General features: G+C 47.6%; 1 protein-coding gene across 2 annotated transcripts; it reads left to right on the top strand.

The window, feature by feature from the left end:
- Positions 1–36,546: 36,546 nt before the first annotated feature.
- On the top strand, positions 36,547–68,636 carry LOC144158823 (uncharacterized). 2 transcript variants are annotated; one of them, XM_077689985.1, is made up of 6 exons: positions 36,547–36,787; positions 41,780–41,944; positions 46,237–46,368; positions 46,432–46,494; positions 52,749–52,878; positions 66,902–68,636. In XM_077689985.1, the coding sequence occupies exons 3-6, from the start codon at positions 46,242–46,244 to the stop codon at positions 68,031–68,033; spliced, it is 1,452 nt and encodes a 483-aa protein (XP_077546111.1). In that variant the 5' UTR covers positions 36,547–36,787; positions 41,780–41,944; positions 46,237–46,241; the 3' UTR covers positions 68,034–68,636. The 2 variants fall into 2 exon arrangements, with proteins under 2 accessions (XP_077546111.1, XP_077546110.1); XM_077689984.1 differs by lacking the exon at positions 41,780–41,944.
- The last annotated feature ends 3,453 nt before the right edge of the window (positions 68,637–72,089 follow it).

Here is a 72,089-nt window from a genome sequence, read left to right as displayed (position 1 = left end):
CGTCATAACCTGTTACAAAAAATTAACAGTAGCTAAGCTCGGCTATGCCAGGATATCCGTAGCGTGAGCTAAAGTTCAGCTGGTTATTCTTAGGCTCCCTGGTTGCCTAGGATTACGCATACAAAAATATTGTATGGTCGGCTATAGAAAATCCTTTTTATGGTCGGCTTTAGCTATTTGGCCAAATATTCTTTAGACGTTTCTATGGGTGTCTTTAGCGAATCGTATCGCCATTCCTATGGGTGTCTTTAGCTCCTTCTATAGCCAGTTCTGTGGTTGTCTTTAGATATTCGTATCGACATTCCTATGGGTGTCTTTAGGTTCTTCTATAGCCGGTTCTATGGTTGTCTTTAGCGATTCGTATCGCCATTCCTATGGGTGCCTTTAGGTTCTTCTATAGCCGGTTCTGTGGTTGTCTTTAGATATTCGTATCTACATTCCTATGGGTGTTTTTAGCTTCTTCTATAGCCGGTTCTATGGTTGTCTTTAGCTATTCGTATCGACATTTGTATGGGTGTCTTTAGCTTCTTCTATAGCCGGTTCTATGGCTTTCTTTAGGTCTTCTTTCGATATCGCTATGGCTATAGGGTGTATTCACAGGGCCTTGGACCGCGCGGCGGCGGCGACGCCATATTTGAGGTTGCACTCCGCCGCGCGGGCAGCGCGTTTCCCGACGCGAAACGTTGTTTGCGGCGTGGTGCTGGCAAGAACGTTCGTGTGGACGGTGTTTTTCTCTGCGTGATTCGTGTGTTTGAAAATTCCTGGTCGTAACGAATAGCCAGAATTGTTTTCGCTGCGATATTACGGATGCGCTGTTCACGTCTCCTACAACCGCAGACCCGAAGCAGGCCGAATGACGAAAGCAAGCGCACTGTTTTGTTGTTGTTGTTGTCGTTTCGAAGCGAAGGCCAGGGCAGTGCTTGAAGACGGTATGATTTCGCGCGACGAATGCAACTGCCCGATGGTTTGACAGGCGCGGCCAGCGGCGTGCATAACCCTGCCCGTTTTGGCGATTTCGAGCTATCTCGATCGGTGTCATTCCCGTGCGCTGATTTCCTTATTTCCTCCGTTGCTTGAAGCGACCGTGGCGCGAGTTGAGAAAATTTCTTCACCCAAGGCTGCGAGGATATTTGATGTGGTGGTGGCGTGTGAGATGAGGAGCTGGTTTTACCGTGCCACCCAGGGGCGCCACCCGTGCGCGCTTCTTAAGGAGTATGAGAGACGGCGAGGTTCCCTGGCGACAAAGTTCTGTGCGTTTAACGCACAAAGGTCGTCCATTTGAGCTCCTAATGAAGTGGAACAATTACGCACAGGGTCTGGGTGGAAGCCATTGTGGGGTAAGTACGTTACAAAATTAAGTATGCTGGCGACGACAAAGATCCCACCGATGATTTTCAAGTCTTTTTCTTTCGGTAAAGACGAAGCGGAATTTATAAGCAGAACAAGATTATGGAACACGCTTTGGCTACTTCGAAATCAACGCAAAGACAAGTGACAAAGGCTGCTCTATTTTGTCCCTGCATACATTAACGTTTTAGTCTCTGCGCTGTTTTTGAAGTAGTCAGACTGTGTACCCAGCGTCAAGCTTTAGTGCCTGATCACGTAACACGCTTGGTCATTAGAGAATAGTCGAAGGCGACGAAGAAGAATTGGATCAATTTGGATGCCCGCCATTACCTGGGAAGCGATATTGCATGTACGTGCGTTCACCTCAACACTCGTAGTAGCCCATGTTGAGGCTGGGAGCCCAGTATGGTTCGTCTCATCCATAAAGTAGACCGGCTACCTTAATTTGTGAACATTTTAACCATGCGAATGTTTCAAACTTGTGACGAAGTGAAAGCACCGACGTCCATCGTCCCGGGGCCCACCTGGATGAAACGGGCTCCAACAAATTCGGTACTGATTAGCCATATTATCGATAACTTCTTTGGGAATTCGTCGAATGAAGACAGACAGCCTTCAAGCACTGTCCTAGCCGTCGCTACGAAACAGCGAAAGGAAAAAAAAAATACACGGCGCGTTGATTTTGTCGTGCGGCCTGCTTCGGGTCTGCGGTTGTAGGAGACAAGCGCAGCCCGGAATTTCGAAGCGAAAACAATGCTTGCTACTCGTTACGTCAAGGCATTCGCAAACCCACGAATCACGCAGAAAAAATACCGTCCACACGAACGTTCTTGTCAGCAGTACGCTGCAAACCACGTTTTTTCTGTAATATATGCTCCATGAACACTTCAGCGATATAGGGGGAGTGCAAGGTTGCGACTGCAAACACGTCGCCAGTTTTCATTCACAAAAGGCTTAAACAAAGGCAAACAAGAAAAGCAAAACCAAGGCGTTTATTCATCCCATTCATTACATAAAGGGCTACTATCTACGCTACTTCGCCGCCAGTAAACTGTTGCTCACATACGCCGATCGAAACACACAGCACACGCATTCCAGCACTCTAGCTCACGCTTAAGTCATTCGCTCGACAGCCACACTACGCGGCACATTTTCCACGAACGCCCACCGAGACACATATACCTACAGGTGCTGGGTAGTCCACAGAAAATAGAACACTCAGAAGTCGTTCATTTCACTCAGTACTCAATGCACGAAGCAGAAGTCGTTCATTTCACTCAGTACTCAATGCACGAAGTTGCAAGTATGGTGGCTAAAATGGAAATGCACTCTTAATTAAACAATGAAGACGGTCGCACATAATGCAATAATAAAAAACGTTGTCCAAGTCCGTTCAATTAGTTCCTTGTACGTTTTCTCAGTTCGCGAAAAAATAATTATATTTGTCTCATCACCGCGGCGAAATCTTCACTTCTGTGTACATTGCAATGCCCATGTGGTGCAGGGTAGCTTGGAAACGTATTCTTGAACACCAAAAAAAGTCCTGCATTTCTCGCACAATACAGCCTCTTCAGTTCGTAAGATCATTCACCCTGGTGTTTTGCGTACAATGAAATTTCTGTCGCGGTATCGCAGGTAAACATTTTCGCATGACTTCGGGTTGATGTTGAATTAATCGTAACACTGTCACCGTAAACACCGAAATTTCCGACAGCGAAAAGCGGCACATTTGCTTGGCGTCACACCATCAACGCGAACACATTGCAGTCGAGTCGTAAATTTCCAACATTAGGCAACACGTGCCATGCCCGCGCACATGAGCAAGGAGACGAGATGTGGCTGACTGAGTACATCCTGGTATAAGCAGGTCCATCGCGCTAGCAAATAGTGCGGAGATACGTGCCCATCTTTCGACCTTTTAAGTGCGAATGCACTTTATAAGCGACCCCAAACCATCCACCGCCGGCGGCGTTGGCGTCCGCAGTGCTCCTCTATATTTGAAAAAGAAACAGCATCCGGCGCCAGGTTTCGATCCGAGGACTTTGCGGCCGCAGCGCGACGCTCTACCGACCAAACCACGGACGCGACGGTGATATCAGTGTTAGACGCGCCTTATATCTTTAACGCATTCAAACTACGTCGTCAGCGGCGTGCGTTGGCGACTCAGCGGCGTTATAGCGGCTTGATAACTGCGTGGTGTACACGTGATACTGCAAACCCGATGGAAGAGATGGAAGAGAAGGCGGCGAGGCGGTGGGCTGCGGGGGCCGAGCGCAAGCGCCGCAAGCGGGCCGACAACCGTGCATTCGCACTTTCACATTCTCCCCCTCGGGGAAATGCGGGGGAATTTTTTTTCTAACTTGTTTTTTAGTAATGATTTTATTTGGCAAATACAACATCGCTTAACGTTTTGTTTTCTTCATCCGAAAAAACTATATCTGTTATCAGTACTCAGGGAAAATTTTCTGCCACTATTATTGCTGCGCGCACGAATACTAACACAGCATGGAACGCCTGACCCTCTTTTCCACGAAAACTTCCCTTCGCACGACCGGGCTACAGCGTCGACGCGCGCGGCACTAACGCCGCACCTCCCCGGCTGGTCGTGGTCCCCTCTACCTTTTCAACGCTTCCCAAAACTTCCTTTCCCTGCCTCCTTCGGTCCAGCTTGGGTCGCTCTCGCCCTTTCTCAATGACTAATTTCAAAGTGAGCTCCGCGGGAGAAGGAATGCGGTTGTTCGCAGATGCCACCATATTTCTGACTGCGCCCGCAGGAACGGGGGCCGCGAAAGTTATTTCCAATTTGCTTCGATGCTGAGAAGGCCGTTTTCAGAAAAGCCCGCTTTTTCACTTGAACGCGGCAGCGAAGGGCCGCAGAGGAAGAATTCTCCGAACTTGTACGTGTTTCGGTCGACGTTCATTCGCAAGCTTTGCCGACGCACAGTATCCAAAGTTGCAACCTGAATTTGACCGTTAATCTGTCTGTAGCTGCCTTGAATCGTACTTTTCCCGTATCGTTGGTATATTAGGTACCTAACGTTATTGAACAAAAACTTTCATATAACTGGCCGATGAACCTCATCATCGTTATTCAGTCTGTGTTGTAGATGTAGCTAGGTAAATCATGAGTGTATAAATTACGCGTCATAAGTCATATTGGAACCAGCGGAATAGAATTTAATGGTGCGCTCGAATTATACCTTTATAGGCTAACACTTTTTTATTAGCGGCTGGAGACTTAGAGGCTTATGTCACTATGTAGCTAGCTAAGGAAGCTTTTATGGATGCAAGCCTCTAAATTCTGCACCAAATGCTTTCCTAATTCCGGCTAAATGTTGCTTAATTGTCACACGTCTAAAGGTTTACAGCTATATATTGCGCTGTAGTCAGCCGCAGAAACTTTTATGGGTGCCTTTGATTAGCTTTAGGGCAGATTCTCTCTAATAGCTGGCAGAATACAGCTGAATGGTTCCAATTATGTAGACTTAGAGCTAGACAACGGCCTATATCCAGCCAAATGAGCTTTTATGGCTTTCTCTCTTTAGCTTTAGGACGAATTCTTTTCAATAGCGGGCAAAAGACAGCTGAATGGTTCCAATTATGTAGACTTAGAGCTAGACAACGGCCTATAGCCAGCCCAAAGAGCTTTTATGGCTTTCTTTCTTTAGCTTTAGGACGAATCCTTTTCAATAGCTGGCAAAAGACAGCTCAATGGTTTTGAGTCTGTAGAGTTAGAACTAAACAACGGCCTATAGCCAGCCAAATGAGCTTTTATGGCTTTCTCTCTTTAGCTTTAACACGACCTCTTTTCAATAGCTGGTAAAGACAGCTGAATGGTTTCAAGTCTGTAGACTTAAAGCTAAACAATGGTCTATAGCCAGCCAAAAGAGCTTTGTCGCGGCTGGCCTATCGAACTAAAGCCATAGATTTTTCTTTAGCTGGCTACAGTAGCCTGACAAACTGTGACTCTATAGACTAAACACACTAGGATGTTCTATAGTCGTCTAAAGAGAATTGTATGGTTTACATTCTTTAGTGCAGGATGCATAAAAACTTCAATAGCTGGCTATAGCCTAATTTATGCACTTTTATGGGTGACCATAGGGACCCTTAGGCGGCCATAGCTCACCATACAATTTTCTATAGACGCCCATAGGGCATTTTTGTATGGGTACCTTATTATCATGCTTACTGCTGCTAAAACGATTTCCAATCCAATCCAAACCAATCCAGTTCTGTCACTGCTCCTCACGGATGAGCAGCACCGCTCTCAAGGAGCCACGCGAAATGGCTTTCAAGCGGCTCCGGCGCAGCGTCATACTTGGCTACTGCGCAACGGAGGCGCACAGCTGGGGACGCGCCAGCGCCAGTGCGTCTGCCGCGGCTATGACGTCACTCCTCTGGAATGCGCAGACCGGCGAATGTGCAGACCTAATTCTCTACACACCCGTAGTGCAATTGGATTGGATTTCCAATCCAATCCAATGCTCCTCGCGCTTTCGAAGCACGGCCCTTCAAGGTCCACGCGAAACTGCTCAACCTCGGCCAATCTAGTTTACGCTACAAAATGATGTTAGCGTAAGAAACTACACCACATATCTAAATACCGTTGCTCATCATTTGGCCTTTGTCACAGCACTTGTGAAAGCCTTATGCTAAATGTGGCGGGAAAGATAAAAAAACTCGTCATTGCAGTTAGGTCTCCTTACGTTCTTTGAAGACGAAAGAATTACGGCTTCCCCAGGCGATACCTATTAAAAAGATTTCCTTACTGCTGCATGATGCCTGCGCACCTTTTTATTTGTTTTTGCTTTCGTTTCTTCGCTTTCTGGCGCGAAATACTTTTACAGGCATACTGGTGATACTTAATGGAACAGCTTCCCAAGAATCAGAGTTCTGCCGTTATCCACAGCTGGGTACACCTATTGTACTCACGAGCCATCACGTTCACCAGTCATTGGATATGATGTCAAAGCCGCACTCTGCATGCTAACTGTTGTTCCGCAGCTGGCGACGTGCTCAGGTAGCGTGGTGGAACCGCCCTCAATTCCTGCCAGAGACCCAAGTTCAAATCCCGTACGAATTTCGATGTGGCCAATTTTTTTTTCAAGCTTATTGATTTACCGTATCGAATGTCTACGTTCTGGAATGTCCGCCGGAATGTCTACGTTTTAGTAATTGTTAGCTATATGCTGGTTATACAACTATTTATGATTACAATAAATCGGCAACCGAAGTAGTTGAACAAATGAATCATGATTTAAGCAACCTATCCCACTGGTGCGCAAAAAACAAACTGCATAAATCTTACAGAGACCCATTTTGTGATCTTTAACTCGCAGCTGCGCACAATTGACCCAACGTAGCCGTTACTGTTACAAAACCATGTCATTCATCCCTCATCAGATGCGATGTCCCTAGAGTTTCTGCTGGACCAACACGTAAAATTCAATCTGCACAATAAACAGTTATTTAAAAAATGGTTTTGGGCTGAGGGTACTTATCAAATCCTGTCACTATTTTCCGCGTTACATTATGATCTCTCCTTATCACGCTCATTTGCAATGCTGCGTGTCTACATGGGGCAACATATACGCCACTCACCTCGCGCATGCGCAACATTTACAAACCCAAGCGTTGTGGCTCATTACGTTTAGACCTTTCACGGCTCACGCGAAACCGAGTTTTCACAGCTTAAATATTTTGCCTCTGATATATATTTTTCAGCAAAAAGTAACCACTGTGATCTACCATGCTCGTGTCCACCAAATGTTTATTTACAGCCTAACAGCCACTCCTCTGCTTAACTAACCAACACGCGGTTTTCCGAAAATAACAATATTTTACTACCCAAATCCAAAACAAACTATGGTCAATTTACGGCTTACTTCATCGGTACTTTAATATGGAACCGCCTACTTAGTCATCTAAAATTCGCTCACACGTCAGCACAGTTCAGTAGAAGGGCGAAGTAGTATTTCATTACACTCTAATTACAGACGGATGGATAACTTCCCAGGATTCCTAAAATGTCATTTGTTATTTAAGTTCCTGAGTAATTCGTCACTGCTTCATTATGCTTGTTTGTACGCAGTTTTTTGCCTCTGCTTGGAGTTGACTGTTAACCTCTGAATTATGCTCCTGGTATGTTGATGATTGTATTGTTCAAAACTTCATGTGATATATTACTCTTGCAAAATGTCCAAACTAATTTGCCTATAAATGGCTTTTTCGTACTAATCAGCTTGCTTTATTCAGTAATAATGATGGCTGCTTTCAAATGTAACAGTGTTAGTTATCTTTTCATGGGAGATCCCCCGGACAGTTCATGGAATTTCGGGACCTCCTCCTGTATTCTGTTTGAACAATAAACAATAAACTCACCCATTAGAAACTTGTCCACATATGCCGCTCTGGCACACGTTATAACATTTCCTAAGTGCTTTTTTTTTTCTTTTTACGGCGGCGGCAATTTTCTGCCTGAGGGACAGTACCGTTTTTTTCGCTCACTCGAGCGCCTAAGGCTTTCGTCCGATATAGGGGCAAACGCCGCTGGAACATAACCGTACGCACATTGTGACGTACGTTCCCCGTATCTTTCACATTGTTAAAAAGTGTGAGAGTAGGTATAAAGTGAACAGGCAATTTTTGGCCCTGCGCAAACTTGCAAAAATATGCCCTACGATGACAACGAACGAAACTTGTGTTGTTTGCTCGAAGAAACGCGTGAGCCGTTTCACCGATTGCACACGTAACGTTCTTTACGAAATTCTGCTGACTTGCTGGTTGTTCTGTATTATTCAGGCACGTCGGTGCCACAATGACCGGGTACGCAAGTATCGATTTGCGTAACCGAAGGTGCATTGGCCGGAAGGGGAGGTAAATTAGTGGAACGCTTCAAAAGCAAGCGCTTTAACTAAAGTAATGCTGGCGTACCCCTCTCTATGCAGCATGACCCGACCTTTATAATGTACGTACGTCCATCCAGTGGTACACTGGACGACGCACAAGAGACACTCATGATCGAAGCGCTTTGTACCTGTCAAAGTGGCGACGTCCCCATAAGCACGCTTTTCGCACTGTATTGCGAAGGAAGCAGCGCACGTGACAGAGATGATAGTAACGTAAAGCATATCTTTATAAGAATAAAGGAATGCCAAAACTCGCCTTCAAGTCTATCGATGACAAAGGGGAATTCATTGCCAGACAATACCGTAACCATACTAAGTTTTTATGTTTTTCTCAAGCAGTGAAAGTGTGCTTAAAAATTTTGATTCGATAAAGAAATCGTGCGGCGATGTTGATGATTTTATTTATTGTGGATTCGTGTTCATGCACCCCCACGCAGCTACTTGGCCTATATCGTATTTCGATAGATGTATCACGCCTCTGTGGCATGCCTTCTCAATAGGTCTTCGTACAATGACGTGTGTCAGCATTGGGTCTATAATGTTCAGATCATATTGCACCGGTTTGTAGCGATTTGTTCCCCCCGTACGTCCTCTAGACATCCGTTTCAGAGCCGATGGACGTCCCATGTACGTCCATGGGATGTCCGGATTTGACATTCGTTAGTACCAATTGGACGTCCAAAACTGGATGGATTTTCGATATTCAGTATCCAATTCACTGAATCACGACTACTTTACAACCGAGGCTTCGCAGGCTGACTAATGAAGAAATAAAAATGCCTTGTTTGGTTAAAAACCAGCAGAATTTACGCGTCTCGTGCGATACGCACTACGCCACCGGCTGGGCTGCCCAGCAAAATTTAAAAACACGGTATTAAGGTGCTCACATGATAGTGAGACATGTTGATATGCTAGAGGATATCATCGTTTACAATGAGAAACACATTTCCTACAATGAGTAACACACAGCATGGCATAAGTGCACCTTAAGCAAACATGCATGCATAGACGTATGATATACCGAGCACGGCAAATTTACTTTTCTCAATGCTGCGCTCAATGCTTATAAACCATTACTAAAAAAAGATGATAGTTGGAGTTGGTGAGCTGTTTCAAAGAAGTAAAAAATTACACCTAATTTTACAGATACCTAATATTGGCAGCAAACGTGAGATACACTGACGACAAACTGCACATTATTAAACTATGTTTAGACAGATACATAAAAAATAAACAAGTACACACGAGAGTAGCCTCAGCTAGGCTACGTATAGGCCAGATGCATACGACGCATTGACACCCGCTAATTGGGTCGTTTGGCAGATGTGGTGCAGGCCTATCCGTAGTTCACATGCTAATTGCATGTAGGGCATCCACACAACACGACACCAACAGTTACCAGAAATCTACAGAAGGCAAATTCCACTCCGCCCGTCATTCCTCTTACCTGACGAACCTATCGCTCAAACGCGTTTTTAACTGTCCATCTGAAAATAACTTTTTACAGCTGATTTTCTATGATCCATAATCTCCGCCTGGCCCCATGTACCCGCCATGTTATTTTTTTTATTCCACTCCTGTTCTAGCTTTTTTCATTCGTCGCTCTACTCATAATAAATAATCTTATTTTGCCGCGCTTTGCTCGGTGCTGGTTTTACCGCAATGAGCAAACAACTATCTAATATACATTTTAAACAATATACAAGTCACCGTGCTCATGCACAAAATTCTTTTTAATGACAGGCTGTATAACTTTATGTTATTGCTTTTATATTCATTTACGCAATCTCTAATGCTTATATGTAATTTGGAATGTTCACGGGCGGGTGTCTTTCGGACGTAAGGATATGCATATCCGGGCGGCTATGGACTGTTCGCCGTAAGACAACACGTAATAGGGCATTTTGTAATAGCGAAAATTGTAGCAGGACCTGTAGGGCAGTGCGTCATAGGGCTATTCGTCGCTAATACACGCAGTCGTTTGGAAAAATCCGGCCTTTCATTAATCTTCCAAGGCTGATAACAGAACGGACTATTCCGGAAATGGGGCCTTGAACGTGTATACCTGTGTGGTTTTCGTGCCAAAATGAATCAACTTACTTATAACTCGATTGTGGCAAATCAACCCCGCATACTACGAACGCAAAGCATTGATGCCAAACCAGAAACATTACGCTGCAAAGCAAACACCAAATGAGGAATAATCTTTGTTCGAAGTTAATAATTTTAATAATATATCTGCGAGCCATGCCTTCTGATCTGATTTGTTACCACAGCGGGGCTGCACCGGCTATTTTGTCTTGGGTTTCTTAAGCAAAGCGCGTACGCTTTTCCTCCTCTTTTCTTATGCCGTATCGTCTAGTTTTATAGAGTAAGGGTTTAGCTTTCCAATAATTATGCTGAAATTTTCTTGTTTGATCGACAATGCTCAGCGTGCAATTCAGTGTTTCCAGAAACAAGAGCAAACACCGCGGCGTTCTATTCAGCGACGCACTCATGTACATGTCCCTTTGTTGACTGCTTCTTCGTTTGTGTGTTTTTCTAGTTTATTGCTGTGCACAAGTTCACTGTAGGAACTCTGTTTCACCTTCCACTTTGTGACAATATTGACCACAACCTCGTCTTTTGATTTCCTCAGCTCTGTTTTGTTACCAGCGCCTGGCCGAGCCCCATGCCTTATCTTCTCGGCACCCTGTACCATAAGGTATGGGAGTGTTCCGCAAATCCCAAAATTAAAAGAATCGCGCACCCTTCCCGTGACCAGTGGGAGAAGGAGCTGTCCAGCTCCGGTCTCGATTCCCAGCTTCGGCTGGTGGAAAGGGCCGTGGCGGCAGGGGTCTCCAATGGAGTCCTGGACGAGGGCCCCACACCAAATTACGATGCTGTAAATAAAATCCTCCTCCTTATCTTGTGTTCTAAGCAAAGTGGTGTTTACTTCTTTTGTATGGTGCACCGGACAATACCTTGTTTTGATGGGGAAAGGCTGTTGCTGTGTGGTCACTGTCCTAGACTGTTGTTGTTTAAAGGAGCCATGAAGAGATAATGCAAGTTGGTTTTATTCGAAAGATTTCGTGTTTTATAGTGCCCCCAGCGCTTGTCCGGATACAAACGGTGCTTTATTCACTGAGAAATTAAACAATTTAGGTTAAAATTTTGAATTTCCCGCTCAATCGTCCGTTTTCGTGGTCCCAAATGACATCAGAGGAACCGACCGCTCTGCAGCCTAGAATACCTTCATTCACGCATCCGCCGTACAGGGTAGAGACACGTATACGCTGGCGCCGCCATTTTCGGTTGCTCGCTCACCGCCGAAGCAAGTCATTGTGTCAAAACCGCGCTAAAATTATCGCCGCAACGCGGTTTACTGAAGAAGTTTGAATCATATTGTCTGTTTCGCGTTGCTAGGTCTCGTGGGAAACGAAAATAATAACGCGTTGAGCCCGTTGGCCCCATTGAGGCGGCACGGGACCGTTCAAAGGTTGTCTCCACCCTGTACAGCGGTGTTGGTTTGTTCCCGCGTTTCTTTACGTTCCGTAACCTAGATGGCGCCACCATACCGTGGCAAGCGTTTGGTTTGTTTTTGCCCGCATTTAAACCTGGCTTGTTTTTGTTCTGGGAGAAAATATTCGTTCCCTGAAACAGTGCTCGCTCGACAAATGGGGTCACGTAAGGCACCGTTGCTTGCATAAATCGGCCGGTGTCGTCTGAGACAACCCCAAGCCCCGTAGTGCTGTGCAGCTAAACCAAGCATGCTGTGCGCAGTATGAACAGCAGAACGCATCAGTACTTCTATGTTTACATGTGCTTTCGTAACTTCCACTGTTTGTTTCATCATTCTTATTGCTTTGTAAAGAATGTGCCCTAAATTTAAGCGCAAATCGCTCGTTCGTCTAGTTTGTAAGCTCTACCTAATTTGCGTCTGCTTCTGCCAGCCTCCGCCAATAGCAGAGCTCATGTGACATCATAGGTTCTGTTGCGGGAAATGAGCTGGTGGGTCGCATGACCATTCCCGTTTTTCCTAATTATGTAGCTTATTTGAGCGAAGTTTACGTTAAAAGTGGTGTCAGTACGATTCTAACGAGACAATCTTTTGAATGAACCAAACTTGTGTTTTCTCTTCATGGCTCCTTTAATCGAAATGTTCTCAATTTAAATGGATACTTCTAGAGTAGACAAAACCAGATAAATACGCGCACAGGAAACGCCACGGCATCAAAATCACCGACGATCGTCTGTGCACACTCTGTTGAGTGCTTTGAGCCCTTTGATCATCTGTTGAGTGCTTCTCATCAGACGCCTATGATTCGAGTTCTTTGCGGAGCCCAATAAGTTCGCTCCAAGAAATGTTGTTTCCAGCCGGCACAGTGAAGTGAACTTTTCAAACTTCTGTTCTGATTTGATTTGCATAGACTGTCTCAAATAAAAACACTTTTTATCGTTTATACGGTGGACAAAGCAGTATTTACCTTGTAAAGCCTGAAAGAATACAAGGTCTGAAAGAAATTGCGACATTTGCGACGACCACAATTACTAAGAGCAGCATGGAGGGGGAAAAAACTAGCAGAATGACGCCACTAGAGAAGCGTGAATCCTAGTCAGGAAAAGTAAACACGAAGTCAGACAAGGGCATTCTTGGGTCAACCGAACAAACACCGGCATGAAGTTACAAAAAAATAGGGCGGGTCACGTGCCAGGGCGGACTCCGGCCGCTCAAGAAAGGGAAACCACAAGGGAGCGGCGTCAATGGAAGTGGGCTTGCAAAGGCTCGCTGCATGACGTCATACCGGCTCCTAACCATGGAGGAAGAAAAATGTTAGGAGGGAGCATGACGTCAGGCGGCACAGCTTTGGCAAGCCAACCTCCCCTGACGCCGCATTCTCCTCTCCTCGGGCTCCTCCCGCGCAATGCATTATGGAAGATGCACCACTCTCAGGCCCTCGGCCTCGGTAGCATTTAGTGGCTCCGGCTGGCTGCCGGTGGAGGAGGAGCCGAGTGGGAAGGCGCCGTACGCGATTTTCGCCAGCGTTGCGCTCCCACCCTCGTATCCCTCGTATCGTGGAAGTACTGTCGCTGTTCAAAGCGACACGATACGTAGATCCCATGCTCACGGAGCACCTCCACGAGCTGCGAGCCGAATTTGACGCTTATCGCTGGAACCACGACCGGCTTTGCTCGAACGCGCCGCTGTAAACATTCACAAGCACGGAGCGGCCTACGGGTGCGTGGTGTGTGCCAGGTGTGCTTTGACGATTGCGTTCCAATTTTGCTGGCAGTTATCGCGCCACCTTGCTTTTACATCATAGCGCCGTAACGAGTGTCCCATCAGCTGAGAGGTTGTGCGAGAAGCTTTGGTTTTGCTCGCGTGCGCATTTGCATACATTCGCCTTATCGGTGCTCCGGCATGGTGGCACGTGGTACATGCCACAATTGTCGTGACGATGTCTATTTTGCGTTGCTGTCTCCTTCAGTGCATTAGAAAAGAAAAGGTGCAGAACCACTGACGTTGGGTGCGGGCGCGGGAAGAACAAATCATTTTCCGCCTCGCGTCGCAGGCAGAATGCGGGCTGGTTGTCCGAGTACTGCTCAATCCGTGCGATAGGTATATGGGTAACGAACGCTAAATTACGCCTGGGAGGTGAAAATATAAAATTACCAGAATCAAGGAAGTGAGGTGTGTTTGTGAAATAAAATGTGAGGCACGGATGTCGTACTCTGACATCTCCGCTTTTGCACTGCGGCGGAACACGACACATCGACTGCGGCGCACTTCGACGGATCCCAGAGCTCAATAAATAAAGATGTTTTCTGTCTCTCCCGTCCGAACACTTTGCCTGCACGATCAGCCCGCTGCGCGTTTAGGGTTGCAGGCAGCGCTGCGCGCAACGCCCGGACGGGGACTCGTCGCCGAAACCCGAATACCCGGACGGCCCGGCAACCAAACGGAACGACGCAGCATAGCGCGGGCAGGCGGACGGCCGCGTGAGGCGCAAAGAACTACCGCTTGCCTATCACGTGAGGCAGGGCATCTCCCATCAGTCTTTCCTTTTCATTTTTTATGACTAGGCTTCACGATAGTCACGTGACGCTCCCTCCTAAACTTTTCTTTCCTCCATGCTTCTAACTATTTTTTTCCTCCATGAACAGCAGCTACCGGATTCGAGTTGCCATGTGATTGGACTATGTCCAAGATTAGAAGTCAAGCCAGTTTCGGTTTCAGTTTTGTGCAACAAGATGCTTGGCATACAATGTTATTTTTGGTTGAGTATTCTAGATATGTCAGGAATCGGCATACTTCGCTTCTGCCAAGTTTGCGGCTGCAGATTGCGTCAGATAAGCCTGCCAGAACCGCCATATAACCGTAACATTCACTAACCGAGGCGTACTCAATGGATGAGCGTCATCCACGTCATTTAAAACGCTTAACTGCGAGGCGATTTGTCGTCACCGCTGGAGCGTTCCTCACTCGTCCCTGTGTCGTATGACACGTATTCGCATCAGGGTGGGGTCGGTTCACCGGCATGGGGCCCGCAAGCAGTCGGTGCTTATGTAAACAACACGCCAACGAGGATTCGCCAGCGCGTCAGTGTAAGTCTGCTCGAGGAGCAATGAAATGCCAACTTGCTCGTGGAGCAATGAAGGCTGCAGCGCAAACTGGTGAATTCAGTATAAAAAAACAGTACCCGAGAAAAAATATTAAGAAAGTCCTATCTGGGTTTGAAACTTGCTAAACTGGGTGCAAGACCTGGGTACGAGACCACTCCATTCGTTTCAAAGCAAAGCTTTCTACCTCTACCAGCCAACGGTTCTTTCGCGGAGTGCGGGACAATCAACTCCCAACGCGGTGGAGCCGGCGGAAGGGGGTGGGAAAGGGGGGAAAATTATTGTTCACCCAAAAAATAAAAACAACCTAGATGGGCAGATGAGATCAAGAAGTTTGTGGGGATGAATTGGTCACAGTTAGCATAGGACCGGGGTAATTGGAGAATAATGGGAGAGGCCTTTGCCCTTCAGTGGGCGTAGATAGGCTGGTGATGGTGATGATGGTGATGATGATGATGAAATAAAAACGGGAACAACCCTGTACCAGCTAGGCTATAGCAGGTTAATGCAGATTGGAAAAATGAAAAACGAAGATCTGAGGCTCCAAAATCTTTTGGAAGAAAAGCCAATGGGTTACAAAAAAAATAAACAAAAAGAAAAATTGAGGCTCTTGCTTTTCTCGGAAGGAAAACAATGCAACTGAGCACTCACACGGAGAGAGAGAGAGAGAGAGAGAATGCTCTTTAATGTGAACTCGTGAGGTCAGCCCTGCTAGGGACAGGGCTTGATACACCAGATGGAGGGTGACTACGTTGATCAGTGGTGAATATTAGACATTAGCGGAACAGCAGGAAGAAGGCAAACAAGAAACGTTAAAAAAAGAAAAACAACGAAATGGTGCCAGCCGAGTCCGGACATACTAATACAATTAAAAAAAATCGATAATGTAAACGCTGAATCAAAATGAAAAGTAAACGACTCAAAAAATGAGTAACAACACCAATCCAAGAAAAATAAATAGATGAACGCCACAGTGCGAAACAGTAGATATCGTGACACACTTGCTCTGTCTATGATCTAGAGATATTTGTCCTATGTTCTTTGTCTAGTTCCAAATTTTCTGAGGATCATTAGATATGGAAGCAAATTCTAACTTGTAGTTAGCTATCTTTGCTTTCCGGGGGTCCGTGTTTGACATTTCTTAAACGCTTGTACTCAGAAAATATTTTAGGGTCTTTTCGGCAAATGAACTTGTCCAATAGTTGAGCTCTTGCTCTAATTCTATTACATAGTTCTCGAGTAAGCCACGCTTTTTGGGGTCGCTGATACCTCTTAACCGGCTTTAAAGGAAAAGCACGGGATGGTGCCAATGCATAGCGTAGTGTAATCAACCAGTCAGGATTCCCGAACCGCCACGTTTCTGGGTCGTCGTGCTAGGCGGCTTCGTCGCTGTCCGATACTTCGCTTGCCAGCGGGTTTAAAATGTTTGGCTGCGCGTGCTCCTTCAATGCCAACATCGTCCAAGGACCACGAGTCGTCCGTGTCGGAAAACGGCATGCCGGCGAATGCGCGCCGCGCTGCGCGCAACACCAAACGTCACAGTTTTTGTACTGACGTCATGTGCTCCGGGCGCATGCGACCAGAACAGCGACGCCAAATACGGTGTCCTGTAATGGCGGCCGCTTCGTTGGTGGTTGGTTGGAAACCGAAACTGACACGTTAAACGTATAAACAAGAACTAATTATTTACGCTACTGTAGACTGTTTAATGTGTAATTCTATGACTACTGGGGTGGTAGCCACCCATTGCAGCAAAAAAAAAGCCTAACACGATATTTTCGTGTCAGTACTCGTTTAAAGCCCAGGGATCAAGCCAATGTACAGGACAGTCAGGTGAGCAGGGACTGGCCTCCCTTAGCCCCCCTCTCTCTCTACAAACCGAAAAGACTCCGAACCGAAAAGCAATCGCAAAAGTCAGAAATCAGAACGCTGCGAGCAGAACTCTCGGCTTTGAAGGCTCAAATGGGGTTTTTATCAATATCCCAACCACTCCTCACGAAGTCACCACCAAAAGAATCCGTTGTTGTGCGTCAACTCCTAGTCCGCTACCTAATACATCCCAATCCCCTCTTCTGGGAGACGTGTATGAACTTGTCCTACACGAGTTCAAGGCTTTCAAAGAGGAAGCCAAGCAACATCAAGAAAAGGGGAAAACTCATCTCCGACAGATGAGCGGGCACATTGGAGGCAACCGGCGCTACACTGAAACAGCAAAAACAGCACTTCGACGTGAGATGTAAGAAAAGCGCAGGAAGGTCATGGCACTGCGAGGACCGAAAGAGGATCAGTGGTCAGAGGCGGACTCGACGTGCCATTCAGCCGCGAACTGAGGATTTGGCAGTGGAACTGCCGGGGTTACAATCGGAAGCAATCGTCCCTCCAACTATATGTAGAAAAGACTGTGCATTGCCCGGCAGTTGAGGTCGGAAGCCGTACATCGTCGTTCGGAAGAGGTTGTACTTCGCAATTTCAACGTCTCAAGCTTACGCCCACTGGCTGTAGTACTTTAGCTCGCCTGGGCTATCCGACCCGGACTCAGCCTCACCACCTGGCACGCCGACAATGACTACAGCGTCGGACTGTGAATCCCAGAGACAAGCCATCCAGCGGCTCGAGGAAGCCCTGGCCCGGCAAGAGCGAATAGAGAACTCCGCTGCCGTCGCGCCTTCCCCCCGCACTCCGAGGGTGCCGGGGAGGGCGGCGCGGGTGGAGGAAGCTAAGTAGCTTGAGCTGGGCCACTGGCCAAACACCCCTCGAGGCCTAGACTAGGCAGGAGGGGGGAGAATACCCCGACGAGGGTTTTTCTCTCATCCCTCCCCACGCAGGATCACGTAATAAAGTCTTTCTCTCTCTCTCTCCTCCGCTACTGCGCGCTCGCATTAAAGTCGCGCCGCTACCCCGAAACATGCACCCAGGTCTCCTTGCAGGTCGTCGCACCGCGCGAACCAACTACGTCCGCACCCACTACCTGCATCTTCCGGACACGCTTTACGTCGATGCATCCCCATACCCCAACCGATCGACTTACGCCATCGCGACCGTAGATAGACAAAAACGTACCGTTGCCACTGCCTCCACGCGAGCCTCAACACAAACTGAAGCTGACAAGATAGCCATTGCGCTTTTCCTTACCTCCACTTGTCGCGACTACGTGACAGTAATCACGGACTCGCGGGAAGCCTGTGAATATCAACAAAAAGGTCTACTTACTCGCGCTGCCCAACGCATCATCGAACACTCCACTTACCTCCTTGAGAAGTGACACATTCTATGGACCCCTGGACATTGTGGGTCGGCCGGCAATGAAGCGGCGCATGACGCGGCCTGATAAGTGATAAACCGGGCCATTGCCCCCGACCCTCTTTCTCCCACCCTGGATGCCCACCCCCTACTCACCTACAATGACATTCCCGCACACTGCAAGCTCTCTCGTCGCACCTTCCCTCCACCTCACGCGTCTCTAACAAAAGCTGATGAAATCACTCTCCGTCAACTTCAAACCCAGACCTTCCCTCACAATACACTTTGGCATTTGATCTTCCCCACCTCTCACTCACCACAGTGCAAGTTTTGTTCCGAGAGAGGTACTTTTTATCACATAGTCTGGGCATGCTCCCACACACGCGCCTTCTCTCCCGATCCCCACCCCTCCACTTCACAGTGGGCGGCGAAGCTGTCCATCTCTGAACCCGGCTCCCAGCTTAACCTGGTGAGACGGGCCCAGACTGTCAACCAGAGCCAGGGACTCCTGGACTAAGCTAGGAGTCTCCCTACTGGTCTGCCTCCACACACGGAGTCGGATTGGGCTTCAATAAATGTTTTATTTTCTCTCTTTCTCCTCCGGAAGTCATTCTGATAAAGAAAGCGCACAAAATGCCCATCAAACTTAAGGGATACAACGCGTTTCAAACGAACAGAAACACCGTCATTCTTGTGGAAAGGGAACTAGCTGTATGCCATCATGATGCATTTGACTCGAATACCCCTCACGAATAGGTGGAGATACATGCAGCCAAACGTGGAGGTAGTCCACATATCCCGAACGTATACAGCAGCCATAGCAATCACAACCCCAATTGGGACTATCTAATCAGGCCCTTCCTCACTTCGGTCTTCCGTGATGCCCGTGTGATAGTGGCAGGGGACTTCAATGCTCACAATGTGGCGTGGGGTTGCAAGCGAACGGACGCAAAAAGGCAGGAAATTGGAAGAACTGGCAGCCCGGGTGCATCTCACGTTACTCACCGACCCACTGCAACCTACTGGGACAGTAAATAGCGTCAGTAGGGACTCATGCCCGGACCTGGCCTTCGTACGAAATGTTACGGAGGAGAAACGGGAAAACCAGGGCAGAGTATGGGAAGTGACCACTTAATTTTACAGGCGAGCATGGACGGCGGATGCGGGAGGTGTGAGAGAAACGTCGAGCCTTCACAGACTGGCACAAGTGGAACGAAGCCAGGTAAAGATGGCTTGGGGAACAGGGGGGACCCAACATAGTGGACATCAAGCTATGGACCCGAAAGCTGTTATCATACGTTGACCACCATACGCGAAAAATCGAAGCTCCTGAAGTCGTGCCAGCTGTTGCATTCGCACCTGCTGCACATATTACCAGAGAATCGCTCCCCTGGCGACAGTCGCTCAACAACAAACTATGACGTCGAGTGGCCGAGCTTAGTAACGAGGTAGAGGATTACGCCATAAAGCTTGTTAATCAAAACTGGCAAACGTTTTGTGACTGCATGTTGTTCCGGTTTAGCGTGGCGAAAACGTGGAAGGTTCTTAACGCAATGATGGAGCCAACCGCCACGAGGACTGACCATGCCAATCGGTTTGCTAAGCAGGTGCACGGATACCCCGGGATGGACCAAGAACTTATTGAAGCCCTCAAGGCCAACTATCTCCGAATGGACCACCGGGGTGATTACCCAGATAAGGAGAGCGCAATGAAGACTTGAACGAACCTGTCCTATACACGAAATCAAAACTGAGCTCGCCAAATTGAAGAACATGGCTCCGGGACCAGACCTAATTGTAGCGAGAGCACTCTACAACCTAGGGGAAGCAGACATTCAAGCTTTAGTCGACCACTTCAATCAGAAGTACTGGATCCCTGGTTCGTTACCGCAACAGTGAAAAACAGCGGAAATTCGGTTCATCCAGAAACCGGGAAAGGAGTTGAAAGAAGAGAATCTTAGGCCCATCTTGCTCACATCCTGCCTGGAGAAACTTTTCGAGCGAGTACCCAACAGTCAATTGCAATGGTTTCTCGACGACCCAGACCAACTTCCGCATACACAGTTTAGCTTCAGAGCACACCTATATAGGCACTGCCTACCTGCTTCTGTAGATCTACAGGGGCGTATATCTACCCCCTGACCGCATGCAACCATGCGCGATGCTGGCCCTTGATTTGAAAGGGCGTTTCGATAACGTCCTGCACACGGCCATACTACGCACCTTAGCAGAGACCAAATGTGGCTCAAGAACCTACAACTACATCAAAGCGTTCTTACAAGATCGAAAATCAAAGCTCATATATACGGGGACTCGAGTGAGATCTAGTTGAGCTGGGATCGCGGGGTACACTCCAGGGTTCAGTCCTTTCCCCGTTGTTCTTTAACTTGGCGATGAAGGATCTGCCGCCCAGACTAAACCAAGTGCAAGGCATTTACCGCACACTGTACGCGGATAACATCACCATATAATCAATTCAAGGAACTAGGACCGGCATAGAAGACAGGTTCCAGCAAGCGATAGAAATCGTGCAGACCTTCGCGCGATCCGGCGGCATGGAGTGTGTCCTGGTAAGTCGAAACTACTCGTGGTGCAGCCCAAGAAGTCCAAGTACCCCAAACGAGACCCGATTAAAGTGCACGTGGATTTCATGCATATCCCCACCAGGCAGGAAATCCGCGTCCTCGGAGAACACTTTTCCAACATGGCACAAAACACAGCAACGGTGAGTCGCCTTAGCAGCGGCTAACCAGGTAGCCCGGATGATCAAGCGAGTGACCTCCAAAAACCACGGAATGTAGGAGACTGAAACAACTAAGCTTGTACAAGCCTTTGTGGTGTTTAGATACACGCACGTTCTTCTTTTTCTGAACCTGAAACCCAGAGAGGAGGACAGACCGGGATCTCCGTAAGTGCATCGAACCATCTTTGGGCCTGCTAGTATCTACGTACTACGAGTGCCTAATGGCTCTGGGGGTCCATAATACCACGAAAGAGCTCGTAGATGCACAGAGAATAGCACAGCAAGTGCGCCTCACGAGGACAAAAGCAGGCAGAGCCATCCTAAATAGACTGAACATAACCAGTCCGACCACGGTGCAAGATCGATTAGACATCCCCCGTCCATCCCCCATCCCACGTCCATCCCCTCCTCAGGCACATGCATCCGGAACACAATCCAGTAGGCAAAACACTTCGAGCCCAATACCTATTCAAAACGCGGGACTCCCCGCCCTGCCAGAATTTACGTGGACGGGGCCGGCCCCACCAGTGGTGTAACTAGAGTTCCTGTATAAAGAGTTGCGCGACCCTTTTCCACGCGCCGCCGTGACGACGACACGAGAGGGTCGCCATCGCCCTGGCCATCTCTGCCCATTGTCTCGCCATAGTACTTACCGATTCCTAGAGGTTTGCCGAAATTTTTCCAAAGGCAGGATATGTCGCAAGGCCCTTCGCGTATTTGCAGATCATCCGCCTGAGGGGCACAGATCTTATGGTTTGAGAAGCACATATTAGGAGCACAGTTCATATGGCAACGTCGCCGCGGACGTATTAGCCCGCGATTCTCCATCCCGGGCGTTCACCCCCGCTGGTTGCCTTCCCCTCCCCCCCAGGCACAGGAGCTGGCTGATCACCTTCACCCCCTTCATTGCGTACCACCTACAGGGAGATAGTGCAGGGAGATAAAGAAACAGATTCAGTATAATACGTACATGGTTTGAGAAAAAAACAGAGAATAGCATTTGTTTTCACTGTTTAGCGCACTGACTACAAAGATCGAGGTACTTGAGAGCAGTGCCTGTCTTGGGGGTTCGCGAGTAGTTCGGTCGCAAAAGGCGCCAGAAAGAAGGCCTGCATGCGTGCCGACCAGCACTGAACCCCCCTACCCCCCTTTGCATGTGCCTTCCCGTCCTCTCCAACCGACACCCTCCCTGTCTTCCGTTCATCAAAAGAAGAGACTCCAACGAGGAACTCTGAAGCAAGGAAGAAAACGCGTATGTGCAAATCTAGCCAAAATGAGGGTGCGAAGTAGAAACGGCCTGAGGAGGTTTCGGGACGGGCCTTCTGTATTTGCAAACCTAACTCAACTATAACTTTTGCCTTCCCACATTTTTCGGGGCCGTAACGCGCTTCAAGACCAAAGCCTACGTTGAAAAGGCGCCTTAATTGTCACGAAGTTATCGGCCCGAAAAGTAAGCTGTAACAACGGTAGAAAGAAGTTGGGTGCAAAATCAAATTCTTTTATTTTTATTTCTTTTTATTTAGTTCTTTTTTAATTCTTCTTATTTGTAGCATTGTTACTGTGCGCATGGATATCGACAGAATTTCGTGTAATTATTTGGCTCCTCCGTAAAGAGAGGTTGCATTCCCTGGGTGTCGCATTATTTTAAAGCCATATTTGGTTTCATTTTGAGAGAAGAGAATAAATTAGTGTTTATATATCTATCGGAGGCTGCTGCTAGGGGCCTCGCCCCGTGGAAGACAACCCTAGCCCGGATTTCCTTGGCTTTGATTGAAATCTCCTAGCTCCCCTTCATGTTGCAAACAGACTGAAGAAAAACTTATTTATTGCGAAGCGCGGTTACAGCTGACTTCCCCTACGCACAAAATATTATTTTTATTTTTTTATTTATACAATACTGCAGGCCTTGGGCGGCCCAAGCAGGATTGGTTTGTTTATACATCAATGAGGAAAACCAGTTGTAAACAAGAAAAAGAAAAAGAAAGAGGAAAGAAATAATAATTGCGAGCAAGAAGAATTGAGCAATGAACAATCGAAGAAAACACAAGAGAACAAGACAGGGCTAATCAGTGCATATTTCAGATATATTGCACATCAGGAGGTAGGGAACAAGGCAGCAAAAAAAAAAACTGCGAAGCAAGGCAGCAATGATCATACACAGTAGCTCAGATTTTACACAATTAGATATGGAAAACCAATCACGGGGTAATGGCACCGTCAAATTTATTCTACGAGCTGGTTAAACAACTGAGGAACAACATTATTTGATAAGAAGGTTTCGGCTGACAAGCCATTCCAATCACTTATGGCGCGCGGGAAAAAGGAATGTTTCAATTTGTTTGTGCGTTCAAAAATCGAGTTAAATTTAAGAGGGTGACAGTTCCTGGTGGGTCTGTGGGGCAAAAGGCGCAGACAAGGTGCAGGGTCAAGTGCAAATAGCAGCTCCATCCGATTCAGAAGGGGTGCACGGCAACGTTGCAGAGAAAGTTCTGTGGTGCCGGTGCAGTGCAGCAGCGTGGTTCCGCGGTGCCGTGCATCACGGCTGCACCGTCAGCAGCGCCCCTGCGTGTTTACAATCGAGCGAGGCGCAGGCATAGGCCCGTTTTCTTTTGAGTCCGACAAGTCGGATCCAACATGTCGGGTCCGACTTGTCGGTCCGACACGCGAGTCTGTGTCGGGCGGTCATTTTCTTTTGCATTCGGGAGCCGGACGCCGCCAGCAGTGTCGGGCCAAACACGTCACTTGAATAGAATATTGTGATTGGTTCGTCCGACCTTATAGTACTTTTTGTTTACGCTCAAACAGCTATTGTGGTAGAAAATTTGAGTTTATTTCCCTCAGCATGGCGCATATGTTGATCTCGCTAGACTTAATCAGCCAGCAGCCGTAACGTTTATGTAGACGCAAGCGCAATGGAGAGCTTCCTATAAACCGTGCATGCCCGGCGATGCTGCAGCTTGGCTCGGGTTATGAAGCGGCGACGGCGCAAAATATATTCTTCCCGTTTTTCCGAATATCATGCGGCAAGACTGTTCTTTGAAGCATAACCGCTCTCCCAGCGATGTAACATTCGTCCACGTACGTAGCAGCGCTCTATGATTACGCAGAAACAAGCTCTCGATAGTTCAGCGCATGCATCGCATTCTGATACGGTGCGCACGGGCTGTCTATTTGCGTCGTTGCGGCAAATGTTAGCGCTTCTTTCGTCAACTGCAATGAGTGCTGGTATTTTAAATTCTGTGACGCAGGGTACAAAATTTTGGTATGGGAATATCGGCAGCATAGTTGTTACCTTAACATCATGTCCGCATCTCTTAAACACATATTTACGTACTCAGTTTGCGATTACTCGCCTGTGGAACTACGGCAGCCAGCGATCGCATTTAGTCACTCGCAAAAACCGGAATAGTTCCACCGACCGGCGCCGCGGTGTTTTCTTTTCTTAGTTTTTTTTTTAATGGCGATGCCGGCTTTGATCTTTGTGTTCTACAACGAGATTACCTTTTCTGGACGACTGTACGAAGGCTCCCATCCAGGTCAACAGTTTTACTTAGTAAATAACTTCCACAGAAAACACAGCTAGGCACATTTAAGGCTTTGCTGCATGTTTCAAGTACATTTGTTTACAGTTAATTATGCTGATTCCGACACTACAGATTTTGTTTGCAAATTAGCACAGGGTTAGAACCTGGTCCGGGGTTTGTAAAAACAGGCGTCCATACACGTCTGCATATGCTGGCCATATACCAGAACGCATGAGCGATTCATACAGCAGAATGGAAGTTTTTTTTTTTTTTATCCCTCACTGGAGCAGGCCAGTCCCACCACCTGCACTTACTGGGGGGTAACAGCCGTCTGGCCAAATTAATTTCAAAAAATTAATTCACATACTGCCTCCCACCCTCCCCGCTCCTTTCTTGCAGCCTGGGTTACTGCTTGTTCATCGGATTGGAGTGACTAGCTGACATTTTCCTCCTACTTCTAATGGTCCCCATGGTAGTGCCCTTGGTCTTTCCTTTAAATTTTCTGTAATGAATTATTTCCATTGTAAATGAGCCTAGACAGATTTCGCTATATATTGGCAATTTCACTATTTCTTATAATATCCCCTCCTGGAGTCATGTGTGGGCTACGGGGTTAAAACCGGATGACTGCAGTCTCCCTTCATATCGTCAACAAAAAGAATCCACTCACACTTTTTTACCCTTTTTCAGGAAAACTTGCCCGAAGCTCAGAAATGTACTCGTCTAGCTATTGTATAAACTAGCAACTTGAGCTGAAGTCATATAAAAAACAATCTTTCCTCATCTTGTCATGAAGTCGGTTTAATAACGCATAAACTCACCAATACTCCAGCAAAAGTTAGATTATTTTTGTACCCTACTTTAATTTGATAGAAACTTCAGTATGCCTGCACAGTCTCAGACCCCTATAGAGGAAATAATATCGAATTGGTTGAAAAGGCTCTAAGAAAGGCTGTTGACTTTATTTATTCTAAATATAATCGCACAAATTCTCTTTGTGAGATCATGTAAGCTTATGGGATTCGAACATTAGTCAAGGAGAAAGTTTTTGCATCTTACGTTTCTTCACTGTTCAGAATTATAACTATGGTCGCACGGATTCTCTTAATGAGCTCATGCAAACTGGTGCGATTGAAGCACTAGGGAAAAAAGAAGTCTCAATGCCTTAAATTTTTTGTTGTTGTTTTGCTACAAACTTGGCCTAGATACAAGACCACGACATACTTCAAAATAATATTCATCATTACCATTTTCATTCTTTCACCCGTTATACACACCGGTCGAAATTTTTTTTTTCCCACATGTATTATCGACTGGAAAAATACACCTGAACATATGTCTTGATTAATTTGAATAAATAGAAGCAAATGTTTAGTTTATTTTAACCTTTTGTTCTTTCTCATTGCTGCCACGTGTAGTATCCTGAACTGCTGGTATCTCTGATCTTGTTCACACCTTTATGCCCCTCCTTCTTGGGCCTCTGGTTCGCAGTATGCACTTCAATAAAAATTTAAAAAATTAGTGACAAGGGCAGCTCGAGGTGCTGAAGAAAAATTGGCCCCACACTAATTGCAGAAGACTCACGGCAGAACACGACGTGTATACCCCACACAAAATAAAACTCGCCGATCAAATTTTATTTCAAAACAAGACAGCTATGCACAAAAACAGATAGGCCCCAGAGATTTATAGATACATGAATTAATAAGCCTTAGTTATAAACAAAGCTGGCTACGTTTTGTTAAGAGCAGTGATGCCTCAATGAGTTACCAAGATCTAGTTCATTTCCGTAATTTCCACTTATAACGCGGTCTTCTGTTTTGAAATGAAGCCTTTTTCGGCCAAAGTTAGGCAAGTAAAGGCACAGCAAAAAGAGTTCCTTTGTTTAATGCTACCAAATGTACTAAGTATTACAGACTTGAAACACACAAGGTTAAGTGAACAACACTACATACAACAATAAGTTAAGTTTATGCAGACTTGGAAAAAAAAAAGATCAGCACTAGATGACGCTAAACTGCAGCACGATTTATTGACATTTCATCGATAGGCACACAACTCGTAATGATCAAGTAGTCCCATGCATGTTGAACCCTTTCATTTTGCACCATTCATATTTTTCTTCTCCTGGGTTCCTTAAATATAAATTGATACTTGAGCATCATCACATACACTATGTTCTTGCAATCAGTAAAAAATCTATGCACTCAACACCAATACAATGGCTTAGAGAGAGAGAGAATAACTTTAATGGAGACCAGCGATGTTAGCCGAGCCGTCGGGCTGGCTTGCTACACTAAATGAGACAAGAAAAACAAAAAGAAAAAAAAAACAAACGTGAAGACGAAAAGATGTCATTTGATGCGGCCAAAATTTTCAATCACAAAACTCCAAAAGAGCTTTGATTGCACGTGCAGCCTGACTGGGACCCAACCATAAAGGCAAAAAGCAAAAATGCTCATGTCGAGATTTTGGCATATTTTAAAAATCTTCAGGAGGTCAAAATTAATCCAGAGTACTTTAATACGGCGCGCCTCATAGTCCAATTGTAGCTTTGGTGCATTAAACCCCATAATCAATCAAATCAATGTAACCAGTTGAGAGGTAGAAAACACAGTTCATTTGCAGCGCCTTGCTTTATCTTTTTGCAAAAACACGTGCCCGCTGCCAATAAAGCTGCAAGTTACTATAATGCCAATACCATCAAAGTACTCCTCATAAAATCAAACGCTCTTACAATCACAGCTAAAACAGTCAGCGTCCAACCGTTATAGTGCCCTTTTCCACTTCTCCCTACGCTTGGCGCCAGACAGAAGACAAAAGTGCTACACCCGTTCATTTGTGCTTCTGCACCTGGAATGGCAGGTCGACACACAGCCCAATCTAGGCATTCTCGAGCTCAGGACACCTGTCGGTTACTTTATGCACAAAGCGCAAGCACATGAGTTAGTGCAACAGGGATGGTGTAGTGGAAGAACCACGCAAGGCAGACCAAGGCCATTGCTGCATGAAATGGGGCTGAAAGCTGTAATTGTGCGGGAGCCTTCCAGATGATGATAGTGATGTTAGATAAATGATTTGGGAAATGAATACTGAAGACATTAGCTCCACAAATGGCGTTGCTTGCTGCGTCAGATAGGGTGAACACAGTAAATGAAAAAAAAATGTGGAAAGAGTACGTAGAAACAATGAATAAGAGGGAGAATGAAATAAATCAGGAACATTTGAAAAAATGGCAGTAGTTGGATAACAGATCTCAGGATCTTAAGTTATAGAACGTCGACCAATCTAGAGCCTTTGTCCTAGCGCAGTGTCAGCATGACTGCTACAGTTCACAAAAGTGATTCAGTTCTGAAAAGTTTTTTCGTAGCAATCGCACAAGAGTTCTTTTCGCTGTTTCGTGTTGGGTTGCATGCTGCGTGCAGTAGCACAAGAGATGACACATGTTCTCTTTGATAGAGTAAGGGCGTTCTGCATTATGCAGCCCGTCCAGCCTCTGCATAAGCGTTTTGGAAGAGGGTGTTCCCTTTGTGGAGTGATTTTTTTAGTTTATTTTCTGATCTTCTGCTGTTGAATGAAGCTAGACCCTCAGGCAAGTGGACAAAAGGCTGAAAGTTGGTACACATAAAAACTGAGTGGAAGAAAAATGAGAAGTGAGCAAATGGTGTGTTACAGCCAAGAAAACCTCGATGTCATTAGCAATGGTCTTGACCGCCACCGCCTGTGGTAGTATGACCGCGTGTTAAGCTTTTTTGTGCAACTTCAGCGCCATGCAAAAAGTCAACGAAAGAGGGCATGCCATGCAGTGAAGCTAGAAAATTTGAATGCCATGCGGCAAAGCCAACTTTTACTGCTCAATTATTCCCAAATTTTCAATACTCGAAAACATTCAGCACTTTGAATGATAAAAGTGCACTGCAAATCGAATAGCAAACAGCATTCGCAAAGTGTTTGAAATTTCAGAAATTTCCACGCCTCTATTGTATTTTTCTGTGTTTGGCGGGACCATCAAATAAATGGATGGACATTAGAAGAAGGAGCTTCCTTGGAAGCCAATGTCACTATACCACTTGATAAGGCACTTTCTAAACTTCCCAGAATTGTGTCAGGACTACCGACGCTGTGATCAGAAACTACGACCAGCTAGGGATAGCAAAACTTACGGAAAGTACGAGTGAAGCTGATGCCGTTTACTACATGCTGCACTAGGCTGTTGCACGTTACTCTCCCAAGCTTCAGATGGTTTTTGACGTTTCATCGCACAGTAACTCACCGAAATATTTCAACAACTTTGAAAGTGGACTGAACCTGACCTCCGATTTAGTCAGTCTATCGGTGTATGCAATGGGCTTTCGAATGCGGGGTGGTGCTATTTGCTTAGCTGCACCGATGCCATCTGCACGGTTGCATTTTGCCGCATGGGCCGCGGCGTTCCTGATGTGAAATGTGGTTCACAGTGTGGTGTTGGCAAGAACGTTCATGTGGACAGCGTTTTTTTTTTTCGAGCGATTTGTGGATTTGCGAATGCCTTGTTACAAGTAGTAGTCAGCATTGTTTTTGCGTCGAAATTCCAGACTGTGCTGTGCACGCTTGCTACAACCGAAGATCCGAAGCAGGCCGCATGGCAAAAGCAAGCATGTCGCTCTTTTTTTTTTTTTTTGCTGCTTCAGAGCCAAGGATAGAGCAACGCTTGACGACAGTCCGCCTTCATGCTACGAATTTACAATGAAGTTATCGATAATGGGACTAATCAGTACTAAATCTGTTGCACCTGTTTCGTTCCAAGTGCAAACGACGGGCCTTGAAGCTTTCACCTCACACTTTGTCACATGCTTGAAACATTGCGCAGTGCTCTCTGCACCGCTGTCCTCACCTGTCTAACCGTTGGACAGGCGCTGATAACGTAGTTCACTTTGCACTATCTCCGTGTGATCCCCATGCATTGATTTTCTTATTTTTGGGTTGCTTCAAAGGACCGTGTCTCGAGTTAGGAAAATTTTCACCCAAAGCTGCAACAATATTTGATATGGTGGCGGCGTGCGGGACGAGGCACTGGCTTTACCGAGCCACCCAGGCATGCTGCGCGCTTCTTGGGGAGTGCGAGATACGGTGAGGTGCTCTGGCAACAGTGTTCTGGTGTGTTGAACGTATGACTGACGTCTACCTAAGCTCCCAATGATGGTGAGCAATTACGCAGAGGTTCTGGGTGGAAGCAATCGCGACATATGTATATAAAATTAGGTGCAGCCACGTCGACAAAGATTCGACCGATAGTTTTCAAGTGCTTTTTTTTACTTGAGCATGTGCAAGGTATGAGGTGAAAGCTTTGATGGCCGTCGTCTCCACCTCAAATAAAATGGGCACGCCTGATTCGGTACTGATTAAACCCATCATCGATAGCTTCTTTGCGAATTCGTTGCCTGAAGTCAGATCGTCTTCAAGCACTGCTCTAGCTACTGCTTCAAAACAGAAAAAAAAAGCGAAACGCTTGCTTTTGTTGTGCGGCCTGCTTTCGGATCTGCGGTTGCAGAAGTGTGCACAGCACAGTCCGAAATTTCGAAAAAAAACAATGCTGACTACTCCTTGTGACAAGGCATTCGCAAACCCACGCGAACGTTCTTACCAACACCACGCCGCAAACCACGTTTTGCATCGGGAAACATGCTGCCTGCACGGCAGAATGCAACTGTGGATATGGTGTCGGGGCTGTCGTGTAGGTAGCAATGCTGCACGGCCAAAAGCCCAGTGCATACACCCTATTGCTGAACTTCCGAAGACACCAAGTGGCGCAAGGGTTGGATATCAAACAAACATTATTAAAGGTTGGCATAAAACCGGTGGACAAAGGTGCATTGCGTTTCCTGTGGTTTCAAGCAATACCAAAACCGGGTGTACCACTTTCACCAGTTTTGACTTGCTGTATGACCCGCATCCCTTTCAGAGTGATGGCTAACCCATTTCTACTTCCCGAAATGCTTCAACACCACTTAAACAAAGAGCAGTACCCTCAAACTGTGAGACATACACGGATGACGTGCTCACAGGAGCTGGAAGCGAGAAAGCTGCCGTGAAGCTGTACAAAAATGCCACTGAAATGTTTGAAGCAGTAAAATGCTATTCCAGTGATTTCAACGTGACTCCCGGGCTACCATGCATCTCGGTTATTTGTCGGGTGTGCTGAAGGTTTTGCGACGTACGTGGGACCCGTGTGCCGACCACTTAACATTCTCTCTATGTATGGATTGTATTCATGGCATAGAACCATTCACAAATTGGCCCATGCTACAAACAACGGCGTGGATATGTGACCCACTAGGGCGCAACGTGAAAACTTGGAAGTGTTGGTAAGCATGTTGAACCCTAGCGTAAACGACATGACAAAGCAGCGCTTCGTGTGTCCTGTTGCTATCGTACTGCGTCTTGTCATTTGCGCTGAGGTTCAACATGAACCACTGGGAAGGGAGGGGGAGGGGGGGCTTTCTTTTTTCATTGTCCATGCCAAGGTCCTGTTCCACGAAGTGTGGCGTAAAAACATCGACTTCAACACGCTACCTACCAACAGCACGGCGGCCTGGAAGGTAGCTAGACGGACTCCCTATCTCCCTGAGGTTCAAGTACCCCGGTACTACAGGTCGCAAACAAATGGAGGGAGGACGGACTGCTTTCACATTTCTGCTGATACCCGTCCAATGCCATATGAGGCAGTTGCCTACCTCACCCTGGAGGGGAAAACGGTACAAGATCGACAACTCTGGTAAGCAAACAAAGGGTTGCACCAGGCAAGGAAATTACACTGGCGAGACTGGAACTGATGGCATGCCTGCTCGCTGGTCGATTGTGTGGCTATATTTTGGAAGCCCTCAAGCAACAGCCATCAAACATCTACCTACGGACAGATTCAACAACAGCACTCTATTGGATTCATGAAGATGTTGGCCGCTGGAAGCAGTTCACACGCAACTGAGTCACTAAAATTCAACGCCTCGCGAACAAGTGCGTATGTAGACATTATCCGGGAAGAGAAAATCTAGCTCGCGACATCCCAGCCATGCAGCTGGCCAAAAACGCACAGTAGCGGAGCAAAGCACTGTGGATTTGTCCCGCATGCATTATGGGAATGAGTGGTTCCGAAAGCGATATACGATGAAATCGAACTAGGGGAAAGGAAGAAAACAAGATCATTGCCAGCGGCAACATCGCCACCTACTGAGTCGGGCGTGATCGATCTGGAACACTACGGCAAAATCTTAAAGCTAATCAGAGTCACAGCTCGGGTTTTTCAGTTCATCGCCAGAACCAAACAACAAAGCAGCAAATTGGGACCCCTCATATCCGACGAGCTTAATCAAGCTGAACGATACTGGATATGTTGGGAGCAAAAAGGGATTCTCAAAAGAAGTCACGTGTGCCGCCCACGGAACCCGAATTACCCCCAACTCCGCTTTCAGAATGTTCACTGATGATTGACAGTGCTGGCATTTTAATAAAGAGTTCAGGGAAGACCACAACACAGCCAACTTTGGTGTGGCTTAAAGCAAACAACTATAACAAAAGCGTAAATCGGCATTTGAAAAGGTTTATGATAGAAACCATTTTGTGAACCCGGTGTGTAAACACTACTCACAGGAATATGTCATGACTGCATGATTACATTACAATAACCATGTGCTTCATTAGTAAAGGCACTTTTTCGGATAGTGGTGCATGGAAGTTTTACCTAGCGCATATATGCGGCATACGTAAACAAGCAACAGCTGCAAGTGAAATGACCACGAAAACTAGTCCCAAACGGAAGCAGCATCTCGCATGAAGCACACATCACGTAACCTGGCAGTGCTGAACGCGAAAAAAAAAGCACAGCCTGGACACACACTGCAGTTGCTGCACAAAGCACACTTGCCACCACATCACGCGGCCACTAGAATAGGCGAACTAGTGGAGCACTCACGACGCTGGTTTGGGAACGCTGCAGTCCACCAGCGGCACTAAAGCACTGGGAACACCCTCACATTTCAAAACGCACAAACACCGCCACACATCGCTACCAACTGCGCAGATATACAACGGGAAAGTTATGTAAAAGGTGCACCCCTCGGTTGCGATGTGTTTCTTGCAGTATCGGAGCTAGCGGCGCCGCAGCTTCACAGACACACATTCAACTCCGGGAGAACTGCGACGCACCACACACGGCTGATCGCGAGAGCCGAACTTCGACACATCAAACAGATAACAGCACGGCGTACACACTTGATATGAAAAACTTGCACTGTACACAAGCGCTGACCACCACTGCGCGTTGCTTTCACTCACAGTGACCATATTTTGAACGTTATCGATGATCCAAGCGCGGAGACAGACCTTGACAGCTTGGAGCGCGCGAGAGCGGGGCCACGATGAATTTGGACTTATCAATCGTCTCGCGCTAGCGATGAGCGCGACGAGCGTATCTCTACACACTTGATAGAGAACGAAAACACGGCGCACCACTCTGCAGACGCTGGTACTGGTGCCTTTCCTGCCTCGGCTCCACACAAAGCGCGACCATTTGAAGTAGACGAACGATAAACGCGTATCGCAGTACCGACTCAGGACCGGGGTGGTCTGTCGTAACTTCTGCAAGTCGTTGTCGTTTTTGATATCACAACCAAGTTGTGCGACGTACACCGTCCCCGCAGCTCGCCGCCGCCATGTTGCCGAAGGCCGATGGGCGGAGCCAACTCCAGCCGGACGGCCCAGCCGGACGGCTCCAGCCGGACAATTCGCTCGCCGAGCGAATTCGACCTCGGCGTCCAACTTGGCCCGACAGGGCCCCCCCGACAGAGCACGACAGGCCCAGCCGGACCATGTTGTGCTCTGTCGGACTCAAAAGAAAACGGGCTTGATCATCCTCGCCTGTCGTCCTCTACAACTGGGTGTTGACGGCCATCTGGGTTGCGTCGTACGCATCAGCGGCGATGCTGTTCGTCCCGCGTATCTTCGAGCTCGAAGGACATTTTCACGCGGTCGCCGCAACTGCCGGTTCCCGCCAGCCAACCCGCAACGCCCCAATGCTCACGGCACCGAATCGCTGCACCCCCTCAGTAGCAGGTGCAGCGGTTCTCTGCACCTCGGCGGCACCGCTGCTGCACCATATATATAAGCAATCGAGCGATACGGTGCACGGCACCATTCCTGCAGCGGCCAATCGAGCGCTTTAGTGCAGCGCACTGTGCAATGGTGCAGGCGTTGCAGGGAATCGCGTCTGAATCTAATGGAGCTATTTGTCACAGAACAAAGAGACAGGGATGCTAAAATGTGTGGTGTAATTTTTCAAAGAGCATAGGAAACACTGAAGAATGTCATTTAATGTACAAGATGAACCAAATTTTTGTATTAGATAAAGTAACGTGATCTATCCTGGCAAACCTGGCACAGCTAGTCTGCAGCATTACTTGAGCACGTTGAGATTATATTTACAACAATCATTCCACAACGCTAGACTCTTCCCAGTGGTGCACCAAACTTTCTTTACTCCAGACCACAGCCGAGGCTATCTTATTCAGCACCGAATAAATTCATGAAGATATTCGTGACATTTTCTACGTAAATGCCAAAATAAGCCTCAACTTGATATACCAAGTTTGTGCATTTTAAGCAGTAATATCTGCTTGTAACGTATATAATCTGTGGGACTTTAGGTGGCGTCATGGTAACAACTTCTGGCCGGAGGTATTGATTCGCGGTCTCCGTTCAGGCTTCAGTCTTTAAAATTTCATACATATATCACGTGAATGAACGGTAAAACACAATTTTGTTTTACGATTAGACGTCTTCCTGAAATAAAGACAAGAATCAATCGCCAAAAGGTAATTACAGGGAAAGCTTGTTAATTCGAACTCGGTTAATTCGAAATTCCGGTTAATTCGAAATCACGCCCTGATCCCCGCACAGCCCTGTATAATTCAAAGGGGGAAACTCCGGATAATTCGAACGCGTCGGTATCCAGAACGCTTAATTCTAACTATGATCCCCTGGTTTCCATCGCTCCTTGCAGAAGTCATTATTATTTGCGAAAAATTATTTACCGAATCACCTGCCACACACGTGTAGTAGCGCCCAGGGCCGTACCCAGAGGTGGGGTTTGGGGGTTCGAACCTCTCCCGAAATCTTTTCCAGGCAGCACGTAAGCAATATTTACTGTTGCTTTCGGGAAAACTACTCGAGTCCCCCTCACGGGGAGATGGGCCCAATTTTTTTGTGTTTCCTTGTGTTGCATCCCTAGTAAATTTGGTTTGTTTTGGATTTGCAACACATTGTAATTACTCTGGGCCAACGCCTTCTGCGAGGAGCGATGGAAACCCAGGGATTCCAGATCGAACTAACCGCTCTGGATACCGCTGCGTTCGAATTGTCGGGAGTTTTCCCCTATTGAAATATACAGGGCTGTACCGGGACCAAGGAGTCAGTTCGAATTAAATGTTAGTTCAAATTGGCTGAGTTCGAATTACCGAAAGTTAACTGTTCACCCATTTCATGTAACCGTATACTCCCTCCGTGGATAATCATGTATAGTGACAGCATAAGGGAATTCCCCAATATATACAACTTCACTGGGAACCAACTTTGACAAGTAAATGAAACTAGGCGTAATGATAGTCATCTTAGCGGCTAATTGTGATATTATTGGTTTTGAAATAGTTCAAACAATTCAGGGCAGCTCGCACTGACGCACAAGCCTTGAATGTCGGAACTGCTGTATTGGTGCATGCATTGCCGGACTCATAGTTAAATTTCAACATCATTGTTTATTTGCATAGTTGCGGTGCTACTAATCGTCGCCATATGCATCGAAGAGGCCGTCATCTCCTCCGCGGCGAGTGGTGGATGGAACGTCATTCTCGGCATGGTAGACTTCCACCAGCTCTTCGTCATCGACAAGGGGCAGTGGTGTCGGGATCTGCAAGTCGTCTCGGGAAGGGTCGGTACACTAGTAACCACGTCTTCAATTGGATCCAAAGAGAATGCGGCAGCTTCGGTGACCACTCCAAAGCAGGGTGTTTTTTTCAGCTTTATCGTTATCGTTGTAGTTTTTTTTTTACATGCGGGGTACCACCTGACGACAGCGCTAAAGTTTTTTTTTTTTTTTTTTTGCTAAAGCCACTGCGCGAGCCGGGGACTCGGGTGTCGTCATCGGACACGTGCTCACGAGCGCTCGCCAGTGTCTCGCTCCTCGGCATTTCCGCTAGCTTTTCTTTTTTCTTTTTTTTTGCTAAAGCCACTGCGCGTGCCGAGGGCGCTCGACGGTCGCCGCGAGGCACGCGCTCACAAGCGCTCGGCATTCTTCTGGTATTTTTTTCCTGTAACGGCGAAATTACGGCTTGTACAACAGCTCCGCGGTTAAAAAGTTTGATGGCCCGATTGGGGGCGTTCTGGCAGGAGTTCGCACAGGATGGCGAATGAGGTGAAGCCTGCCTTATCTAAAAGCATCCCTTCAGCATAAGCTTTCGTCTTGAAGCGCATTACGGTGCCGAAAAATGTCGGACGGCAAAAGTAATACCTGAGTTAGGTTTGTAAATATAGAAGGCACGTCCCGAAATCTCCTCAGGCCGTTTCTCGCACCCTCCTTTTGGCTTAATTTGGACAAACGCGTTTTCTTCCTTGCTTCAGAGTCCCCGTCGAAGTGTCTTCTTTCGATGAACAGAAGTCAGGGAGGGAGGGCTGGATGCTGGATGGCGCCCATGTAGGGCCCCTTTTCGCTGGCGTCCTGTGCAACCGCACTGCTCGCGATCTCTTCAGACCGGCACTGCTCTCAAGAGAGAGATGGAAAATGTGTTTCTCTGTTGTTTTTCTCAAATCATTTAGTTCGGCTCATATAAACGTATTGGTGGTTGGTTACTCTCCGTAAACTCCTGTGGAGTGATCTCTACTGTGTTTTCGCTCTGACAACTTTCCAAACGCGTGGCGTCGCCAACTCGGCATCGCATGGAGTCACTGCGGATGAGTGTGTTTGAACGACGCGCCGTTGCGTCTTCTCTTTAAGTCGCGGCGCTCGGCGGCGAGGTCCTGCACTAGCGTCGACATCGCCGGCCCGTGTACAACCGGATCTTTTGCCATATTTTGCTAGGCACTGAAAGTATGAAGGAGGCGCTGGCTGAACTCGCGACAACGATCCAAGCCGGGTGCAGTGGCCAGTGCAGCCAGTGGCTTCACAAGTTTTACTTGCTTTGCTGGAGTTCATGCTAACGCTGAGGTTTTGCATCGGTATTGCTTCGTGCGTGAATTTACCGCTGAAGGAAAGGAGTGCGCGACAGCGGAGCGTGTTGCGCGTCTCCTATGGACCACGCAGCTACGAAAAGTGGTTCCGCCCGTGAAAACTGGCCAGAAGCTGTGAGCTACTACTACTCCTGCTGAAACACCTTGGCATGCCCGTTGCTTCTGTAAAGGTTTGTCTCCCTTCGTTTTGGGCGTTTTCACCGCGGCCTGGATGTCTGCCGAAACGTGTGTCAACACTCCCGACGGCTTGTGTGCTGTGCTTAGCACCGCTTCGTTTGCCTTCGTGTTTATTTTCGGGCGGTCAACGAAGCGTGTTCTTTCGTGACAGCCACCCCTCGCGCGCGTGCAGTGATACCACAGAGAAAGAATGGGGATACTTGAAGTATCATTCTGCTGGCGTATGATCAGACATGCTGACTGTCAACTGATGGCGTGGCGTCTTTTGCTGACCCTCATTTAGGAGGGGTAATCTGAAGCGAAGTTCCCCACGCTTGCTGAAGTCCGGTTTTCGAGGCTTCAACAACTTTCGGCGGTCGAGAGGGTGTGCGCAAATGCAATCACAAAGGCCAAATTTGCAAGAGCAAATTACATTTTTTTTTTTTGGTGCCGCGTACGAGGAAGTGCGGTGAATGGCACTTGAAAAACAAACAAAAAAAAAGCTGAAAAGAACAAATCAGTCGTTGCATGAACGACCAGGTTAAGAAAAAACTCGGCGTTGCGCAACAATTAATACCGTGTAATTGGTCTCGCGACGTAATCATTTGTTACGTCGATTAACCTGGAAAAATGGAAATGGTGACTGATCGTTTGAAACAAGCTTAACCACGACTGCCTTTCTGCTCGCTTGAATTCTCAATGTTCATCTGCCATTTTGTGCAATATGCTTTCTCCTGGTTAACAACTTTCAATTTTTTTTTCACAAAAACCCATTTCAGCCCTGACAGCCCCCCCCCCCCCCCCCCTCCTTCCCCTTCCCTTACATTTAACAGTTTGTTTAATTCGCTAGAATACAAGAAATTTGGTTTAGGAAGTTTCAATACAGAGGTGGTCCCGAAGTTATAAACTGTCGGTGGGACCACCGTGAATAAATACAATAAGTATAGCATAAACGCAAAAAGTAGTGAGAGCACTTTGCACTTTGTATAAAGTAAACAAAGAATTACAAAATTCTGAAACAAGGCAACAAAATTCAATTGCAGCGTCACATGGTGTAAAGAGTACGAAAGAGGGAAAAATAAAAGGTAAAATTAGAAACAAGACAATAACAATGTTACTAAACCTAAATCACTGGTATAAATGTCTAAATCTCCTTGTTTACATCATGGTAGCAAGTACCGCGTCAGCCTGCCACTCTTCCACTCATCTGTGGACGGTAATTTGCATTTGATAGAACAAGTATTTTGCTCCCTCACGTAGCACTGTCCGCCCGAACAAGGTTTTGCACCCAGCCCGAAGGCCGAAGCTAGGTTTGGGTGGTGTTCATGTTCGCTTCATGATGAAATGCGGCAGAGTGCTCCTGAGATTGGACTGTGCTTACTGTGTTGGAATTACCACTAGCGACAATTCAACCCACACTGGGCATGTAGAGTGTGCGAGATTTGTTCGTCCCTGTAAATCTCAATAAGCGATTGCTACCCTTACGACGAACAAGAGCCAATCAATCGCCTGTTAATTTTGTGCTTCAGCCACAAAGTGCACGCCCTGACCATGTGTTTGTTCGAAACCATTTCTGGATTGTCTTGACGTTGAAAAAAGTGTGTGCGTCAAACCGGGTCTTTTGATTCAGGCCACTGCTGGCTTCTATGCTTCCGCTACGGTGTTTACTTAGTTAAAAAGTTATTTGTATCTAGTTATGCATGTTTTTCATTCCGTACTGGCACTAAAGTGTTTGCTCGTAGTGGTTTGGGAGCTCGTAAAAGCTCTAGGCACACTTCTGGCAGATGGGCTAATAGGCAACGTGCTTTGCAGAACATTCAGCAAATGCAGCGTTACCATATCGTGACGGAAAAGTGATGACTAGAGGCCGGATTTTTAGGCACTAAAAAAGCACGTTTTAGGCGCCAGAAATAGGCGGCAAAAACAACGTTATAAGCACTAAAAAGAACAAAATAGGTGCAATAAATTTTTAGATAAATGCTAATAATTTCAAGTGAAGACGTGAGCAAACTGTAAGCATGACAGGAAATCCAAAAATGTCATTGCTATGAGGCCACAATGGCAGTAACAGTTCAATTCAATTTAATTCTTTATTTTTCTCTCATAACACGTTCTATACATTGACCTTAGACGTGGAATTGCCCCGTAATACCTCTGGGCTAATGGCGATCAATTGGCTTAATTTCACAAGCGCATTGCTTACATACATGTTCAGATGCGAAAGTTACTCAGCGTCGCATATTGTGAAACAGGCAGGAGAAACAGTACTTGAAATATGGTAATACTGATTTATAAAAGCGCAAAGTTATGTCTGCCTGATGCAATTAAATTACAATAAAGCAAGAAAATAATAAATGCAAGATAGACAAGGTTTGTTAAGAAATTAACATGTTGTTACGTGAAAACTTGCATACAAACTTTAGCAATTCTCTACAGGTACCTTAATTATACAGGCAAGACCTTTCAACACTGCCAAATACACATACGCTCATTCGAAATATAAATATTAAGAATTGTGTTTGGACAGAACGCGGAACCTAGTTTAAGAATCACTATGAAAATTATAGAAACAATAGGTAACTACCAGCATCTCCAGATTTCCGGGTTCAAAATTGTGCCTCTTGTCTCTGAGAATGAGTTTGTACACAGAGAACGAATGCTCGACGTCGACAGATGTGATTGCTGCGTACTTATACTTGGGAAAGTTCGATGGGTTAATTGACACTGGGATCCTACAGTGCTCACCAGCAAGGACTTCTGAAGCTTCTTTAAGGACAGGAAACCCCTTGTTCTTGTCCAAGACCGATTGCAGCTTCGCACGTGCCTTTTCGGCGACGGGTCCTTGGGGAACGGTGGCGATTCTTTCCTGTGCGTGGAGAATTAGCGCAACGTTCGTAACAAGAGTTTTTCCCGCACTTTCAAGTTTTTTGATAGAATCCGCTAAGAACATGAAGTTGGCGCAAAGGTACGCGAGGTCTCCTAGAAGGCTATTCACGGAGAGGACAGCTTGAGCCTTTGTGACTGCAACACTCTCGTCAATTGGAAGGCCGTTGATCATGGCCTTGATGTCCAAAAAGTAGCAGTTGTAGTACTCAACAGCTTCTAGCCACGTTCCCCATCATGTGACGACGGGTTCTGGTAAGGGGCACATCAGGCAGCATCTCCTTGAAGACGCGCATGCGAGAGGGTGCCTTCAGGAACACGGCCGTGGCTGAACCAATAAGCTCGTTGACGTCAGTGAAGTGCTTACTCAGACACGATAAAGTGCAAGCACGATGAAGCGCATGCGCTAGGAGGTGACATGGAGCATCTGCGGGTAGAAGGCCTTCAGGAGATGAGCGGCCTTGTGCATGTAGGCTGCAGCGTCTGTGTAGAGCAACAGAACCTTGGTGGCCTCGACTCCTGTAGGGTAAAAAACCTTTAGGGATTCGTTTACAAAGAATGCTACAGACTCCCCATTTGTTCTCTCCAAAGGTTTCGAACACACGAGGAAAGCCCTTGTCTTCTCGTGCGCCACAAGCTTCCCAGCAAGAAAGTGAGCGACAAAGCGCCCTTTGACGTCTGTTGTTTCGTCTACAGAAATTCAAATGCAGGAGTCGCCAAGCTCTTCTCTGATTCTTGCTAATGTCTGTTCATACAAAGGCCGGAGGTAGTTCTTCCTCAAAGTAGACTCAGACGGCACGTTGTGATTGCAGTATTTCTGGAGAAATTGTTTCAGCACAGGATTTTCAATTTTGGTCCAAGGGATGTTTGCAGCCACCAGGGCCTCGCACAAATCAATGTTGAAAGCGTTCGTCCTGTCGTCCTTGAAGGCTGTTGTCAAAAAAGACTGTTTGGATGTTGAGGGCTTGTCCCGCTTAAGGTTTGCCTGGTGACCTGCCGTTTTCTCATGCTGAGCCAGGTGGTACTTCTTCTCGCAAGGAATCTGCGCAAATGCGTTAGGATTTCTTAATACGAAGCGTATATTCAACATCACAGCGCAAATAAACATGCTAGCATACTAAGTGTCTTGACATGCTAACAGAAGACAAATAATACGATAAGCATCAATAAACATTCTAACTTCCACAGAGAAGCGCTCGAACACCCCTGCTGCGTCCTATTTGATGGTATAACTGCACTTGAGCGCCGCGCTGCTACGCGTGTCATACGACCAAAATGTACTTGAAAAACAAGAAGGTGAGATTCCATTGACGGTATGTTCAACTGACTCGGCGCGCGCCATCAATACCCTAAATTTCACGGTGGCACGGCGGGGGAGTAAGATAGCAGATAAAATTGCCAGTTAACTTAGCGTGGCGTACTTCGGTAACTCTAGCTAGCGTCTGCATGTAATTAACCGAGTAGCAACGAGGTGGACTTCGATTTAACGGATGTCCAGTGCATATCTTAAAAACACGCTCCGTTCATCAGCGCTAGTTTTGAAACATCATCCTTCAGTACCAACCGGTCAATTGCTCGTTTGATTAAGAAATTTCTGGATTTTCACTTAACGCAGCACACAGGGACGGTACATAAAAATGTGAATCTCCTTCTCAAAGTATCTAAAATATTTCATTTCAATAATCTCAATGGTATTGAAAGTTTAGAACTTATAAACAACGCTAGCAATCAAAATGACCAACGTTTGAAAAAATGCAGGCACCGAAAGGAACGCTGTCTGCCATATTCAAAATACACAGGTGCCTCCTTTCTTTTCTCAGAAGAAGGGGCAGTATAAACAAAAAGCAATAACAGCGAATCGCGGCCATGACGCCCAGGTGCCAACCAAGGCACCTGGGCAACTTTGCATAGTTTCGAGTTCGACCACGGCCCCTGGATCAAGCGCACTTGATCGAGGGGCCGTGGTTTCGAATAACACATGAAACACTTACGCCACGTAAAAACTCGTCGGCTCACCTTTTTTCCGCACGGTTGGCAGAACACGGTCTTCCGTCTATTCTGTAGCATGGTGAGTTAAGTGTCCACTGTCAGATCAACGCACTTCTGGGCGTCTTCCGTTTCAGCATGGCTGAAAAGGGCAGCGGAGAAAGCCAGTCTGTGAACGTTGAAAGACCGAACCAGAAGGGAAGGGTGCCTCCTATTGGTCGGGTCCAATTGCCTTGAGCCGGCGGCGATCCAATCGGGTCCAATCAACAGCGGCGGCGGCGGTGGCGTCGGCGTCGGCACAGGTGCATCTCTCCTCTACTCTCCTCCTCTCCTCTCGGCGGCGGCAACGGCGTCGGCGGCGTCTGCACAGGTGCATCTCTCCTCCACTCTCCTCCCCTCTCTCCGATAGCGAACGCGGTCTCAGTCGACGGTCGTCCGTGCTCCGTTTGCACTCTCTCGCAGTACTCAACGATTGCTTGAGGCGACGGTTCCTTTAGAAAATCAACCCAACGGAAACACCAATGGAACCACCCAGATGCGTTGCATCACACCAGGGTTCCCACGAGGGGAGGGGGGCGTAATTTTTCCCCATCACTTTCTTTGCCCCTGACGGTATCACAGTTTCCCTGGGGAGTAGAGTTGTGCGTCCACCGCCAACTCCTGCGGGAAAGCCACCCGTAAAGCATGCAGAAGCCGCCGCTCCGGTTGCACCGGCGCAAAGGGAGGGGGGGTGGGGGAGTATTAAAAAGAAGACCAGGTTCAAACCCATAGAATTCAGAACAGTAAATATTTCCAGGTAGAAGGAATAAAGGTATCAAATTGCACTCGAAAGCGAAACTTGACGCTACATAGTACTGATTTAGGCACCAATTTGAGAAAAAAGGCATTTAGAGGCATTTATCGAAGTTTAGGCACCAACACCCAAAATAGGCATTTATAGGCACTATAAAACCACCATAAAAGCCATCCTTTACCTCCAATTCGTGCTCATATATCGAAATAGGGCGATAGGAACGCAAGGAAAAAAATAAGCATTTGCCTAAAATCCGGTCTCTAGTGATGACACTAGTTAATAAAACTCGCGTTGCGGTGACAACATACGGACCGCACAAATTTAGTGTTGCAAGTTAAAACTAACAGATGGTGTCACACTATTACGCCGAGTGCATTGATGGGACTAAAACCAGACTATCCATAATGAGAATGCAAATCAAAAGAGTGCCCCTGTTGTCGTTCGCACTGCGGTTGCGCTGTCTGCTAGACGTTTTGTAGGTAAAGTAAAAGGCTGCGCGGCACATTCACATTGTTTAACCACCATCTCACGTCCCGTGTGGCACGAAGATTGACGCACGGAGAGTGGCAGGTAACGGAAGGGTAGGGTGGGCAAATTGCTTTGCCGTATGCACCGAGTGTGCCACCAGGGGCTCCTGCGACCGTGATGGTTTGCTCAGCAGGTTTTAGTTTTCCTGCGGGACCGCACCGCTGTCTCGCTTGCGGCAACTGTTGACGTCACAAGAAACGTCATGAAAGGGTGCGAGGAATGAAATGGGTCTTCCAATTGCTAATTTCTTGGCAACTAAAGCATCTTTCGCCACCGAATAAATGCTGACAGGGCTTCGGGGCAGTTGAACTTTCGTCTGATCCAAACTTGCTTTCAGTGTCCCTTCAGAGGGACCTTGCAACACACTTTGAGCAGTGCGCATTAACCTGCGCGACGTTTAGATTACACTGCCAGGAATACCTGAGCCAAATATCACATGTGCACATGAAGCAGTAAGCTCGCAAATCGCTGTGAAAGACGCGGAAAAACCAACCGTGCTCTCTTCAATTTTCCTTATGCAGCACTGTAATTACGTCATTCCAGTGGTGGCTTTTCTATTGGCTGATGCTGGTCAACTTTTGGCATTCCCTGTGACGATCCGCTGTCATCGGTGCTGTGCATCACCCTCTTGTATGCCTGTACCTGTAAGAACAGTTTTGGTGTTTCTTTTGCTTTCAGGGCGTGCAAGGTTTGAGCGATGAACTCAATAGTTTCCTTTCAACCAGACTACTCGACAAGAAACGTTTATTGCTTCAAAAACACCCTGCCCGCCTGTGTGTGCGCTTGAAAGCAGGCATCAATGCCTGGTTTTTTGTTGCACCAAACTCGAAAGAGACGCCTTCGCGTTGCAGAGAAAAAGAGAAATCTCCCCAGCCTGTGATATAGCTGTTGAAAAAAATGCCGCGACCCGCCTTCCTCTCCTGAGGAGTGTGCAGCTTTCATCGTGTAGTCCGCGGTTGAGTTGGGAGGGAACAATTATGCACAATTTTATATCTTGCGTAGCTTCGGTGATAGTTAACGGACTTTTATCATTCTTGTGGGAGGAGATTGCTGGGGCAGTAGACTTTACCACAAAACACATTCTGAGTAGTCCGTGGTAAGTGCAGCAGGGCCCTTTGAAATTAGCAGACTACCGCAATTTTTTGTTCTCATTTGAGCAGCTGTTGACGCTCATGACTAAGAGGAATTTCCTCATGCACATCGTCGCATATACGAATGATGTTTATTATGTTCAGATTTGAAATGGAATGCCTGTCCAAGTACAGTGGAATCTCGATGATACAATTCTGGGTGATACAAATTTATGAAAAGTCCTGCGAAATTGCATTGTTTGCAATAGGCAAAATTTTGGCTGTTACAAATGGACCTGCATGGCCTGGCGGATGATACGAACGAGCCGGCGAGGCGCCCGACTGCTGAGCGAGCAAGTGACGGCGACATAGGGGCTCTCTCTCCCCTCTTTGTCACTCTTTCTCCTAAGACGGCCAAACTTCTATGTGAGCACATAGGGCATGCCAAGTCTACCGCGGCATGCCTCCGCGGAGAAGAACAGTTTGAGGGCCTTGGGCAGGCAGTGATGATGCAGTCGGGTAGTGACTCAACGTCACTCAGTTGCTGGCGTCTCATTGGTCTTGGGTGGGGGACCGTACCTTTGGAATGCGCCGCTCCTTGCCGTTGCCGCTGTCTGCTCACGGTGGATGTTCGGTTGCTGAAATGCTGAAATGCATGTGCAAGGTTTTTGCTCTCCTAACCAAATTGAACACGCTGTCATCTATGTTGCACAAAAGGAAAACCCTTTCCTTCAATAAGAGTTGGAAATCCTCAGTAAAGCCGACAGTTAACCGAAAAGGAAGCGCAGCGTCTTGACGAAAGTGCTCAGCCTGCCGCTGTCGATGCTGTGCACCATTGTTGAGCAACGGGACGCGATTTTGCAAAACGTGCAGCACTTCCGCTTGAACGTCAAGCAGGGCAAGACAGCAAAGCATGTCAAGCTTGAAAACATCCTCCTGACGTGGTTCAAGAAAGTAACTGCGGCTGGAGTGAACATCAATGGAAAGTGCTCCAGGAGAAAGCCAATGACGTCACCCTTTCGTTTGAGAGTGAAAACTTTCAGGCCTCTGGTGGGTTGGGCCGCCGTTTCAAGTGGCGGCATGGTCTTGTATACAACAAAACTGTGTGCGATGAGGGAAAGAAGGTGGAAAACTGAGTGGTGAGCGACTGGAGGGGTGACACTCTGCCGGAGATTCTATTAGAGTACAAAGCACGGGACGTACTTAAGGCAGATGAGGCAGAGACTTTTTTTAATTTCGCAACCCAACAAAAGCTTGTGCTTAAGAAGCAAAGCTTGTCAAGGTGGACAAAAATTGGTTGAGACCAAATGACAAAAATGGTTGCGGACAACTGAAGTGACGGAAATTGTATTGCGGTGTTGCAAGTGTTAAGAGCCCTTACTGTGGACGCGATCTTCAAGTGCTCCCGCAAGTGTGGGTTTTTCAGCCGCACTATGGCAACGTCTCCACAGTTTGAAGCGCCTTGGGGAATGTAATGCTCGGCGTATGATTTTGTCACCGTCGACGACGACCTCGCCACTTGTGGTGTCCGGATGATTCAGGAAATCATTGACGAGATGAAAGAGCCAGAACAGCAGTCAGACAGTGATGGCGAGGATTGTGGTGGAAGTGAACTAGCACCATTGACAAGCAAAACCCTGCATGCTCTTGACGTGTTGCGGCGTGCAATGAGTGAGTGAGGATACGAGGGCCAAGTTTTATGCACTCCAGAAGGGACTGCTCGGCGACATGGAGGTCAAGAAAAAGCAGAAAAACATGACGGATTTCTTCACGGGAAAGTAAGCGAAGAAATAAATGGAAACGTTTTTTTTTTTTTGGTGCGCAATTTTTGGCCAGTGTTGGTTCAAACGAATTTCTGAAGATACAAATATCTTTCGCGGCTCGCAAGATTTCTCATCATCGAGATTCTACCGTATAACGTGTCTCCCAAAGTGTGGGGCTGTAGCGGGTCTACAAGGCATATGGGCAAGTTAAAACAAAGGTCAAGCAGCTGGATTAAGAAATCAATAAAAATGGCTACAAAGAAAACACAATATAGAGGAAAAATTACCAGATACTCATAAAGTCATATTTTTATACAATGCTAATCTTTAGGTGCATTTGTTAAGGCTGAAGGTTCCCTTCAGTTCTAAAAGCTTTTGGCTCTCATTGAGATTCCAAATTTTTACTCTTGTTCATGCTTTGCACTTCGAACACTTCGCAGGGCCAATGACAAGCATGCCAGCATCATTGATGGCTGGGGACCACGTCAGAGGCATGCCCACTGGTGTAGGCCACTGCAAAGGAGCATCCTGCAGCCAAGAGACACAGGCCGACATTACCACTGCTACCATAGGTGCACTTTTCCCTCTCCTGCACAGCTTTTTTGTGTAAGTGGCTGACTGCATTTTCTTTGCAGCCACGCAGTGTTCCCGCATATTGCTCACAAGTGCAGGCTCCCAAACAGAGGAAGAATTTTCAGGTTAGAATTCCACAAATTTATTCTTGTACTAGCATTCCTGCATGCAGAAGTTAGTACAGTTGAACGACCAGTTGCAGTGGCATGTTTGTACTGGAAAGCGTGTTACGTCACTTCTATCTCATTTAATGAGAATAATTGTATAAGATTCTGGGTACCATGAAATGTTTCTCATAGTGTATCATCTTTGTTCTCTTTCATTCCGTTCATCGTTCTGATGTAGCCCCTCCTGCTTGGGTGAAACTTTTGACCGGCAGTATCCATCATTACAACAAATAATAAATGCATGTTTTTTTTTGTGTGTACATTCAGGCATTACTTAGGCAGTGACTCTACTTTCTTGGGGTATGGTTCTTAGCCACAATTACTATGTAAAGCAACAGTCTTGTTAGTGTAGAGTAGAAGCACAACAGGTCACCCGTTTGCGTTTTCAGTCTGTTATAAGCTTTACTTATAATAGTGACCACAACGAGTGCTATAGACGTTCAGAATTTGGTAAGCTGGTTCATGCTTCACGAGTCCTGATCTCAATTTACTGCGTGCATAAAATCCTAATGGCTGCTGCACTTGTGACATCAATTGGACTCTTTTGCTTGTGGGTGCCTTGGGCATCAGGCATATCGTAACCAGTTTTTTTTTACCACAGGATGTTATTGCATTGTATTGCTGCTTCAAACTTCAGGTGGGTCAAGGCAGTCTTGATGCGTGGCCTGCACATTCCGGCAAATGTACTTGGTTGAAAATTGATAAGCTAGTTAGCCTTATCCACTTTGTGAACACTAGCCATGTTTAGCCAAATTCAAAACAATTCAGTGCCTTGACTGATATTTCTGCCTTTGCTTGCTACTTAGCCATAGCTTATGGGCCCCACTCTAGACCTGCTAATACACCGAATGCTTGTTGGGGCTAGTGAGGTTAGTCACATGTCAGTGCTAGTGACAAAATTTGGTTCTGAGTAGTAAGGTGCTGGTCAGAGGACGTGAGCATAAGAATGAAGCTGTTGGCTTGTGGCTTGGGCTCTTATAACTTTCCTTGATACCAGGATTCTACCCCTAACAGCCCTTGGTTTTTCGCTACTTGCCTTGTGAGATTTGCTGGTGTGGGCATTGTTACATAAGGTCTTTACTGAGAAATAACTCCTCCTCCACTTGTTGGCTTATGCACCAGCCCTTTCTTTCGGAACTGCTTGCGTGTTTTTAACAAGTCATGTCCACTGTCTCGCTTAGGTCGTAGCAACAATTATCTCTTGTGCTGTAATGTCATGTTGTCATACACGGACTGCCCTTTGAAACACTGCGCTATAGTAATACAGTCAAAGCCCACGATAACCCACCATGGTGGCTCAGTGGCTAAGGTATTGCGCTGCTGAGCACGAGGTCGCGGGTTCGATTCCCGGCCGCGGCGGTCGCTTTTCTGATGGAGGCGAAAAGCAAAAACACCCATGTGTATGAGATTTCGCCGCACGTTAAAGATCCCCAGGTGGTCAAAATTAATCCGGAGCCCTCCACTACGGCGCGCCTCATCGCCTGCGTTGCGTCGGCGCGTTAAACCCTACAATCAATCAATCAATCAAAGCCGTGATAACGAAATCTCACAAGTACAAAGTTCCCGCGGCACCAAAATATTTTCGGATCCCCGGCAAACGCGTATTCGCCTCGAGCGTGGCCTGTAGGGGCACCACTGAAATCCCCCTAGCGGCCCGTTTCGAAACGAGACGCGGGAGTCTCCGCCCCGCTCCCCACTGTCGCCGCTGCTTTTGCAGCGTATTCACGACTGAGATTTAGCGTTTGTGGGCATTGGAAATCCATGTTTATGTGGAGTGGTAACTCTGTTTGCAAATGGGGTGTGTTTATGAGAGTGTAAATGTTTCTAACGCAATCTTAGTGTGGTATATTCGGTCTGTATAAGCGCCAGGTGTGTGTCACAGGCCAGCGTCGCGGAACCAGCGTATGCATGGACCTGATTGTAGTTACACTGCCCTAAATTTACTAGCAGTGTCACCGTAACCACCGGTTCCTCAGATGTTCATGCTACGGGTATACACTACGATGTAAATCAGTTTTGTGCGCTTACATATTCAGTGGAGCACTCATACCTGACAGCACGCCAGTTACTTTTGCCAATAATATACTTCAGATATTGATCAACACCATTTAGAAGCCAATGTGTGTTAATTTCGGGACTATTCAACGTAAGTACAGTAGATAATGCAAAATTACACTCAGGGATCAGCACACGACAGGGTTGTCTTGTCGTGAGGTGAGCACCAGCAAACATTCATCCGCTATATATATCCTCTGCAAGCAGCGCGCAGATGGGCTTAGAATATAATCAGCATCCGCGACTAAGCTCTTCGAAATATCGTTACATAGCACAGAGAGCCTGAACAATAAAGCACAAACTAAAATCAGGGGGCCTTATTTATTACCACACTCGTCTGACGGCACCTTTCATCGCTTGTGAACTGCCTACCCTATATACTTCCAAAAATGCGTCCGCCGAACGTTTAGCTGTTCGTTGAAGTCGAAAAACAAAATGACAGTGAACGCGAGATTTGTGTGTGTGATTACTAAAATGTTCGTTGCTTAATTCCGCTCCGGATTTGCACACAGCGTCCCCCTCCCTAACCCCCCCCCCCCCCCCTATGCCTCGCAAAATAGCAGTGCATTTCGCGTATACGCCTCGAGCGCGGCCTGTAGGGGCGCCACTGGAATCCCCCTAGCGGCCCGTTTCGAAAGCAGGCGCGGGAGTCTCCGTCCCGCTCCCCACTGCCGCCGCTGCTTTTGCGGCATGTTCACGACTGAGATTTAGCGTTTGCGGGCGTTGGAAATCCATGGTTAAGTGTAGCAGTCACTCTGTTCGCAACTGGAGTGTGTTTACGAGAGCGTAAATGTTTCTGACGCGATCTTTGTGTGGTATATTCGGTCTGTATAAGCGCCAGGCGTGTGTCACAGGCCAGCGTCGCGGAACCGGCGTATCATGGACCCGGTTGTAGTTACACTACCCTGAATTTACTAGCAGTGTCTCCGTAACCACCGGTTCTTCAGATGTTCATGCTACGGGTATACACTACGATGTAAATCAGTTTTGTGCGCTTACATATTCAGTGGAACACTCATACCTGAAAGCACGCCAGTAACTTTTGCCAATAATATACCTCAGATATTGATCACCACCATTTACAAGCCAGTCTGGGTAAATTTCGGGAATATGCAACGAAAATACGATGGATAATGCAGAATTATACTCGGTGATCAGCACACAACAAACGTGAGGTGAGGTGAGGTGAGCGCCCGTAAACATTCAACTGCTACACATATCCTTCGCGAGCAGCGCGGAGACGGGCTTAGAATATAATTCGCGTACGCGAGTAAACAACATCGTCATATGGCACAGGGAGCCTGCAGAATAAAGGAGAAACTGAAATCAGAGGGCCTTATCACATACCACACTCTTCCAACGACTCCTGTCGTCGCTTCTGAACTGCCTACCCTATATACTTCCAAAAATGCGTCCGCCGAACGATCAGCTGTTCGTTGAAGTCGGAAAACAGAATGACAGTGAACGCGAGATTTGTGTGTGTGTGATTACTAAAACGTTCAGCTTGATTCCGCTCCGCGTTTGTACACAGCGTCCCCCTCCTCTACCCCCCCCCCTATGTCTCTCGAAATAGCAGTGCATTTCGCGTATAGTAGGTCTGGTGAGCCCTACCAGGCTCAAGTTTCGAGGAACGTCTTTAGCGTGTCAGAAGCTGCACTGTATTTTTTCTTTCATTTCCCTTAGAGCTATTATTTTCTTCCGCACTTGCACAGCATTTATTTTTCTGTGGTTTCATTAACTTGCCTTGGTTCTTGCTATATGGCGTGTGTGGGCACATATTTAACGATGTACAGGCTTGGAATATACTTAACATTTTCTCATAGTTTATATTCTTAAGTTATTGTCCGGGATTGGGTAATCACATCCCCGAAACATATTTTTCTGCGGCGTATATATTCGAAACGAAGCCGCATTCATTGTCCACGCTGCAAAATGAAGCCAACCTCTCATTGTGCCAGTATCAGGTCTAAATTAGGCGACAGTAGAATTCATTTGTGCCTGACGTATTTGGAGGTGACAGGGGTGATATGCTGCTACCGTCGCCGACGCCCGGAAGAGCGGCGACGATGCGCGCAGAACCGCGTCCCCGGGTAGCTCTTGCAGGCGATCGCGTGCTCTACGAAGACGCAGCTGCTTTTTAAGTGACATAAACGCACTCTTTGCTTATAGACGTCACCATAACAAGTTTTGTTTAGGGCGCGGAAAGGCGAAAAGAAGCGAAACAGAACCAAAACACTGCACGAGCTCCTATCAGCCACGCAGCGCACATCCCGTCAACGCCGCGGAGAAGCGGCGGCAGGCGGCGCAGCGATCGCGAAGCTCGAGGCGTATAGTTGGTCTGGTGGGCCCTACCTGGCTTCAGTTTCGACGGACGTATGTCAGAAGCTGCACTGCATTTTTTTTTATATTTCCGTTAGAGCTATAATGTTTCTTCCGCACTTGCACAGCATGTATTTTTCTGTGATTTCATATAAGATTGCCTTGGTTCTTGCTATAAGGCGTGTGTGGGCACATATTTAACGATGTACAGGCTTCGAATATACTTAGCATTTTCGCATGGTTTATATTCTGATAAAGGCATAAGTAATTGTCCAGGATTGGCTAATCACATCCCGAAACATATTTTTCGGCGACGTATATATTCGAAACGAAGCCGCATTCGTTGTCCACGCTGCAAAATGAAGCCAACCTCTCACTGTGCCAGTATCAGGTCTAAACGAGGTGACAGTAGAATTCATTTGTGCCTGACGTATTTAGAGGTGACAGGGGTGATATGCTGCTACCGTCGCTGACGCCCGGAAGTGCGTCGACGAAGCGCGCAGAACCGTGTCCCCGGGTAGATCTTGCAGGTGATCGCATGCTCTACGAAAACACAGCTGCTTTTTGAGTGACCTAAACGTGCTCGTTGCTAACAGACGTCACCATAACAAGTTTTTTTTAGGGCGCGGAAAGGCGAAAAGAAGTGAAACAGAACCAAAACACTGCATGAGCCCCTATCAGCCCTGCAGCGCACATCCCGTGAACACCGCAGAGAAGCGGCGGCAGGTGGCGCAGCGATCGTGAAGCTCGAGGCGTATAGACGCCCATGTATTTCATTTCTTGCGGCAACAAAATGTTTTTGGAAAGCGATCCCGCCCTATGAAATTCGCTGCAAGTTCAGTCAGCATTTTTACATACCCGTTTGAGGCTAACGGTGTCCAAAAAGTTCTCAAATGCATTTTTTAGGAGTCATAGGAGTCAAAGTGCATAAATTTTGCCACAGCACGCTCGCATGGCCGCCGCCATGTTGTTTACGAAAAGACCATGGTGGCCATGGGGGCAACGTTGCATTGACACCGACACACGGTGTCTCATGGTGTGGCCGCGTGGCTTTGGCTTGGGCTACGCTAGCTCACTACCACTGAACAGCATGCGTGCGTTTGCTCTCAGTAAGATGCCTTGGCTAGCTGAAAAGCAGTTTTTATTGCTACAAGGTAAGGTCCAAGTCAGTGGCCCAAGGGGAGGGAGGGAGGATAGTGCCGACGAGTTGAGAACCACCTGAAGCTTGCTCTACCATCTTTAAAAGCAAGGACACCACTCTTTAATGGCGCACATGTACAAAACAAAACATTGACAGCTGTGGCTTTTCTGGGCGTCAACAAAGCGCTGCTCACTTAGTTTTGTGAACAGCATTATAACAACGGGGTGCCACTCTCTGAAAAAGTTCATCAACACAAGAAGAAACTGGACTTTGCTAGCATGCTTGGACATACTCAGTGCTGAGGTCCAAGGAAAAACGCGCAGAGAAGGCGAACCTGCAGGATGTTTGGGATGCATTTGACACGCACAATCACGTTTTTAGGTGCGCACGATGACTAGCAATGAACCACTTCTTGTAGTGTGAGGGCTAAGTTGTAAAGTATAAATTTTCGGCTTGTGGCCGATCTTTTTCTCGTTTATGTTTCATTCTCGCGGCAACTAAGTTGCTGCAAAAGCGAATTTTTCGACTTTCCCCGACAGTTTCGTTATTGTAGGGTTCCACTGCACCCTCGATTTACCCAGTCCAATAAGAACGAATGCACTCAATGGGTGGTCAGGTGACTTCTGAAATAGAGCTTGACTGAGGATTTCCTGCATTGTTGTTGCCTCAGCTGCCCTTTCATTTTTTCCGGTTACAGAGGTACATGATGCACAGTCTGGTGCCAGCTTCGGAAAAATTACCATTTCTCTTGACGAAGCAGCGGAGGCTTCAGCAGAACTGCAGGAGAATCTTTCCTGCACCTGTCATCTGCACCCTACCAACTCAGGGTGAGTTGGGTGGCAGGGGTTTAAGTTTGGAGCACAAGTTTGGAGCACAAGTCTTAAGTTTGGAGCACAACGAACCTTTGTGTTGGATCCTGTTTTGGTATTCAGTTGTGAAAGCCTTCAATGGAGCCTGTCGTCAAATTTGCGGGACATGAGATATTCACGAGATGTGAAATGCTGGGCGTGAAATATTGGTCAATTTGGGGTCGAGTCTGAAGGCAGTATTTAAAAAATATTTTTGTCGTATTTTAAAATTTGAAAAAGTGCTTGGTGACATTCAGTTAAATGTTTTCTTGACAAACCCAGACACAAAGAACTGCCCCCTACATTAGCTGTGAGAAATTACCTTCTGAAAACACGTGGAATGACTGCTTTTTAATTTACTAGATGTCAGTTATATCATTTCAAGCGTTTAGGCCCATTAGCGGGAAAGTATAGGGACCGGGCGGCCGTTGTGTGGCACCACCATCGCTTCAGCGAACAGCGCCGCCCGTGGTGAACCGCTCATCAGTGGAATGCCGGTGGCGGTCAGCGCAGCGTAGTTGTGCATGACTTTTTGTCGTTCTGCTGCGGTGCGGCTTGCAAAGCGTAGATAACCACTAGGGCTTTTTTCAGATTGGTAAATCTTGACCGTGGAGGCAACCTTTACGAGGCATGCCATGTGTGCTATTTACGCCCATACTCAGTAATACAAATAGCAGACGACACTCAATGCGCCAAGCTGGAAGTCAAGCTGGAACTGAAAGTTCTTTCCTTCGCGCAATTTTTTCATGCTTGCATGCAGTTTGGCATATTGAGGAGTATATTGCAGCTAAATGCTCCCACAAAGCCGGTGTGTACAACTGATCCAGGAATGTTGCGGCTCTGGACTTTGGCAGTTGATGATGAAATGGCGTCGTGCACAAGCAAAAGACGAAGTTGGGGGTGCCTTCTAAGATTTACATCAAAGCAGAAATTCTCATAAACGACGCTTCCGTAACTTCATTAACTACGGCAGAAACGTGTTTAATTTCACAGAAATGCTCTTACTACAGTCATCGGGAATCGTTTACAGAAGAACTACTGCATGATAATAGAACGCTATTGCTTGTCATAGAAAAGCATTGCCTTACAAGAATTGCAATGGTTGCTGGCTAGTTGGTTAATGGTTTTTCAAAAACAAATCCCTGCGTGGCTGAAGGACGCGAGACAGGAGGGTGCCGAAAACCTGTACTCAGTTTCACAACTGAATGCTGCGGGCAGTTCACAAGCTGCCGCCTACGCTTGAAAAAGCATGCACTCCTCTTTCTAACGACGATGATGTTTTATAGCAAAGCTTCCTCATGTGGGTTTCCTTGATTGACTTCTGGATTTAAACTTTAAATAGTTGAACTTTGAGTTTTACCAGCACGCAGTTTGGTCTTTTGATCGCACCGTCTTTGTCGGTGGCCATTACCCATTCGATTTCGCACGAAGAAAGCTTCGTGTTCAACCATCCTAATTGTTAGACAGAGGGCTGGAAGATTTTGCTGTTTGATTTTGAACTTCCATGCACCAATCTCCAAATACAAATTGCTCCCAGTGTGTTGGAAATGTGTTTGTGTGCTGGAGGACTCGGGCTGATGCACCATTATTTGAGGCAACTAATCGCACGTTTTTCGTGTCTTCACAAGGCATTACACAATTTTTTCAGATACTCTATAAAAGACAGGCTGATGTTAACACTGCCACATTTTTTAACAGTGCTGCATTTTTGAACCCGTTTTACCACGCAGATGGTAAAACGGGAAGGGGAGGAGGGATGGTTTGTAGCTTGGGCTGTTGTGTGGTTGAATAACTTTGGCTCTTGATAAAATGACGACTACAAACGTGGGAGTTCCACTTCGGCTCTCAGGCTCCCATGCTGTAACTGTGTCGCTCACCAAAAGCGAAGGCACAAAGCTCAAGCTCACGGTTACAGAAAGGAAGTGTAAACTGCTACGACGTTTCCACGGACACACGGCAATAGATCTCGTACGCAGGTGCCTTTCTCTTCAAAGCAGACGTATCGAGGTATCTCAGCATTAAGGCTGGCGTGGAAACCGTAGTCATTGAAACAAGAGAAGAAATGAATACTAATATTAGCAGTTTTATTCCTACTCAGATCGCGCGGAGCCATGTGCAGAGCGCTTCAAATGTAGCCCATTCCCAAACTTAGAATCGTCAAATACATTTACGTTGCCGCTAGAGCATTTAAGAAGAAATTAATGCTGATAATAGTAGTTTCATTCGTACTCAGAACGGGTGGAGCGAAGCGTAGATCACTGCAAAAAGTGGTTATGCCATTGTAGCCGATACCCAAATTTAGAAGCGCCCGACAAGTTTACGTACCTGTTACTGCGTCTAAGAACCCAAAACATATGTCTAGACTTCGCTTCACCGCACATAACTGCTCACAACACCACCAAAACATTCAAAGCACCGACGCAAATGCAACAAAAACGCCGGGAGGCTGTGTAGTCCAATGCACCGGCTCATTCCACTAACAAGGGGAGCGCCGAGTGGTGGCGCCACCTGTCCAGCTGCCCGGTCCCTATACGCCTCGAGCGCGGCCTGTAGGGGCGCCACTGAAATCCTCCTAGCGGCCCGTTTCGAAAGCAGGCGCGGGAGTCCGCGCCCCGCTCCCCAGTGCCGCCGCTGCTTTTGCGGCACGTTCGCGACTGAGATTTACCGTTTGTGAGCGTTTGAAATTCATGTTTGGGTGGAGCAGTCACTCTGCTCGCAAATGGGGTGTGTTTACGAGAGTGTAAATGTTTCCGACGCGATCTTAGTGTGGTATTTTCGGTCTGTATAAGCGCCAGGTGTATGTCACAGGCCAGCGTCGCCGAATCGGCGTATGATGGAGCCGATTGTAGTTACACTGACCTGAATTTACTATCCGTGTCTCCGTAACCACCGGTTCCTCAGATGTTCATGCTACGGCTATACACTACGATTTAAATCGGTTTTGTGCGCTTACATAATCAGCGGAGCACTCATACCTGACAGCACACCAGTTACGTTTGCCAATATTATACCTCAGATATTGATCACCACCATTTACAAGCCAGTCTGCGTTAATTTCGCAAATATTCAACAAAAGTACGATGGACAATGCATAATTGTACTCGGGGATCAGCACACGACAGAGTCGTCTTGTCGTGAGGTGCGCGCCCGCAGACCTTCATCTGCTACATATATCCTCTGCGAGCAGCGCGGAGACGGGCTTACAATATAATCCTCGTCCGCGACTAAATGCTTCTTCGAAATATCGTCAAATGGCACAGGAAGCCTGCAGAATAAACCAGAAACTGAAATCACAGGGCCTTATCACATACCACACTCTTCCAACGACACATTTCATCGCTTGCCGTACGATCAGCTTTTCGTTGAAGTAGAAAAACAAAAGGAAAGTGAACGCGATATTTATGTGTGGGATTACTAAAACGTTCATTGCTTGATTCCGCTCCGCATTTGTAATTTGTACACGGCGTCCCCCTCCCCCCCCCCCACCGATTTCTCACGAAATAGTAGTGCATTTCGCGTATAGTTGGTCTAGTGAAACCTAGACGAACGTCTTTAGCATACCAGAAGCTGCACTGTTTTTTTTTTTCATTTCCGTTACAGCTATTATGTTTCTAAATTCCGCATTGGCACAGCATTTATTTTTCTGTGGTTTCATTTCCTTGGTTCTTGCTATATGGCGTGTGTGGGCATATATTTAACGACGCACAGGCTTGAAATATACTTTACGTTTTCGCATGGTTTATATTCTTATAAAAGGCACAAGTTATTGTCCGGGATTGGGTAATCACATCCCCGAAACATATTTTTCTGCGGCGTATATATGCGAAACGAAGCCGCATTCGTTGTCCACGCTGCAAAATGAAGCCAACTTCTCATTGTGCCAGTATCAGGTCTAAACGAGGCGTCAGTAGAATTCATTTGTGCCTGATGTTTTGGAGGTGACATGGGTGATATGTTGCTGCCGTCGCCGACGCCCAGAGAGCGGCGACGAAGCGCGCAGAACCGCGTCCCCGGGTAGCTCTTGCATGCGATCGCGTACTCTACGAAGACGCAGCTGCTTTTTAAGTGACCTAAACGTACTCTTTGCCTATAGTCGTCACCATAACAAGTTTTTTTTAGGGCGCGGAAAGGCGAAAAGAAGCGAAATAGAACCAAAACACTGCACGAGCCCCTATCAGTCACGCAGCGCAAATCCCGTCAACGCCGCGGAGAAGCGGCGGCAGGCGGCGCAGCGGTCGCGAAGCTCGAGGCGTATAGGCGGCTTCAGGCTGAAAGGTCAAGGTGCTGCTTACCTGGCTGAGACATGAAGGGAAATGACTTCTTGGGCCGCTTCACCCTTTGGCCATGGGCCAACTAATGTGGTTCACTAATGTGGTCACACAGAGGCAGACCTGGTCTGAACTTCTCAGAAAAAAAGCCCATGCGCCACTTCGCAAAGCCACTTTTCTTACCATATTATGAACATCCTTCATGATACTTCAGTGGTGATCCTTTTTGCTCCTTTATTCATGGCATTGAGAATAACAATGAGAAGCTCTTCGAAGTTTATACGTATGTGATGCAATGAGAAATCTTAATACGGCAGTGTTGATGCCTCAATAAGTTTTTTATACAGCAGACTCAATGCTTATCTTACACTGTGCGCTTTGGTAAGCTTTATCAACCAATATAAGGTTGCCCGCAATTAAAAATGTCGTACAGTCTTGTGCCATTTTTCATCCTCCTCTTTTAAGGTCATGTGCAGTTTCACAGGTGACAGTGTAATCAATCCTTGACTAGTGACAGGTCTAGGAGTGGCAATTCACATTAACACGATAGTCAGCGTCATTTTAAGAGCAGTATTGATACCAATGATGTTGCCTATGGTGCTGCCAATGATCTGGCTAGCTAGCTACACCCACCAAGATCATACAGAAGTCTCAGTTGAACTATCCTGGGCCATATAATTGGATTTAAAGCAAATATAGTGTAAAGAATATTTAATGAGGCATCAAAGGGAACTGTGCTGCAGTAACATTGCCTTTGAAAAGCTACCAGTAAGAGCCATAGCACAGTCTAAATTATGTTAAGAGGGGTGCAGCATGGCGCTTGTGGTGAAATGGTGATTGCAGGTGCAGACCGGATCATGCTCGCCCAGTTTGTGCATTTATGTGCACCGTCAACCTTAGCAGCCATCTTTACTTCTGATGAGGCTTCCATAAGTGGCCATCGGTCGCACTTTGAAGCGCTCATGTGCAAGTTTGCCATGCTCTCATTTGCCTCCCGTGTGTGGCGTTCACGAGGACATGAAAACAAAAATTACGGAAGCTCACACTAACGCACAAGGCTTGAGAGCAGTGAAGCTGTGCGCAACCTTCATGACCGTCACGAAGGTCCAAGTCGATGATTGCAGCCGATTTGCTTCTTCGCTTCCGCAGCGACGTTGACGCCATCAGTTTTGCTATAAGTGTGAGCTCTAATTTTTTTGGAAGTGATAACCATTGGACATCCCCTTGGAGAGGCATACGCTGTCTGTGTCTTTCTCGTTCCAAGCAAGTGTTGCCACGAATACGGTGGATGCTGTCTTACTCGTTCTGAGCATGGGTTGCCACGATTGTGGTAAACGCTGGAGTTTTTTTTTGGCCGATATTGGCCAATCTCCCTAAGTGGGTACGTTTGACTTGAAAAATGTGCACTGGGAATGATGGGCGGTCGCCGCGAGGCACGCACACCCAAGGGCTCGGCATTTCTTTGTTTTCTTAACTGCCAGGTGGTCGCCGGAATCTTGGCCAATCACTTTAAGTGGGTATGCTTGGCTTGACAAGCGTGCACATGGGACGCGTTTATAAACACTTCGCTGCACAGAGCACCCATGTGACATGTGTGATGTCACTGCACGCGCTATTTTTTTGAGCGCCTGCTAAAACGAGCCCATGATTCGGGCTCTGTGGCCTCGACGTAGAGTACTGAGCTGACGGCTTGGGTTCGAGCCCCAGCAGGTCTATCTCTTAGTCATTTTTTTGGCTGTGGCTGGCGTTCCATCCAGACGGACCGATATACAAGTGCCAAAGTTCCATCCAGACGGAATACAACTGTGAGCTTAGCATTCCGTCGAGACGGAGCCGGCGTGAAATTTGTAGTTCCGTCCAGACGAAAGCGAAACCGGCTGATTAGACGCTATGCTCAGTCTTTGGATTTGGTGTACAGGTTGCGCCTCGGATAGTTGCACTAATGTACCGGGTTCTATTCCCCCCGGGCTTGATTTTTTTTTTTTTTGCGTGGTTGTGCCAGTGTTTTGTAACACCGTTTTGCAACGGCCGATCATCTGTAATCAGTGACGAGATTGTTAATCTAAAGTGACTCTGGCTACTCAATGAGCCGAAGCGGTTTGACCGGTTGGGTAAAAATGAACAAAACTCAAGAAAGCCGATCAAGTACTCTAAAAGGTCGAACCACATATACCGTTTTTTCACGCGATTCGCGCGTGTGTTGGCGTTGCGCGTGCATTTTTTCGACGCCCGTGTTTACGATTCTGTGCCTGCGGCAGCATCTGCTCGATCTGCCTTGGCTAGAAATTGATGCGCGTCGCACGCAGCAGTGGGACGACTACAACTTCCACTAAGTGATTCAGGTGGAAAAAGGAAAGGAAGTGCACTGGGGATATTATTGAGCCCATCTGGGGTCTCACCTGCATACAACCCAATGCGGGGGGAGGTGGAGGGGATAAAGAGGGGGGTAGAGAGATGGTAAGCTAGAAAAGGAAAGAGTGGGGTATCTACGCAAAACTAAGCGAAGCAGCAGCGGCAATGGTGCGGACAGCAGTCTGCCGTCTAGAGGCGCTTGGTGAGTCCAGCGGCCTCAAGGTAGAGCCTGGCGACTTGCGCCAATGGGGAGGCGTGCGCCTCATGGCGGCGGTTTCGAAGCGCTGGAAACAGTCGGCTGACTCCGCCGGGGATGTTTAGGATCACCACCCCAGCAGATTTTGAATGGGCGCTTTTACTTGTGGCTCGGATGATGTTTTATAGTACCGTTTTTTCCCACATTATAAGCTCCTTTACCGCTCAAGCAACTTCGTGCATTTGAGCGGCATTTTAGAGAGCGCTTAGAAGCGGTCGCTCGAGCTCCCGACACCACTTCGCTGCCGAAGCCGCCCCCATGTTGCCGCCGCCGGCCGCGGCGCGCGCAGCGTGCGGGTGGTCACGCGGCAGCGTCAGCGTGCTTATGGCCTGCACGGCGCGTTTTCGTAATCAGAAAACGCTCCATGCGGTTCACACTTACTCCGTCAAACGGAACTCCAAGCTGCTACGTTGACAACGCCCGCTTCACAACAAGCACGGAGAGCCGTCTTTCTTGATATTTACCCAGCCAAACGACCCGCTTCTTCTCATTGATTAGCCAGAATAACCGTCACTTAGTAATCGCCATTGTGAACTACAGATGATCGTAACTCTGGAGATGGATATGTCGGCCTTGGCTCTAGCGAGCGGTAGCGGAGAGGCCGGTTGAGTGCAAAATAAAGACCGACTGCTCTCACCACGTCAACTGTAAAGTGGTCGCGAAGTTAGCTGCTACAAAACGCTGACACAACCACGCAAAAAAAAAAAAATCAAGTCCGTGGGGTATCGAACCCGGTAGATTAGTGCAGTTATCCGAGACGCAACCCCTACACCAAATCCGAAGACTGAGCATAGCGTCTAATCAGCGGGTTTTGCTTTCGTGTGGATGGAACTGTACAAATTTCATGCCGGCTCCGTCTGGACGGAACGCTAAGCTCTCAGTTGTATTCTGCCTGCACAGAAGGATAACCAGCAGTGCTCCTTTCCGTCTGGATGGAACTTTAGCACTTGTATATCATTCCATCTGGACGGAACGCTAGCCACAGCCTATTTTTTTTTATTGCTTACCTTTTATTTCTATTTTTTTTGCTAAACAGATCTACGTGTTCTTTTTGTTAATATTAGTGATTTAGTATGTTTTAGGTCGCTTTAGGTTTGGGGTGCAGCCAATGGTGACCTTTGGTTACCGTTCTGCATCACGCAAAGAGACATGCACATGGGTGCTGTGTGCAGCGAAGCGTTTGGAAATACGTGCAGGGGATGCCAGGCGGTTGTCACGGGGCACGCACCCACGAGTTCTAGGCATTTTCTTGGTTTTGTTAACTGCCGTGAGGGCGCCGCGAAGTTAATATCACATGTGCTGCATGCGATTTCTTCATTGTCCACTCCGGGTGGTCAGCATATATGTAAGCATTTTTTTACCGTTGGGATGGCAGTGACAGCGTGATGGATTCAGAAACCAAACGTGCACTACCTTGAAAAATCAAAGCTTCGTGTAATTGAACGTGTGCCTCCTCATTTTGTGCTGGCTTGCATGCTGTGGTTTTCTGGTCGATAGGAGGGTGTACCTTTCAGTGAAGTACTGCACTGTGCCACTGCTGGGAATTCTGTGTTACTCAGTTCATTGCTTGCATCTGTTGGTATCCACACTCTTGAGTCCAGTTAACACATGGTCCAGCTAGCACCTCAACTGGTCCAGCTAGCACCTCCTCCAGCTAACAAATGGTTCAGCTAACACCCCAGCAGCATTTCACTGATCACTGCCCTCTGGGCTTTTGCAAACTCCCCTTCTTAACAGTGAAGCTGCTTAGCAAATCGTAATTTTTTGTGTCCACAGTTAAAAATAGCAAAATATTGCCAAGGGCACGCATGTAAGCGTGGTTTGCGGCAACAGCCTGGCAGCAAACAAAACCCAGAAAATGTCTAGTGCTCATGTGTGCATGCCTCGTGAAGACTGTCCAGCATCGCCTGCACATGTCCGTCAAGCCAAGCATACCCACTTAGGGAGATTGGCCAAGATTCTGGCAACCACCCAGCATAATTTAACATTTTCATGACCGCAGAAAAATGTGTTGTTTTGGGGTGTTCCAGGAAATATTTTTTTCTTGCACAGAAAATTATTGATGCTGAAGTGCAAGGTACGAAATGAGAAAGAATAGGGCTTTCTGACAATAATAATTTCAAACAGATTTATTAGAAATGTTAGAAAAAAATTATCATAACAAAAAAGTAACAAAGGAAAAATTGATCATAACCTCAATGCTACTTTGCACACGGTGGGCATGAAAACAATTTGAAATATTGCCACGAACCATGTTTTGGATTTGTTTGTTTATGTTTCGTTTTTTCCAACCGGCTGCGCCGGGCTAAGTTATCTGTGTTACCCGTTGGCCAAGTGAAGGGCATGTTCCATTCTTTTTGCCGCACGTGTTGCCTCCTTTCATAGGGAGAGTGCTTCAAACTAGCATGACGAGCCTAGAATAAACTTCGTTGATCTACAGTGTTCTGGATACAATTCGATTATTCGAGAAACCCTCGCGCTGAGTGGTAAATTCCTGCAGAGCAGAAGCCGCGGCATTCGACTCGCCGACGCTCGCACGCTCACGTCACTTTGTTGACTGCTGCTTCGCCGCCTGTGTATTCTTTGAGTTGTTAGGGGAGCGCAAGTTCGCTCCAATAAACTTGTTTTCCTTAAAGACAACTGCGTCGTCTCTGGCTTCGTGACATCTGGTGGAGGTGCGGGGTATGCACCCTTTATGCTCCCTATGACCTCTGCAAGCCGCCAAGCCAGTCCAACAGGAGGCAGCCGCCGACTGCAAGGTTTACCGCCCGAGTTCGGTTTTCTGCCAGAAGAGCCCAAGAGAACGACCGCTGCAACCACCACCATGGTGCGAGACGCAACGTTGCCAATTGTCCTGCAGCAGCCTTGGGAACCGCCATCATTCCGGGGAGCCCCCGCTGAAGACCCAGAAGAATGGTTGGAGAAGCTGGAGCGTGTCCTTATCTTCAACAGGTGGGACAATGAAGAAACTTTCTGGCATGTCTTCTTTTACTTGAAAGATGCAGCTCGAACTTGGTTCGAGAACCTTGAGAGCTCTTTGACCAACTGGACTCAATTCAAAAGGGAGTTCCTTAAGACCTTCACTACCGTGGGGAGAAAAGAACGAGCTGCGCTTTTGCTTGAAACTCGAATGCAACACCCCAACGGAGTCGTGATTTTCGTTGAAGAAATGAAGCAATTATTTCGCCGCGCGAACCCACAATTGACGGAAGAAAAGAAACTGAGGTTTCTTATGCGAGTATTAAAGCAAGAACTCTATGCTTGCCTTGTCTGCAACCCCCCTAAAACAGTGGCCGAATTTGCGTCTGAAGCTGCCGCAATGGAGAAGATGCTCGAAATTCGAACGAGGCAGTACGACCGCCCTGTCAATGCGCTGTTCTCGGAGCCCATCAGTGCCGCAACTGTAAGCTCCGATACATTGCGTGACACCATCCGAGCACTTCGGAAGCTTTTTCCAACGACGCCACAACCTCAAATGGCTTCCCTGACTGACGTCATCCGAGAAGAGGTACAGCAGGCGCTGGGGACTTCTACACCATCCGAAGCACCCCGCAAGCCACAAGTGATGACCTACTCCGCAGCTCTTTGTCGACCCTGCCCTGCTCCAATCCGTCATCGAGAGGCCCTGCCATACCGCCGTCCACTGTTGCCTGCTCGACCCCCTGTAGTCCAATACCAGATGCCGAGGAAGACCAACGTGTGGCGAATGCCCAATAATCGCCCGCTGTGATACCACTGTGGATAGGCCGACCACATCTACCGTCGCTGCCCTTACAAGAGGCTCGGTTTGCGAGAATTCTTATTTATTTATTTATTTATTTATTACCCTCAGGGCTTACAAGAAGCGTTATAGAGGGGAGGGACTACATCAATAGTGGAATATAAGGCACGTAAAAAACGAGGAACTCAAAGAAATAAACCAACAGCAAGTTGTTGATAACCAACAGCATTCGTTGATACACCCGGCCCTGAGATTGAAGAATACCTGTCCAACACCAACCGAGGACCAGCCCGCTTCAACCGTTCGCCGTCGCCCTACCCGTAGCAGTCACCGAACTGCCATAGCACTGCTGACTTTTCACGTGGAAGGTCCCCTATCCCACGCGGAGGAAACTAAGAGCAGCAACTTCTGGAGGGGAAGTTGCACAACGGCGGAAAAACTAAAACCCTCCAACGACACAAAGATGCACCGTACCTGCAGCCCGATGGCCCGATCTAACCCTGGCGTGACTCCCGAACACGACGACTGCACAACAGTGCGACGCACACTCGACATTACCGACGACAACAATGACGCATAGTTCCCGATTGACAACACGTACAACCCGAGATACGACGCCCTGTCGTACCCAGAATTCGAGGAAGGCGGCGTCCGACGTCCAGTTGTCGATCGACGGCTTTGATGTAGTCGCCCTCATATACACTGGAGCCGACTACTCAGTAATGAGGGGATCATTTGCATCTACGCTGAAGAAAGTTACGACCACATGGGACGGTCCGCACGTACGCAAAGCAGGAGGCCATCTCGAAACGCCAAGTGGAACGTGCACATCACGTGTCACCATAGACAGCACCACGTACCCTAATTTACCCTTAGGCCAACTGGTCTAACTTTCGATTTCACAGCTGTCCATCAGATTATTTCATATTAGCTGTTCAGCTGTTTCCATGACCAGACTAAAATCATTAAAAAAATGTGGCAACTGCCTTGTGGGAAAGTCAGGCAGCGATCAGATTTGTTTGAAGAACAGTTTCAGGGAATTCTGCCTCATCACGAAGGCATTTAAGAGCCTAGCTAGTTCTGATAGCCACGACTGATTTTTGTAGTTGGTTAATAATTGCACCTAGTTATATTCCTGCTTTATTTGCTCAGCATATCATGCGTCTTTACACACTTGACCGCATGTGCTAGGCCTTTTTTTTTTTTCAAGTGCCAGTGCTAAGCTTTGGAAACGGTCTTTAGGTGATTCTTTGCCCTCACCCGAACACTGTGCAGAGGTGCTGCAGGCGTATAGAAAGAACAAAGTGGCTACGGTATGTTTATGCAATACATTGCACATTCCCCCCCCCCCCCCCCGGTTCGGATACTACACACTTCGGCTACAGTGGACATTTTTTTTGCGAAGAGGGTCCATAGACTGTAATTTCAAACAACAGATGCATTAACAATTTTAACCCGCTGTGGTGGTTTAGTGGTTAAGCTGTTGAGCACGACGTCCCGGGTGCGATACCCGGCCACGGCGGCCGCTTTTCTGATGGAGGGGAAAAGCAAAAACGCCCGTGTACGAGATTTCAGCGCACGTTAAAGAACCCCAGGTGGTCAAAATTAATCCGGAGCCCTCCACTAGGGTGTGCCTCATCGCCTGCATTGCATCGGCACGTTAAACCCTACAATCAATCAGCATAAGGAATTTTATCAGAAATTGTGAAAAGGAAAAAAAAGTTACAAGAAAAGTAAATGTACCCTCAATGCTAGTTAGCACTGGGTAGACAAAAACAATTTAAGATATACACTTTGAACATAAGATTCTTATAGCATAATACTGCAAATATGAGCAGTGTATGTACAAAAGTTATTTACATACAAAAATATAAATATAAACATGAACAGCCGCCAAGGTTAACTTCGGGCCGTCTTCATGGAGAACAGTTGACTCCCCCTGCAGTCGGCGCCACACGGTCTCGCCCGAATGAAGTTGACGCCCTGCAGATAAGAGCTGTGGCCTTTAGAACAGGGCCGGATCTGTTTACAACACACGCCCACAATAGAGCGACCGAAGGAGAAAGCAAAAGTCACCGGTGCACACCCGGTAATAGTCCGGGATGACTTGACACACTTTCGGTGTCCGTATTAGGGTATGACGAATCGAAGTCGTCTTCCGTGTCTGTGCTGCTACCATCATGCACAGGTTCAAGCGCAGATACATCGGAATCCGTCGAAATTCGTTGTTCACGCGAAACATCGGCGAGCGGAGGCAATGCCAGAACTGAAACCACATGAGCGCATCTCCCCGCCAGTGAAGGACAACATAACTTGAAAGCACAACTGATAAAATACTTCTTCCTTTACCATTGGATGGCGTTAGTGGTCCAGAAGCAAGCACAACTGATAAAATACTTCTTCCTTTACCATTGGATGGCGTTAGCAGTCCAGAAGCAAGCACAACTGATAAAATACTTCTTCCTTTGCCATTGGATGGCGTTAGCGGTCCAGAAGTGCCCGTAGAGTGCCAAAATTTGAATTTGTATTCATTGATAGCATACTGTTGATGGGAATAGGCGCAGTCACGAAAGTGTTAAAGACACCAAGAAAAGGCCGAGTGCTCGTGTGTGCGTGCCTTGCGACGACCACCCTGCGTCCCCGGCACACGTTTGTCAAGCCAAGCATACCCACTTAGAGAGATTGGCCAAGATTGACAAAAAAAAAACAATCCAGCGTTCGCCGTAAATGCAGCAACACTTGCTTGGAACGAGAAAAACTCCAGCATTCACCGTAATCGTGGAAACACTTCCTTGGGGCGGGAAAGACGTTATAGCGTACACCCCTCTAAGGTAATGTCCAATGATTATCTCTTCCCCAAAAAATTCAACTAACTCACAGTTATAGCAACAATGGTGGAGTAAAGGTAGTTGCGGCAGCGAAGAAGCAAGTCGGCTGCAATGGTGGACTTAAACCTTCATGGTGGTCGTGAAGGTTGTGTACAGCTTGGCTACCTTCAAGTCTCACATGTTGTTAGTGTGAGCTTCCTTAATTTTTTATGTGCACCGTGAACACTGTCTCCAGAAAACACCGGTACAGTTATAAGTAGACTTGCATGGATGTGTGTTGGTGCCAAAATGCCCAGACTATGAATCAAGCTGTCAACCGCTCTCCCTGTTGAGTTTTTTCACCCTGTTGAGTGTGAAGCTCCACAGAGCTGCTGATATTGCTTTCAGCATCATAAAATAGGTTTTCTTACTTTGTGCCTATTGATAAATTCATAGCTTTTGCATTAGTTATGCTGGTTTTTGTAGGCCTGTGAACTGTATGTGGTGAAAGCACATTGCAGTTGGCTTGCTGGTTGTTGGGTTATTTGTCACAAGTATTTTCCTTTTGTGCCACTGTCTTTTTTTTTTACTTACATAGGGTACTTCCTCACAGCCACGAGAAGAACCAGTTCACGGGAAACCTGCATTCATGCTCGCCCTGCCAGCAATGCAAGCGCAAAGAACCTCCACTCACCAGTCACACGAGAGCACATGCCAGTAGTGTGCCTTACAGTTGCCGTGCTTGCAAGAAAAGCTCCCGCTACAAAAACAGCCTTGCCCTGCACTGTAGGCTGCACTGCGGCGAAAAACCCTTCGTGTGTAGTACCTGTCAGAAAGAGTTTACTCAAAAGAAATACCTGATTCGGCACCAGAGACGGCATTCCGAAAGAAAGCTGTACTCGTGCAACATTTGTCCAAACAGCTATTTCACAAAAGAGGCGCTGGTTAGGCATGAGCGCCTACACTCGGGTGAAAAAGCATTTGTCTGTGGCACTTGCCAGAAGAGCTTTGCGCGGAAGGTGTCTTTGGTCAACCATGAGAGGCTCCACTCCGGCGAAAGACCTTACCCGTGCACCACCTGCAAGCAGAGGTTCGCCTTGAAGCGTACGTTGGTGTATCACGAAAAACTCCACGAAGGCGGGAGACCCTATGCGTGCGACAAGTGCGAGAGGACTTACGCTCAGAAGGGGCATTTGCTGACTCACCAGAGACTGCACAGCGGTGAGAGACCTTATGCATGTGACAAGTGCGAGAGGACTTTTACTCAGAAGGGGCATTTGGTAGCTCACCAGAGACAGCACAGTGGCGAGAAACCTTATGCGTGCGACAAGTGCGACAGGACTTTTGCTCAGAAGGGGAATTTGGTGAGTCACCAGGCCCAGCACAGTTGCCAGAGGCCTTACGCGTGCGACAAGTGCGAAAGGACTTTTGCTACGGAGGGGCATTTGGTGACTCACCGGAGACTGCACGGTGGCAAGAGGCATGCGTGCGACAAGTGCGAGAGGACTTTTGCTCAGAAAGGGCATTTGGTGGCTCACCAGAGACAGCACAGTGGCGAGAAACCTTATGCGTGTGACAAGTGCACGAGGACTTTTGCTACAAAGGGGAATTTGGTCAGTCACCAGATACAACACAGTGGCGAGAGACCTTATGCGTGTGACAAGTGCGAAAGGACTTTTGCTAGAAAGGGGAACTTGGTAAATCACCAGAGACTGCACAGTGGCAAATGACGTGTGCGACAAGAGTGAAAGGACTTGCTATGAAGGGGCCTTTGGGGATTCACCAGAGACAGCACAGTGGCTAGAGAGCTTAAGGGTGCTACTTGTGCCAGAGGAATTTTGCTCGGAGCGGGAATTGGTTGGGTGCCTTTCGAGAGACAGGGCAGTGATGAGAGATATACATGTGATTAGTGCGAGAGTGCTTCGCTTAGAAAGGGCATTTGGTGACTCACCATAGCCGGCACAATGGCGAGAGACAAGCTGGAGACAAGAGACAAGCACAGCTGTGAGAGGCCCCATGTCTGCAAGGTGTGTCACAGTAGCTTTGCCAGGGAGAACGCAACAGGCGCCAAAAGCTAGACAGCATGTGTGTAGCAAGAAGTATTCTCAAAAAGTAGCTGATTGCCGTTAACATAGACGGAGGGCCGAAGTTTGTCTTTTGCCCTACCTGATAGGCAGTATTCCAAGAATATTCAGGCTACACAAGGTGAAGCACCCAGGAGAAACTGAAGTGTTCAGTATTTTCATAACTTCAATCCAAAAATTACTAACCCTGGAGTGTGGTTAAAAATTTGATGTCTGGTTGCTCAATTTCGTAGATAGTTTGAAACTTCAGGTGTGGACTTGTTTTGAGCATCCCAAAAAATTGGTTACATCTTGGAACCCTCGCCACAGGCCTGTGGGAGTCTCGTGTGTTTGGTCTTATGCTGTTTGCATCAGCTGCCTTTTTAAAATCTGCGATGCCTTGTGTTACAATGATGATGATGATGATGCCGTGGTGCCTTTCCTTTTAAAACGGGCAGCCGTTACAGAGACGGCCTGGCAAAAAAAAACAAATTCACACAATTACAAGAGACCTACTCAGGTGCCATCCCGGAGGAGGCTGGCTTTGCCCCCTCAACGCCGTCTCCCCCCACCCCCCCATTGTCATTGACACCTTTTCCTCAGTCTCTCACTGACGCTGTTCGCGAGCTACTTTGCAGTGTTGCATGCTGCCCTCCACTGTTCAAGGCGTCGCTTAGTTCGGGAAACTGCCGCAGCCTGCCCCGCCGAGTCCTCGAAGCCAAGCGCTACTGCTAGTGCTGTCTGAGGCACAGACTCGCCAAGTTCGTCGCCCTGAAGCACCAGATGTTCGATCGTTTCCTCGGAGTTCCCGCACGCACGGCACAGCACACACGTCACTGTCGTGTCGAACACCTGTTGCCGCTTCAGGGTGCGCAGCGCCCCTGCTCTAGCCTCAAAAAGCAGGGCGCTCCCGACGCTATTATCGTACAGGCGGACCGCTTTGATGGAGTTCTTGTGTTCACGGTAGAGGGACAGAGTCTCCTTATCGGTCAGTGCTAGCTGCCATGTCTCGTCTTCCACCTCTCGGACTCTTTGTTGCACTGCCTTGGCGTATGCTCCGACTGATTGCACCAGGATGGGGTCTCGTATGATGCCGGACTTTTGCTCCTGGTGGTAGATCCGCCGAGTCCATTGCGTGTGAAGACAGGTCGCCGACAAGTAGTCAAAGACTCTCCTCGCCCATCTGTCCCGGTGCATGTTCAACAGGCGGTTGTAGAAGGCCAGCTTGCTTGGGGCCTCCCGAGCAGCAAAGCTGGACCACCCTAAGTCCCCTTGGACAGCTTCGTTAGCCACCCTGCCATGGCATCCGACGGCCATTCGGCCGACTTCTCGTCGTCTCTCAAGTACATCGCGGCCTCTCACAGACAGGCACACCACCGCGTTTGCAAATGTCAGGGCAGGAACCTGAACCAGTTTCCACAAGTATCTGATCATTACAAAGCGGTTGCACCCCCATAGGCACCTGCATCGCAATATGCATTGCGCTCTAAGAGCAGTTTTCCCCACTCTCTCTTCATGAAGCCCGAACAAGTCCGCTCCGCTGCACAGGGTCACTCCAAGGTACTTAACTGATGAGGCAATTTGCAGAACCTCCTCCTCCAATTTTAGTACTGTGCCTTCTGCCATCTTCCCGGCCAACTGAACAACTGTGGTTTTCTGAGCATTGAATCGGAGGCCAAGCCCCTTCATCTCCGCTGCACAGATGTCCAGTAGGCTCTGTAGGTCGCGAGGAGAGTCTGCCATCAACAGAAGATCATCTGCGTATGCCAGGCCTGGCATCCGGCGGTTATCGTCTATACCGCTTGTCGTGTATCTCAGACCAAAGCCCAGGCCAGATTGCAGGAGGGCTCTCTCAACCCCCGCCACGTACAGTAGGTACAAGAGCGGTGACATGGGGCAACCTTGACGCAGTCCTCTATTCACCCTGATCCTCCCAGTCTCTATAGTGCCGAATCTGGCAGCCACTACGTTGTCGGAGTACAAACGTTGTATGGTGCATAGCAGTTTCGCGGGGAGGCCCAGAACTGCTAGGCGTTCGAAGAGGTCACAATGAGGCACACTATCGTAAGCCTTCTCTGCGTCCAACGCACAGCAAACCAGGGATCGGCCTTCCTTTCTCGCTATTTCTGCACACTGGGTGATGACAAAGATGCTGTCTTCCAAGCGCCTACCTCGTCGGAAGCTGTTCTGTAGCTCTGTGAGGTGCCGCTCAGATTCTGCCCAGCTTTCAATCCATCCCTTCAAAGCCTGTACGAAGACCCTATAGAGGACGCTGGTTACTGTTATGGATCGGTAGTCTCTGATCTTATCCGCCTTCCCTCCATTCTTCAGAACGAGGGACACTCTGCCCTGGCGCCAGTCACTGGGTATCACATTTCCAGTGAGGATTCCTGTGAATAGAGTGGCGAGCTGTTCCCTCGAGTTGGGTCCAAGGCTTTTCACGAGGCGGGCCGAGATGCCGTCCTGGCCAGACGGTGTTTGGGTGCGGATGCGTGCTATTGCACGATCAATGGTGCACAGCGCAAACTCCCATTTTGCTTCCCCGCTGTCTTTGTCTTGGTTAACCAGTTCTGGTTGCCGAGTCGTACATGGAGGCTCCGCTGCATTAGACCTGTAGAGCCCCTCAAGGTGGTGGGTTACACATTCCTTGAGGTCTGCTACGGGCTGGTCAGTTGCATCCGTTATCTGCACCGAGGGTTGGTTCTGACTGTCCAAGGACCGAACATATCGCCAGAAACTCTGTGCCGTCGATTTGCCGTCTTCCCGGATGATCTGCATTTGGCGCCTGTTCGCTTCCGCCAGTTTAGCCTGCATTTCCCGCTTGCACTGTAGGTAGAGCCTCCAGGTAATTTCAGAGGACTCTGCCTCCCCGGTTTTGAGTGCTCGTCGATGTGCTTGGTTTGCCTTGCGTCTCGCACGCAATGCCTCGGCCACCTCTCTGTCCCACCATCCGCTTCTTCTTCGTGTCTCCCGACCCTGTACCATGTGGCGTCGCATGATCCCACTGAGCACCGACACATATTCCTCATAAGACTCTGCCCCGCGCCGCTCTCCACTCTGCTCAAACTCCTTGGCCACAAGCTCAACCGACCTGTTTGGGAGGAACTTGCCACACCTTGGGAGCCCCGGCTGTTCCATTGCTTTGCGCTGAGCCCGGCTGAAGTCGATGCGTAGGCGGTTGTGGTCACTTCCCAGACTATGTTTGCCCTCCTCGTCAATATCCAAGCATTGCATTAGATCTGCTAGACGGGGGGACACTAAGGCATAGTCGATGCATGAAGTGCTGCCCCGGGCGCACCATGTGTACTGTCCATGACAGCGTGGGTCCAGGTTGGCAATTTGGACATCCAGGCGCTCGGCAAGATTTCTGAGATGGTTGCCATTTGTGTCTGTATATCCGTCCAACTCAGAGAGGTGGCCATTGAAGTCACCTACTATAAGGAGCTCCTTGTCGTTTGCCATTCGTTTGATTTCCCCACATAGGCAGTCAGCCAGCTGGCTGTTCTCTTCCCCTCGTGCTTTGTGTACTGAGAAATACACTACACCTATTGCTGTAGGGACGCCCAGCAGCTCTCCAGTTATCCACACATGTTCGGTGCAGTTTCCCATGTCGCGTTGCCAGCACAGAGATCGTCTCCACAGGACTCCGACGCCTCCACCTTTTCGGCTACTGCTGTCCCTGTTCGTGCCCGCCCAACACCACTCTGGATGTATATGAGGCTC

Source organism: Haemaphysalis longicornis, unplaced genomic scaffold (genome assembly GCF_048455015.1).
Source record: "Haemaphysalis longicornis isolate Haplotype H1 unplaced genomic scaffold, Haemaphysalis longicornis Haplotype H1 scaffold_10, whole genome shotgun sequence".
In the NCBI taxonomy this organism is placed as follows: Eukaryota; Metazoa; Arthropoda; class Arachnida; order Ixodida; family Ixodidae; genus Haemaphysalis; species Haemaphysalis longicornis.
Note: the sequence above shows the minus strand (reverse complement) of the source record. Positions and strands in the feature narration are given on the sequence as shown.

Excerpts from the sequence above, each read along its gene's own strand:
- LOC144158823 (XM_077689984.1), top strand. The coding sequence starts at position 46,242 with ATGACAAGCATGCCAGCATCATTGATGGCTGGGGACCACGTCAGAGGC. Across the intron at positions 46,369-46,431 it reads CATTACCACTGCTACCATAG|CCACGCAGTGTTCCCGCATA; the intron begins GTGCACTTTTCC and ends TTTTCTTTGCAG. Across the intron at positions 52,879-66,901 it reads CTGCACCCTACCAACTCAGG|GGTACTTCCTCACAGCCACG; the intron begins GTGAGTTGGGTG and ends TTACTTACATAG.